Here is a 71,188-nt window from a genome sequence, read left to right on the forward strand (position 1 = left end):
ACTCCATCCCACACCGCTACTAATTCATGAGGTGCACCTAGAGGCAGCCCTAAATATATAGACAGGAGCTTCCCTACCTTACACCCAAGCTCAAGTGCTAGCACCTCCTGATCCTCCACCATCTCCATTGGAATGATCTCACTTTTATCCAAATTAATCCTTAAACTAGAAATGACTTCAAACCACATTAACACCCAACTTAGGTGAGCCAATTGGTCCTCAGAAGCATCACAAAAAATCAATATGTCATCAACGTACAACAAATGGGTAAGTTGAACTCCCTCACCACCCCTTCCTTTAACCCTATAGTCTGTCAAAAAGCCCCCACTAACTGCTCTCTTGATCAAACAACTCAAAGCCTCCATACATAATATAAAAAGATAAGGAGAAAGAGGATTCCCTTGTCTCAACCCCTTGGAGTTGTTAAAGAAGCCTACCAGTGTGCCATTCACCAACACCGAAAAAGAAATTGTAGAGATACACCACTAAACCCACCATACCCATTTTTCGCCAAATCTCATTTTCTTTAACACCTGGAGCAAAAAATCCCATATTAAATGGTCGTTAGCCTTCTCTATATCAAGTTTACACATCATCCCACATTCATTACTTTTTAATAGAGAATCTACGATCTCGTTAGCTATTAGTATTGCATCCAAACCTGCCTCCCCTCAACAAAAGTATTTTGATACGAGGATACACCTTGCCCACCACTTGCTTCAACCTATTAGTTAACACTTTTGCTAACAGTTTGTACAACCCTCTCACCAAATTGATAGGTCTGTAATCTCTCAGGTCCTCAACATCTTTTTTTTTTGGGACCAACACCAAGAAGGTAGAGTTTAGGCTTTTTACAAAACCTCCCATGCTCGTGAAAATCACGAAAAAAACCTATCACTTCCTTCTTTACCAAATCCCAACCGGACTACCAAAAAACTAAGGAGTAACCATCTGGCCCCGTAGCTTTGTCCCCACTTAAGTTGAAAATAGTCGATACAACATTTTTAACAGAGAAAGACTCATCCAACCTAGTTGTCTCTTTCCTTTCTAATCTGTCAAAGACCAGCCTATCCAAACTTGGACTCCAGTCACCAGGGTTCGACAACAGGTGCTGAAAAGCACTAACCACAATCCCCTAGATCTATCTCTCATCAACAATCCAAAAACCATTAATTTTTATCTTGGTCAGATTACTCCTTCTATGACTATTCGCCATCCTATGGAAAAAACCTGTATTCCTATCACCTTCATTTAATTACACTTCTTTAGATTTTTGTCTCTATGAGATTTCTTCCATAAGAACCCATTTCTTAAATTCCTCTTTGACTTCCTTTCTTGCTTCTTCCTCTTCCACCAATAAGACTTTAGACCTCTCCTGAGTATCCCATAAATTGACTTGTTGTAAAGCCAATCTCTTATTCACATTCACCTTCCCAAAAACCTCATCGTCCAAGTTTTCAAAATACCCTTAAGAGCCTTCAACTTTGTTACCAAAAAGAAATTGCTAGAACCCCTGAAATTGAGCCATTGCTACTGGTTTTTTTAAAAAGTCCTTAAACCCCTCCTCCTTCAACCACATATTCTCAAAGTGAAAAGGCAAATGGCCATTCCTCACTTCTCCCATGTCTAACAGAATAGGATAATGATCAGACACTAGTCTGGAAAGAGTACTTTGCTCCACCCCACTGAACCGACTTTTCCAGTCCTCAGACACCAAGAAATGATTCAATCTTGACATAGTTTTCCCATTAAGACCATCATTCCAAGTAAATGGACCCCCATTGCAAAGGAATGTTCCTTAGAATCAAATCATCAATCATCTCTGAAAATCCTTTCATTGCAACTGCTAACCTTCCTCTTTTGTTGCGCTCGCTAGGGAACCTTGACACATTAAAATCCCCTCCAATGCACCAGGAATCATTTTACAGTCCACGGATAGCCCCCAACTCCTTCCAAAAGGATTCTCTACATTTCTTAAAAATGGAACCATAGACTCCCATAAAAACCCACACAAAACCATCCTTATAATTTCTAAAATGACAAGAGATCGAAAACTGTCCTACCTTCATGCTAGTCAACTCTAACACTCTATTATCCCAAAAAGCCACCACCCCTCCGGTTGTTCTCCTCGCATTAACTACACCCTACTCTAAGAATCTCCCCACTCCAAGACTATGCACTACTTCAAAGGACATCTCTTGAATCTTAGTTTCCTGAAGACAAACCAAGTCTACCTTCTAAGTCCTTATTAAAGCTTTAGTAACCTTTCTCTTATTGTTGTCATTCGTCTCTCTAACATTCTAGGACAACAACTTTAGCTTCATTTACAACCCAACTCTCTATCTCCTCCTCTTTTGACTTCTCTGTTTTCTATCTCCCATCCTTTATAATTGATCGATCATTCTAGCTTCATCAATTCTCGGTCAAACTTAGAGGTTGAACCGACACCCTTCTTCTTAGTTTGTTCATTTTTTTTTTTAATTTTTATTCTCTAAAGCAAACTTAAAAATTCTCCTTCAAATCCTCATAAGGAGAAACCCAAAAAATTGTTAAACTTCACCAAGCTGCTCTCATTCCATTGATTTTCAAAATCTCCTACTTCTTGAGTCAGTCTTACATTCACTGTTATAACTATAGCTTCTCTCCCTCTTCTTTCGTTTAAAACCTTTTCCTCTTCCTCTGCTTTTTTCCACTCCATTTTGTCTGCTAGGACTATGGACAAAGGGTCCACGAAGCTCTCATCTTCTACTACCACCAGTCCATCCTGGACAAAGGACTCCCTTACCACCAAGGCTCGACCAAAAACAAAAGAAGGAGTAGAAGAGATAAAATGGGTTTTCGCGCTATCGTGAGAAAGAGTGTTGTACTTGGAAGTCTCTTCCATCAACACCTCGTTTATAAACTCTGTCCTAGCCACTTCCGAAGAAGACGACTCTATCTGGGAAAGCAAATAAGCCACCACGACTATTGGGTCATTCTCAAAGATGCCGAAGATTGACCTCTATCACTATCGACTTCCATGAGAGTCTTTTCTTGAGCCTTAGCTTCAAAGTTAGCAACGGAAGGGCTGAGGCTTTAACAAGTCCCTCGAACCCCAATCCACCTTTATTGGGCCTAGTCATCATCACTCAGTCCTCTCCATGGCCCACTAGAGAGTTTTTTAAGGAAAAGAGCTTTTAACCCACCGTCTTTTCACCATTCTCCTGCTAAGGCTCAGACCTAAAAATAGATTGGGTTTTCACTGAGCCCAATCTCGCTTTAACTTCTCTTCCTCTATCCAACCCACCATTGCACCCACCCAACGACTTAAAAAAAATGTCGTCATTCTCTACACTTCCACTCCTACACTCAGGTTTCACATAAGAAACCCTCACTTTTCAATCCTATCCATAGACCTCAAAGCAAAGGAAGCAACAACAATAGTAGTATCAGCGCCAACTCCTTCTTGTTTTCCCTTCTGTAACGACACGTTTTGTACTCCTCTTTGAACCTCAACCTAACACCACCATTTCTCTAACAACACCGCATAAGTCAACGCGTGACCTATATGGATAAAATTGCTTTTGAAGATAGTGTGTTGTCCATCCAAAAGCCGAAAACTTCTTTTGTGTATTTACTTTGGTCAGAAACCAAATTGTGGATAAAAGGTGGTCCTTTGACCTTAATAAATTTTATAGATTGGGTGGGTTCGTGATGAGGGAAAATGTTTTTTTTTTCTTGTTGTTTTGGGTCCAGTTGTAAGGGGGTGAGTATCTCTATACTGTATTTCTGTGGGTAGCTATTTTAGCGCCTCTTCATAATACAATTCTTTTGCTTATTGATAAAAAAAAATAATAAGTCAGCGCGTGACCTCACCTCACCTGTTTTCCTAGAACTTCTAACCAAACATATCTTACTCGTTGGTACCACCTAGACAAAATAGGGATGGGTTTCCCACCATAATTGAACGGAAAAACAATGTAATCCTATCACTATCTCCAACGAATTGGGAAACTCCTTACTTTCCAACTTCACTAAAATCCTCGTCTACTGTAACTCCATGAAGAAAACTATATTCTCATCCACTACTATAAAACCTCTACAACCATCACCAATCTTTTGGAACATCTTTATACTCCACATGTGAAGAGGAAGACCCACCACCCTCACCAAGCCTCCTTAAAGGCAACGCTTTGTCGAAAACACCCCACCTTCGGATTCCATTTTGTAAGATGCAAAATATTCTCCTTAATTATTCTTTTCCCTCTCCCTTTCAGCTTCACTCAACGACTCAAACTCAAACAACAAAAACCCTCCACCCAAATAAGCCACTCTCAATATCCCTTTTAACAATCAGAGGTGGCTTGCCCAACTCTTCACTAAATCCAAATAAGGGACATGGACAAAATCACTCCCTATTAGCCCACTAAACACCAGTCCAACTGATCCTTCCTTTCTAGTAATTTTCTTTCTCCCAACTCTAACCATAGTGAATCACATTTCCTATTTGGCCTCAATTTTTCCATTTCTACATGTCTTTGACAACAAATCTTTCTCCCTAAGAGGAGCCGTTGAACCTCTTGAGTCTAGAAACCTAACCAGAGAAACAACTCCAAGATCACACAGCTTCTTCGCTAGAGTGTTCCGACTTGCTAACAAACCCTTTCTTTCTCGGAAGATCACACAGTACATTTTGGACTCAAAATCACAAACTGAACAGAGAAGAAACCTTCCTGTCTCGTTCGAATGACGTTCCAACCTATATTTCCTCTTCCCTATTTTCAATCAAGAACTCACCTTCTATTTTCATTATCTCCACAACAAACTTCAACACCATCTAACAAATGACTTAAACTAACTTTCCCAAACCTAATCCAAGAAGTGGTTTCTCTGTATTTCTCCCATATACACTCCTTCAACTTTTCACCTACCACCTCAACTTGCAGCTCAAAAAACCAATGTTTTAAAAACCAGACCGGATCGGCCGGTCCAATCGGTTCAACCGTCGACCGGTCGCATTTTCGGTCCGGTCCACTCTATTAAACCGTTTAACTATTAGACCGGTTACAAATCGCCTGAACCAGCGATCGAACCGGTGAACCGGTAGAACCGGACGGTTCTAAACGAACCGAACAGTCCATATTGGCCCATCATTTTGCAAGCCCATTGTATAAAATATTAAAAGCTGTAGGCCAAAAACCATACTGGGCCATGTCTTAGCATGACAAAGCCCACACCCAAACCATCTAAGTACGCTCAGTCTTGAACCCACAAGGTGGGCGTGCTGTAGTTTTCAACAAAGATACCTTTTATAGGCATCCTTTGCACCCTTATTTCTCTCACAAACCGATGTGGGATTGCAAACTAATATGATAATATGAATGAAAAAAATTTAACAAATGCAAAGAGGATTTGAAGCTGGGACTTCAGGTTTTGTAAGTGAACTAGGACACCACTCGGCTACACGCGATTTGTTATTTGATATGCCAAACAAAACAATATATATTGGATTTTAATTTTTTTATAATATTAAATAAAAATAATATAATATTTTTAAAAATTATAAATTAGTTAAAATTTTCATTTTTAATATATTCACATTTAAATATTGTATACATTTCATTTAATATGATTTAATTTGATAATATCAAATATATAAAATAATATTATTGATTTTTAATTTATTCATATATATTTTAAAATTTTTATAATTATTTTTAATTTTAATAATATATAAATTACATATTTATAATGTCACCGGTTCGACCGCGGTTTGACCATCGGTTCAACCGGTGAACCATGAACCGGTAACTTTTCCGGTTCAATGACCGGTCCGGTTTTGAAAACATTGCAAAAAACTTGGACTCCACAGCAAACCAACTATTTCCATTCCTTAAATCTTCACTCATTCTCTAAAAACTTGAATATAAACATTAATGCCTTTCATTTATTCATAGGAAGTAGAGATATTGATTTGTGGTTGCAAAATGACCATGCTTGTGGAGTTTAAGTCAGTAAATGAAGGAGAATTGAAATGAGGGTTGATGATTTTTCAAAGAGAATGTAATACATGTCTTTGCTTTTGGTGGCTCTTTAGCATCTAAGCTACTTAGACAGTCGAATCAAGGACTAAAGTATGAGAAGGTATCAAGATATTCTTGATTGTCCAATTTTGATAGCACTTTCAGGATTGTTCAATGAGGATAGCTTTGGTGTGCAAGCAGTTTTTCTATTGGTGCTACAACATTTTGGAATAACATGCAGTGGAATGACATAAGGACAACTTGTGATATCACACGTCAGATAGAAGAGGTTCTTGACACTATATATACTTAAATTTCTCTTAATTAAGTAGATACTTTTTAAAGTCATGAGATTTCATTAGGTCCATAACAGACAATGTATACATGGAATAGAATAAACCATTACAAATGGTATCACAATTAATCTTCAATCTCGATATGGGACTCTGCTTGTTAGATCCTATAAGAGGTGTTTATATATCTGGTCCTGTAATTCCATGAAATATAATCAAAATGTTGTTCTTGTATGGGGTGATTGTAATATCTCACCTTGAATAAGGGAAATAGTTCCTAATACCATATCTGTATGAGCTTCTTTTAACCATAGATCACTTTTAAAATCATGAGGACCTATTGAGTTTAGAGTGGACAACATTTATATGGGAGAGAGCAAGTTGTTATATAATCTCTTCTAAATAGTCTAACATTCATCTTAAAAATTAATCTTCTTCAACTTGATACTAAAAAAGTACAATTTTTCATGACCTTCCTTAAGAAGTTCCATACTTGAGCTATTAGCACATCTGCCCAAGTGCCTCTTCACTTGAGCTTATATAGACAAGAAGCCTTTAGATACAAAGACTTCTTGTTGGCATGCTACTTACCTTCCTCAATTCCAGGGAGCAAAAGTTAGGTGGAAATCCATGGCGTAAGGGAAAGGATTTTAAAGAATTCTTGCATATGGAGGCATTCTTTAAAGCATTTTCAAATTGTAAGAAACCATTAAATTCCCAAAGAATTCCATAATTACCTATAAATAGGTGGTGACCTCGTTTGACTAAAACACCAAATCTAGCATTATAATACAAGCTTTCATTCTTTTAAACTCTCTAAATGTTGCCTTCTTTGCTTATATCTCGTTTTCATGTCATGTAAGGAAGAATGACTTGACAAATTCAAGATTATGGAGTCGTATGGTTTATTAGAAACACCTTGAGCAGGGATTGCAATGAGGTGGGTTTGGGAAGCAACACCTGTATCCCATTCTCGTTCTAATTATATAATTATTTTTCCATCTTCATCTCAAACCTAGAACAATGAGAGTAGAAGAATTCTTATTCTTGTTTACAAAAAGCATAATAATCTTGTTCCCACCCCATTCCCTCCAACTATACCCTTGATGTACCTCAAACTATTATTGGTCATGTTACTTCTCTAGCATCAATTTCTAAAGCCCCTATACTAGCCTTGTCGTTGAACTCACCACTACCACCATCCCTCTCTCCAACATCGCTTGCACTAGTGTTGCCCTCCAAAGTTGTTGTCTCTTGCTCAGTTGAACACACTAACCTTATTGTCGAATTTGTTACATTCTACAACTAAAGCTCTAGTATCGATGATGCCACTTAAGATATCTTATGCACTTGGGCATTCACTTAAATAACTTCTAAAGCCTTCAAAGTCATTTCATTGTCGTCATCTCCAACACTATTGAAGTATTTGGCATTATGAAATTTCCCATTTTTACTTTCTCCAATACCATACAAGGAGAGAAGACTTATGTACATAGAGTATAGGAGCTACTGTTAACAAGGGTTACGACAAATGTTTGAAGATGAGAGAGTTTTTGGGGATTTTCTAATATATTCAAGGTGAGACAGACAAAATTCATACTTGTCCTAATTGAATTTGGATTTTAAAAATTTTCCCAAACTTGTCCCATTCTCGATTACCACATTCCCACACTTGTCATAATAGAGATGGTGGTAGAGTGGACAACCCGAATAACTTGTGAAACTGTCATCCCTAATCTTGAGTCAATGACAACAGTACTAATTCAACCTAAAAATTTAAATTAAGCTTAAACTTCTAGATAATATATCAATAAAGCTAACTACCACTCTTATCATAAACAAATAAACTTGGGTATCGATATGGCACGTATGGAGTGTGCAACAATGGGAGAGTTTTCTTCAATGGGAGGTTTCACAATGAGTGACAAATGGGACAAGTAATTTGTACAATTTTTGGGTTTTCTAACGACTCAAATCAACGTAGTTTTAAGTCCATATTAATATTTTGATTTTGCCTCGAAGTTAAGGCTTTTTGGTTGGTGCCCAACCAAATCCATGACAAGTCAATGGTCCTTATGTCCCAATGTTCAGCACCCCACCACATGACACAACCCCTGTCAGCTGCCACATTTGGCTAAAAAACAAACTTCAGACAATGACTGCTACTAAATTCTTCCATCTTTTGATTACAAATTTGGAAAAGAAACTGCCAGAATCATCTTTTAACCATTATTCTCCTCTTATGGAAACACGTCTACCCACATCCCATTCTTTTTTTTACTCTAAAGTCTAAAGAAACACTCAAATGAAGATTTGGGACAAATGTTGATGGTGATCTTTCATATTTTCCTTTTAGAATACTTTATATATATCCATTTCTTTTTAAAAAATCTGGCTTAAAAAAAAATCTGAGAAAGTACAATTTTGATGCCGTCATTTGTTTATCTTTAACAGTGAAAGAATAAGGATATGTAACTTCATTCTTCTATATAAAATTTCGAGACCCTTCTACTTAATAGTGTTTTATTTTATTGAGGATGAGAATGGTACGGATTTGGGATAAGTCCCTTAACCTCACTCCATTTATTTAAAATAATTCAATCTCGGTTCCATTATAAAAATTCTCATACTCTATCTTGCTCACTTTAGTTTTTTTATTTTATTTCTTTAAAATTATTTGAACTTTTTTAGTTATGTTCAAATAAAGAGTGAGTACTCGAAAAACACTATCCTATTATCATCCTTAACTTTAAATATCGGATAAATAGTCCATTATTTATCATCAATAAATCCATAATTAGATATAATATATATTTAATTAAGAATCAAATTTCATGAAATTTTAATTAAATATTAATTTTATATTTTGAGGTTACTTATAATATTAAATTTTATATATCTCCGACTAGGGATTCACTCAATAGAAATTGTTCATTTTACATTTTCTGGGATGAAAAAGGGATTTTTAATTTAAATTTGTTTATTTTTTTTAAAACTCTTTATTTATGTTTTTTTTTTAAATAAAATAAGAAAAAAAACCGTGAATGACTTCAATTTTTACAAGGAACCGAGCTTAGAAAGCTTATCGCAAGATCACGTGAGGGTCAAAAAGAAGAAAAGTTAATACTCTTTTTTTAACTTATATTAATTTATCAATGATACCAATTAAATTATGATTTTAAGCTCCATCTACTGCAACGTGGCACATTTCCATTGGGCAGGTCGGTCCCAATCAATTCTCCACCGTTGCCGATTCTATCACGGGCGATGAGCCCCTAAAATTCTGAGCCACTAAAATATTTTAAAATCAAAAAAATTATTTCAGAGCTGCCACGCCACACCTAAAGAATCCAACTCAGACACGTTTCTACCGTCCGATCTCCCATCATACCCACTCCACGAGATCATCTCCAACTCAATCAACTCGGAAACAACCTCCACCGTCACCTGGCGATCATACCACATGACAGATCAGCCTCCGGTGCACTGGCACCACACAGTAACTCATACTCCCATGGCTTACGCTTCTGGAGTCTTTGTACTGTTATCAGGATTCAGGATTGATTTGATTTTCTTCTGATTTTTTTTTTCAATTATTTAAAAAAAATGTTTTTTTTTTCAGAGACAGAGAAAATAATCAGAGGAATGTTTTGATGATTTGGGGTGAAGAAGAGTGAAGAAAGAGAGAGATAGAGAGAGAGAGAGAGATTGATACTTGAGCAGCTATGGAGGTGGCTTTGCAAGCACAGAGGCCAGTGAGCTGCAGAGCACTTTCTGATAGGGAAGCCAATTTCAAGATTAAACCTTTTCTGGGTTTCTTTCCAAATGGAAGGGCAACTCAATCCTCACAAGTAAAAAACATATTTTTTTTCCTTCATGAGTTATATATAACGGTTGCCTTTCCTAGTATTTTTCTCCTCATTCTTCTTCTCTGTCTTGTTGGATTGTTTGGTGTTCTGATTCTGGACACACACATGTGAATGTATACTTGCTTTCTGATTAAATTATTTGGGTATGTTGTATCTGAAGTAGGGTATTTGTGATTTATTGTTTATTGAATGAATGCCCATTTGGAATGATTAATGATGGTTTGCAAATTATGTTTTCTTGAGTTTTGTGTTGGCTGATTGATTTGGGATTTTCCAGTAAAAGTGAACTTAATTGGTTTAAGTTCTTACTGTTTCTTTGTGGTTATCCATCATCTGGTTGATTCACTGTACAATCAGATTTTTATTTTTTATTTTTGGAAATTCAAAAATTTTGAACTAGGGTTATATTGAGTTTACTGGATATCATATTGAATTATCTGTTTTCATGCAGCATTCATGGCGCAGAGAGTTCCCATTAAGTGGGGTTTCAAATGGGATCGTTGCAAGCGCTGGTAAGTCAATGGTAATTGTCCTGCTTTGGTTTGAGGTTGAATTTTTACTTATTTTTTCTGACTTTTTTTTCTTTAAAATCTGTCATAATCTATCTGCTAGATTTTTCAAGGAGAAGACAAAGAAAAGTGTCGATGTCAGGGCCTAGGGGTCCTGGTCGGAAGGGATTTATGCCAAAGACACCTGTGGAAACAAGCACACAGAAGAGGGATCAAAGAAATACTGGAAAGAATGAAGATCCAAGCACTCCCACATCTAGCGAATATGTTGGGACTGGGAAGAAGACACTTGGAACTGATGAAGAGCAGACTGTTGAAATTACTCGAGGAACGGAAGTTGATGAAGAGAGGAATGATAAAGGTTCAAGTGCTCCAACGTCTAGTGAATATGAGTCTGGAAAGAAAACGCTTGAAATGAAAGTTGTTGCTGGTGAAAAACAGACTGTTGAAATTACTCAAGGAAAGAAAGTTGAAGGAGGGGATGACAATGGAAAAGCTGCCGGAGCAGATGAGAATGTGATAGAGTCGCAGAAAATAAAACCTACTGCAAAGAGTGATACTGGGCATGCAAAGGATGGAATAAGTTTGGAAGAAAAGAATTCGGGTATCATTAAGAGTAGTGCCAATGAAGGAAATGAAAGCATTACGATTGATGGAGTTAGAGCTGAAGATGTTTCTCTAGATTTAAAGTTGGAGATGGAGGCAAATTTGCATAAACAGGTTCTTGAGGAGCTTGCAGAAGAGAACTTCTCTAGAGGGAACAAAATGTTTTACTACCCTCAAGTGGTGAAACCTGATCAAGATATAGAAGTGTTTCTAAATAGGAGCCTCTCCACTTTAAGTAATGAGCCAGATGTTATGATCATGGGAGCCTTTAATGATTGGCGATGGAAATCTTTCACCATCCAGTTGAACAAGACTCATCTCCAAGGGGATTGGTGGTCTTGTCAGGTTCATATTCCTAAAGAAGCATATAAAATGGATTTTGTGTTCTTTAATGGAACGAATGTCTATGACAATAATAACCAAAATGATTTCTGCATACCTGTTAATGGTGGAATGGATGCACTTGCATTTGAAGATATCTTGCTTGAAGAGAAACGTCGGGAGCTAGAGAAACTTGCTAAGGAGCAGGCTGAAAGGGAAAGACAAGCTGAAGAGCAGAGGCGAATAGAGGCAGAGAGGGCTGCTAGGGAAGCTGATAGAGCACAAGCAAGGGCAGAGACTGAAAGGAGACGGGAAATGTTGCAACATTCGATGAAAAAGGCTGCAGTTTCTGTTGACAATGTTTGGTGCATTGAGCCTCATGAATTTAAAGGTGATGACTTGGTCAGATTATACTATAACAGAAGCTCAGGTCCTCTTGCTCATGCTAATGATATTTGGATTCATGGGGGGCATAATAACTGGAAAGATGGGTTGTCTATTGTTGGAAGCCTCATCAAGGATGAGAAAAAGGAGGGTGACTGGTGGTATGTTGAAGGTATACATGGATACATTTCTTACCATACATATTGTTATAATTGCTAGATAGATGTTAAAGATAGGTGGATTGCAGGAAAAATAAGCAGAGCATGTGTTTCTGTTTTTATCCATCTTTGGATGGACTTGTGTGCCACATGTCCATGGTTCCTAGAAAAACCTAACCCGTCTTTAGCAGAAAACCTTTTGCTTCATTTGGATACTCTGATCAACAGCTGCACGATTGTTCAAAGTAGGAATTTCATAGGAAAGCGATGATCACACTCTTGTTGCCTTGCTCCTGAGAAAGATCTCCAAGTATAGGGATCCATGAAAGGTGGATTATACCTCATTGCGTGTGCTGTGTAAATGGTCCTCCTATCATTATCTAGGTTATCTATACTGTCTAAAACTTTGTTGGTTTCCATCTATTTCCTCCTTTGAGCATACTAACTATCCTTTATAAACCAATTCTTTATTTTGTTAAGTTTATACTTGATGCTAAATAAGAAATGTTTGTACATCCAACCAATCAGAAAATCATTTTGGCGAAGGAAGTAGAACTTGGAAACAAGCTAACTTTAGTACATTTGATAATCTGAATGGGTCTGGTTAAGTGGTTAGTTCCGATCCTTTCCTTTCATGTCATACTTTAGATCACTGTGAGATTACTGAAGGACATTCTTTTTAGTGTTATTTTTGCTAACTACCTCCAAATGATACTGCAGTGAATTAAGAAGCTCTACATGGTCTTATCATTGCTTAGCTAATGATGTTCCTGCTGCCAATTTTATGAAATGCCAAAAGGTTATTTTATATCATATATCCTTATGGAAGTAACAGATTTTGGTAACACATATTATTGAGAAAGTAACTGTGGTGTCATCACGTACTCACTCGTATTCTAAATTCCAATGCAAATTCCATGACATTGTGATCTTATTATAACATCTTTAGTATATTTTCACTCCATGCTGTTTTGCAACATCTGTTGCAAGTTGCACAAATTCCATTCTTTTGAACAAATATATTTTCTGTAGTTGTTGTACTTGAACGAGCCCTTGTCTTGGATTGGGTTTTTGCTGATGGACCACCACAGAGAGCCAGTCTGTATGATAACAATCACCGTGAGGATTTCCATGCTATCGTACCACAATCTATTTCTGAAGAACTTTATTGGGTTGAGGAAGAATACCAGCTATACAAGAAACTTCAGGAGGAGAGGTGGTTAAGAGAGGAGGCTATACGTGCAAAGGTCAGTTTACCATGAAATTTTACATTCATGGTGATCAGATTGTTATCCTATAATATGCATTGGGAAGCATAGTGAAGATGCAAAAATTTTACTTGTTAATTTAGGAGAAAAGCATTCTTGGCCATTCTATTTCAGTATGGGGACACCTGAGAATGTAGTCAGGTAACCAAGAACAATCTAGTCTATCTCAGTAGACTTGCAGAGGGCAAAGGACCCCCATACATGAGTTTTGAAGTGGTGGGTTCTTGTTGCTTGTTCTCCTTATGAGCAAGTATGCAGTTTTGTGAACTTTCTTTCTTACAACATTAAAGCACCTGAGGTTTTGTTTTTCTGCCTTTTTTATTACCACAAATTGATCTTTGTCTCAGGAGAAATTTTATCTCCTTGCTTTTCTCATTTCTTTGTTACTGTTTCCAAATTTCTTTCGTTCTTATCTTGTCACAGGCTGAAAGAACAGCACGAATGAAAGCTGAAGCAAAGGAAAGAACTTTGAAAATGTTTTTGTTGTCTCAAAAGCATATAGTTTATACTGAGCCTCTTGATGTTCAAGCAGGAAGCACGGTATCAGTTTTGTACAATCCTGCCAACACAGTTCTGAATGGAAAATCTGAAGTTTGGTTTAGATGCTCATTTAACCGTTGGACCCACCACAATGGCCCCTTACCACCTCAGAAAATGTTGCCTGTAGATAATGGTTCTCATCTCAAAGCTACTGGTAAGTTTTTCAGTTGATGATTACTATTATGGAATATCATGTGGTTTAGACAATCTGTTCCTAGTCATAGTGATTGATTTTTTTCTTTGGTTTGGAAGGTTAAAGATTCTTTTTTTTTTTTCCAAAAAGATTCAAAGAAATGTGGTATCCAGTTTCTTGGTTAGACTTCCATCATAAACCATGCCTCAGATTCTGTTTTTCATGGTTGTGCCATCCAAGTTTGCGTACATTTTCTCTTTAATGTCTAAGATAGTTCTTCAAATATATGTTCCTAACTTGCGAGCAAGTAGTCAATACATATTTGACATTTCAAGGTGCAGCAATGTAAACAAGGAGAATTTTGACACTGAAAAATCGATGAAAAACCAGGTAATCCAACATATTTATCACACCCAAAATAGTTCTTTCTCTTCCACTAAGTGTTACATGTGCCTTTCTGTATTCAATGAATATTTCTTTTCTCAAGCAATCTATGAAAGCTTAGGAAATAAAGTCGTCCTTTTGCCCCTATCAGCATATGGCTTTCAGTATCTTCTGGGAGTGTGTTATTTATGTGTGGTACAAAACAATGGCTGCTCATGAAAATATTGCTGAAGGCCATGTGGTGCACTTTTTAGGCCTTGGACTCTATGAGTGGTTCTTCTAGCTCTTGGCTCACCTGAAAATAATTTGTTAGTAGGAAACCTTGACTCCTTGCTTCACAAGCTCCTTGATGAGACTATAGGGCTTATAGAAACTGGAATAAATGCTTGACATATCAAGTAATTAATTTGTTTGAGCACAACATTTCTGATAAAATGTGTCTTTGCAGTCAAGGTTCCATTGGATGCATACATGATGGACTTTGTATTCTCTGAGAGGGAGGATGGTGGAATTTTTGACAACCGAAATGGCATGGATTACCACATACCTGTTTTTGGATCAGTTGTAAAAGAGCCACCCATGCACATTGTGCATATTGCTGTTGAAATGGCCCCCATTGCAAAGGTACTTTTGGTTTTCAGTTTAATTAATGATTGTACAAAGCATCTTCCTTCTGTAGTGGACAACCATATCTCTGAAGTATTCAGTTGTTACACAACCACTTAAAGCAACTGCAACCGATTGAACATCTCCATCTGGAATACTGGATGCAACCAAAACTTCCCCTGTAATAACCCTTCTTCTTTTAGATAGCGGTCATCCATCAATAGATCTTCTTATCTTCCTTATGTGCCTATGACTGTAATATTTACTATTTTGAGGATCCATCCTTTGAACTGCACAACAGAGTGCTGCATTGTTAGAAATTCCTCTAAAAAAAATTTATCTTTTAAGTATTCCTAACTACATCTTCATAATGTGACTTTCCTTCTTTTAAATACCTGATTACATATTAGTCCATGCTTTGAATGCTGCACAAACTGCAGTTCTGGCCTCCAGCAATGATAAATAAAAAAGAGATGCTGTTGCTAAGGGATATGGGAGGAGCATCTGTTTATTGTTCTATGAGTCATACCCCTTCAATGTGATCTGAAACACAGGTGGAAAGAAAAGTTAAGATGCGGGCAATGGTGCTAGCACCAGCATGTGGGCATATTGTCACGGACTTAGTTTTTTTCAAATCTCGTGCAACACTTAGACAAATCAAGACCCTTGATCTTGCCAAGTCAACCTTACTCCCAATACTTAGCTTGCTAGGCTAAGACGCTCACGACTTGGAAGCTTTAAAAGACGTAGTAGGCAACTCTTGAAGAATGAAAGCTTTTATTGCTTAAAGGAAGCTTTACAAGTGCTTTGAAACTCACTTGCTTGGTTGGTTAGGTTCTTGGGTGGTGCCTTGGCCAAATGAGGCTTTATCCTATTTATAGGCACCTTAAGAAGTCTCTAGAACCTTGAAGGGTTCCTTACAAATCAATAATAATCTAGAAGCTCCTACACTAGTCTATGTACAAGGGTATGTACAAGATGACTTTGGACCACACTATTCCAATGCTCTCTTAGCCAAGTGTAGAGATGTGTGGACATCTCTAGCCCTCTCTAGAAGCTTCCATACTCTTCCACTTTGTAGCTAAGTGTAGATGTCTCCAGGGGTCTCTAGAAGCTTCCCACCTCCTATATAAGCTCATGGAGAGGGTCATTTGGAGCATCTTGTGACAATATGCTTATTTTGATTAAGCTCATTGATTTCTCCTCATGATGGCTATGAAGTTGTCTAAATTAGAGATGATCTCCTAGCTAAGTTTGGTGTTTCAAATTGGGAATTTGGATGTTGACTCATCAAAGTTATAGGGTCATCTCCTTTATTATGCCTAGCCATTATTTTGATTTCAATTTTCTTTTATTAGTTTTTCCTTTCATAAGGAGTTATTTCTACTTCTCTCTCTTGTAAATTTGGTCTGTATTAAAGGAAAAAATAGATAAGAAAAGAGTAGGAAGATCTTTGAATTGTTCATGTTCTTGTGATTGTGTATGTTTTGGAAATCATAGCTGAATTATTTTCCCCTAAAAAGGAAAAAAAAAAAAGGGAATGGGAAGAACACTTCCTAAAATGTTTTGTATATGAGAAATGAAGGAGGGAAGGAGAGAGGGACCATATATGGGCATCACATCCATTTTTCCATTTAACTGCCTCCGGTTTTTAAAGAGTGCCAAAATATATGTTTTTGGAGTGTTTGTGAGATGTCCTTGTTTATGATCCCAATCTTGTAGCTTGTGTATGAAAAGCATATTAATTTCTTCTGATATTTGCTTGTTTGTTTTTATTTTAGTTTTTTTGTGTATTATATTGAAATCTATTACAGGTGGGAGGCCTTGGTGATGTTGTCACTAGTCTATCCCGTGCTGTGCAAGAGTTAAACCACCACGTGGACATCATTCTCCCAAAGTATGACTGTTTGAATCTTAGCAATGTAAGCTTCAATCCTGTCTCTTCAGTCCAGATTATTGATTTCAATATTTTTTCTTTCTTATTCTTGAATTTTAGCCTCTATTACTGAACATAATATTATACCCTTGTCTTTGTGAAAGAAACATGCATCTGAATGTCAGTTCTATGGATGGTAGTTTAGTTTAACTGTATCTGTTAGAGGTCTATTTCAGAGATAGTTGAAGAATGAGTTTATTCTTATTTTTAGAATTTAGTCTGGAAATTTTCTTATACAAAATTCCTTGAATTCCAAGGAAATTCAGATTTACATCCTTTGGCAATGTGGTGCTTACAGAGCACAAGTATGACAACCATTACACCAATTGTTACACTTCTATTTTAGTTATTTCATTTAGTTTATTGAACATCTATGTTTTGAAACAGGTGAAGGACTTTCAGTATAAGAGATGCTATTTCTGGGGTGGAACTGAAATAAAAGTTTGGTTTGGAAAAGTCGAAGGCCTTTCTGTTTACTTTTTAGAGCCTCAAAATGGGTAATCCAGTAGTTCTGTTACACCTTTTAGACATAGCATTATTATTTTGGTAGGAATTTGTATCCCATTTTTACTGTTCATGCATATATTTCAGTTAACTACATCTCTGAACCATCCTCTTATTGGTTCTTTGTTTCCTTCTATGTTCTTTACTTGCTTAATGACATGGTTTTGGTGCTTCAGTTGTTCAGTTCAGTTACAAATATTTGTCATTTGTTCAATTACCAATAGTCAACCTAAGCACCTTGATTTTTATCACAACTGCTCTAGTAGTTAAATTCAATCCATTTGCAAGATTAAACCAGTCTCTTTATTGTTTCTTCCAGGCATTGCATGCACAAATAAATTCATGCTCAAAACATTGTTTTATTGTTTCTTTTGGGTGTTGCATAACCAAATAAATTCATGCCAAAACCATTCTTTAATTGTTTCTTTCAGGCATTGCATGGCTCACATTAATGCATGCCCTAATCGTGATGAGGTAGTTCTCCACTTCACTCCCATTTTGATTCTGGGAGGCTTGGATTGTTGTGCATGACTGAAAATTATGATCTGATTAATCCTTGAAGAATCCTTGGTTGTACATGTTCTCTGAGGTATGCCTTTGAGATCTTGACCGCCAAAGAGTGAATTCTGATGTCTGTGTTCAAAATGATTCTGACATTCTAGATTGACATCCTTCAAATATTACATGTTAAACTGTGGTAGTTCTCAGTCCCACCCCCCATCTTTGCCTTTTGGGAGGTTTGGACTATCATGCTTGGCAAAAAACTCCAACTCAATCCACCCTCAAAGAATATTTGTACACATTCTCTTAGTTATGCCTTTGAGACCATTGAAATTTTGTGCTGTGAATTATTTGGTGGATCACAGCAGCTTCTCCCTGAGGTTTGTGGAATTCACAGTTTGAAACCTTAAGAGCATCTCCTAAATTATTCTTTTCCCATATGTGATGTGCAACTAAGTTCTGAACTGGAAAATTTTGTTTTTGTACATGTTGAATAACAGTAATAATCATAACTGAGATGAGTTTGAATCTAATAACATCAAACTTATAGGTTGTGTGCAAGTCATGTACCTGATGGTTTCCAAATGATCCATGAATCACAAGAAACTTTGTATAGTGGCTTTGTTATGGCTGGTCTTACAGCTCTGAATTCAAAATTGTCAAAGAATCAAAATTGTTTCTATTTGGATTGTATTAATATTTATCACCAGTTCCACTCAGATATAACTTCTACTGATTGCCTTTGTTGTGGCTGGTGTTACAGCTCTGACATTTAAATTGTCAAAGACTCAAATTGTTTCTATTTGGATTGTAATAATCTTTTCCCTAGTTCCATTCAGGTATAAATTCTACTAAAGTTCCATTATTGATGCCTTGACATAGACCTTGTTCTTGTCTCAGTAGTTGCAATTTAGCATGGAGAACTGAATTCTGGATATTTAATTTGTGTAACACTGGATTTGAACATGTATTCATGATTGTCTGCCATTCTGTTCTTTACAAAATTCAGCTGTTGGTTGCAGCAAAATCCTCTATAGAAAATTTCTTGATGCATTTTCCCTTGTAGATTTTTTTCGGCAGGTTGCATATATGGGTGTAGGAATGACGGGGAAAGATTTGGTTTCTTTTGTCATGCTGCCCTTGAATTTCTGCTCCAAAGTGGATTTCATCCCGTAAGTTTAATAATTTGACTCATTTATCAAGTTATTGCTTTTTAACACTATTCCGCTAACTCATTCATGTTCTAGCTTCAGTGGTAAAACTTGACGTTTCTACATCTTGATGTATATTATTATGTTTACAAGTGCTCCAACTCATCAAATAAATTTTTCATATTTGGGTCTAATTAAGCTAACAATAAAGATCTGTTTACCTATCAAAAAAAGAAAAAGAAAAAAAAACAATAAAGATCTGTTTAGAATATTGTCATACTAATATACACACAGAAGACCAATTTTTTTTTTGGTTGTAATTTTCATTTATTATGTTAGTATGTTCCTATTAAGTGTATCCATTCTGACTAGTGCTTTATGCTGGGCAGGATATTATTCATTGCCATGATTGGTCTAGCGCTCCAGTTTCGTGGTTGTTTAAGGACCATTATAAGCATTATGGACTTAGTAAAGCTCGGGTTGTCTTTACAATACATAACCTTGAATTTGGGGCACCCCTTATTGCGAAAGCAATGGTTTACACAGACAAGGCTACAACTGTTAGTACATACCATTTTCCTTCAATAAATATTATTCTTAGTATTTACAGCGATTCAATTTTGTTTTTATGTTTGTTTCTTGGTTGCTCTTTTCAATAATTTATATATATTTTTTACTTGATATATGCTTTAACAAGTTACTTTTATTGGCATCTTCTTTGTTAAGAAGTTAGATTAATATGTTTACCTTAATCACTGAATTTCAAACTTGTTCTTTATTTTTTATTTCAAATTATTTTATTTTATTTTATTGATTATTGATTTATTTATTCTTAGGATGGGTTTGCATGTTAGTCATAATGCATGTTATGATGCTTTAATATGCTTAATTTTTTTATTTTTTTGTTACAGTATCTGCATAGCGTCTTGATAAAACTATAGAACAATGGTGGATGAGAAAAAAAAATTACTGAGAATTCTTGAAACTGGATGAAAAAGTAGGACCTTTGAGTTCTTAAGAAATTAGGATTGTGTGAAGATAACATTTTTGAAATTTTCTCATTGTTGGCTGGACTTGTCTAGATAGAACTCTTTTAATTAATAAAAAAAAAAGAGAGAAAAAGAAAAAGAAAAGGTTAAATTTATTATAGATGAAAACTCTAGGTTACATTTTTGGAGGATGATATTTGTAGGGGACTCTTTACCTTTGAGATAATTTGGCTCAAACTCCTAGTAACCTGAGACAAGTAAGACTTCTGAACCATTGATGCATAGAAATCAGAGGAATCAATAATGCCCTCTCTGTTCCATTTGGAAGTCAATTTAGATTTCATGCTTTTCCATTGTATCAATTTAGTATGCCATTGAAGAAATTGCTGATATCAAAAAGGAGAAACCATATGCGATTTTTTTGCAATAATCTGTGCTCTCTTTCATATATGGCCATTGCAGCACCTTAATTCTGAATGTTCATATCTGCAGGTATCCCACACGTATTCAAGAGAGGTTTCTAGGAATCCTGCAATTGCTCCTCATCTGTACAAGTTCCATGGTATATTAAATGGAATTGACCTAGATATATGGGACCCATACAACGATAAGTTTATTCCTGTAAGTAGATTATGGTAGTTGAAGTTGAAATCCTTAACTTGTAGCTGTCTTACTGAATTCCCTCATGTTTTATCATCTACAAATTATACAACATACTATAATTTATGTTTGCATAAATAGAATACTAAAAGAAAGAATAATCTCCATCTACTACTAAATTGGGCATATTAAACTTCAGTAGAATAGGATTACAATCAGTAGCAAACCCTTGAAGCTTCTTTCTTTTTCTTATTATACTTGGAATTAAACTATGACATCTTCATACCTTTTTAAATTTAGAGTTTGATGGGCATTACTTCTGTAGATTTATGCTTCATATGATATACTCTAATCGATCATATTGCTAATACTTGCTGAAACATACTTCCTTCATCCTCTGGAAAACTACAAAACTTTTTTTTCTTGCTAAGGTACTTGGCCCTGGAAAAAGGCTGGGCAAAAGGACTGTGTTAACTTGTAAAGGAGTATTGATGTGGTAGGAGTTTGCTATTAAGATGAAATTCAATGGTGAATTTAGAATTTTTTTTTTTTAAAAAAAAGAGAGTAAAGTTGTCACTCAAAAGCAGAGCAATTAATTACAATTTAGGAGTCTTCATTCACACCCTTATCATTAGAACATATTAACAGAGGTCTAAGATAGTGACCGTCTTTGATCTGTTTTCATCACCTAAAATTTTTGGGCCAAGAAGCAACGTTTTCTGTGTGATCTCTTGTTGAACTTTTCTTGCTGGTTCACATAATCAACATAAAATTTAAGTCAGTTCTTGGCGTAAACGTATTGTAAATGGAGTTGCCTATCATTAATTTTCATAAACTAATTAACCAACCATTATATTTCTAGTAAGAAAAGATTATAGGGAGGTTTTAACCTATATATTTTTTTTGATAAGCAAGCAGAATATATATATAAGAAAGGCAAAGAAGCCTCAAGGCATACAGGAAGTATACGAGACTACCACCCCCTTAACAAAAAAAACAACACGACCCAAACCCTATATATGATCACAAAATCAATAATATTGAAGCACTTCACTCATACTATTGCTTTGTTATATAAGTGTTTAGTGGTTCTCAATTTACCATTCTAATCTCTATATTTTTTAAGCGACAAATTTATTGGAACGAGGTAGTTAATTGGTTTATTTTTCTTAACATTGGAACACAAAGTTCTTTTATTGTGACTTTGAATAGTTTTCATTGGGCTATACTTCTCAATATGCTGCATGGCATCTGTGATTTTGCAACTGCTGTTGAAGGTTTGACATGGAACAAAATGCATTTATTTTCCTTTGTGTCTGATTATAACCTTAGCATCATTGAATACATTTTGGAGCTTTTGTTCACTTCCATTGTCAGATGCCTTGGCAACTGGGGCTAATACATGTCTCATATTTTTCTAGGTACCTTACACTTCAGACAATGTTGATGAAGGCAAAAGGGCTGCCAAGGAAGCCTTACAACAAAGGCTTGGTTTGAAAAAATCTGATTTCCCTTTGGTAGGAATTATTTCTCGCTTAACTCATCAGAAAGGAATCCACCTCATCAAGCATGCCATTTGGCGCACCTTAGAACGCAATGGACAGGTTCTCTCTCTCTCTCTCCTCTTTTCCAAGGGTGGTTATGGACATCTATACCTGCACATTATATTCATCCTAGATTATCCACTCAGCACCTGGGAATGAGTAGGACGGGACTTAACCTAAGAATTCTAACTTATATTTCCATGAAATGTACATTGCTCTCTCTCTCTCCTCTCTGTGTGTGAATCATACCTTTTATGCTCAATGTCGATCATTTAAGCTAACTCAACTGTATAGTTCAAATTGGTGCATTTTAAGAGCTGAATCTTATACCATTTTCATCCTCTGAAGATACAAAATATGATGGCAGGTTGTATTGTTAGGTTCAGCTCCAGATCCTCGTATTCAAAATGATTTTGTTAATTTGGCGAATCAGTTGCATTCTTCCCATGCTGATCGTGCTCGACTTTGCTTGACCTATGATGAGCCTCTTTCACACTTGGTATTCTCTCATGCATCTTGAATTCTGTAACCCTCAGATACATAATCCCTGGTTGCATCTGTGGTACAAACATGGTAGTGACTTACCCATTTGGATAATATTGTAGATTTATGCTGGTGCCGATTTCATTCTAGTTCCTTCAATCTTTGAGCCATGTGGACTTACCCAACTCACAGCAATGAGATATGGTTCAATACCTGTGGTTCGTAAAACTGGAGGTGAGTAGATATCTTTTGATTGTTATCAGTGGTAAGGATTAACTGTTCATATCTGCTGTCTCAAGTGCTGGACATTTATCATGTGAATGTTCTCTTACACGGTTATGGCAAATTAGGGCCATGATAGAGTAGGGAAAAGGTTGTGATAAAAATGACTTGTCTTTTTCCAAAATCATTTGTTTGCTTCAACTGCCTTTTTTTCTGTGTTGGGGTTGAACATATACTTTGACAGCAAGAAATTGATGCACAGTTCTATATGATGCAACAGTTAAAGTGAATTAATATATTTTCCTGTTAATCAAGAAAAGGTCGAATCATCATTTACCTTTGCAAATTGAGTTTTTGGAAAAGTATGGCCGCTAGGTCAAAAAGAGCCCTTCTGCACTTCTTTGCATTTTGATCTACGCATCTGGAATATACTCAGATTTTCGAAGTGTTCAACCTCCCTTTTTAGAACGAGATTGTGCTTTTACTTCATGAATCTTCAATTTGTCAATAGTCGCTTAGGCTTTGTTCTCTTTTTTGAATACTTGCTGCTGGGTGTCCTGGGCATGACATATGGAATCTAGTGGTTACTGGAGATCTTGTCTTGGGTCTGAGTGGGAATTCTATCTTTGTCACTTTCCATGTTCATTACTTACATGCATCTGTTTATCTGTCTAAGCATATCTGTGGTTATGTTTTAGTGTGTTGGGGGTAAGCATATTTGCATACAGCCTGACAATTGTGTAGTTTATGGAAATTGAACTTGCCTTGCCTATGAAAATGTATCTGTCATGTCATTCTTCTTGCTTATATTAAGCTGGAGTGAGTAATATTTTAAGTCCTTGGCACTGACAATGTACTTGGCAATTCATTTGTGCTCATTTGCTTCCTATAGGACTTTATGATACTGTATTTGATGTTGACCATGATAAAGAGAGAGCACAAGCACAAGGCCTTGAACCAAATGGATTCAATTTTAATGGAGCTGATCCTGTAGGTGTTGATTATGCTCTCAATAGGTGAGTGGATGTATGCTTTGTCTAATCAATTAGGTAAAGGTAGTGTTTTCTTTATTCATTTTCAATTTCTTTGATCCACTGTTTCCTGTCCTAATCTTTAAATAATTAAAGAAGTACCATATAACTGGACCCCTCAAGTGATGAGCTAGTGATAATCAGTGCATGTGACACCCTAGCAATTAGAAGCGACCCTCTTTTTTGTGGGTTCCAGTCATGAGTGCAACTTAAAGTCTCTTGTGTTTTCCAGTCCTATCACTTCCCCCTTGGCCATTTTAAAAAGTGGCAGAGGATCGAGAAGAGGGACAGGGCTTAATATTGAGGTCATCTGTTAACTTCAGATTTGTTCTCATTAAAATATTTTGGACTGCCATGTGCTGTCTCTCTTTCTCTTGTACATCATATGTTTATTAGTGGAAAGGACTTGATATGAAATGATTTTTTGTATCTTTTTTTTCAGAGCAATCTCTGCTTGGTATGATCGCCGGGATTGGTTTAAGTCATTATGCAAGCAGGTGATGGAGCAAGACTGGTCTTGGAACCGGCCTGCTCTTGACTACATGGAGCTCTACCATGCAGCTCGCAAGTGAAATCAAGAAACTGATTAGGCCTGGAGAGTAAGGTGTGACCCAATTGCGCCCCACCTCCTGTACAGGTTTAGTGACACGCCCTGATTGAATTTTGCTCATCCAAATCCCAATTAGCTGCATATATTGATAGCTCAGTTTAATTTTCCCGTCTTAATAATGTAAGATTACATCATTTGTAGAGCTCTCATCCTTTCTGTGTAGCATAAATTGATCACACAAATATCAATTGCACTGGACAAGAATTTGTCAACTGTGAAACAGGAACAATAAAAGATGGGAAAAGGAAAACACAGAGATCTAATTCTTTTTTTTTCCTTTGCCCTCCCTCCTGTAAATAAGAAGTTTAGAAGAAAAGTTGCATTCTTTTTATAATTTAGATCATATGGTTATTCCAAGCCCCATAGCAGGAGTTCAACTGAAGTTCCAATATTCACTGAAGATTCAAACTAAGCTGGAAGTGGTGATAACATTTCTGATTGTTTCCTGTGACAAATCTGTGGCTCAGGTGGAAGAGTTTGTTGTAAAATCTCTTTAAAGTTCTTTAGGGTTTTTACTTATTTCTTTTTTTCAATTAAGCCCTGAAATCTGAAGCTTTTTGTAGTATGGATGCCTAAACTGAACCCTGAAAGGCACATCTTGTAACTATATTCATATGCAGAAACTATCAGTAGTCCATGTTATATTAGGCAAAGAAGAAACACATAATTTTGCAGGCTGTTTATGGAATATCATAATCTTTTGGAGTCATTCTGATGATATCAACCTCCATATTCAAACTAACAGTTTGCTAAATGTTTTTACTCCCTTTCACTTCCATCCTCTACTACTTCTACCAAACTGTCCTTCTAATCAAACACACTTTTGTCACCTTTAACTGCTCTATGGAACAACCATTTGGAAATGCACTCATGTCTTGGACCACAGGTAGGTGGGCAAATTCACTTTTTATTCATCTCCAAGTTAAACTTGTATGATGCTTTGAAACAGTTCTAGATCACATACATTGCAGCTAATCAGGACTAAGTACTGGAGAAGAATACGAGTGGGGAAGTTCATTTTTCCGTTCACAGCCACAAAAATTGCTTGTTTTGGGTGGGCATTGAAGCGACCAACACTTGTGGAAATGATTATTTTGCGACTATGTGGGGCTGTGGCCTTTGAGACTTTGAGAAGCATATTCAGTGGAGAGAGGTCTCCATTTTATTGAAGACCCCACTTATCTTCAGGAAAAGAAAGGTCTCCAATGTGCTTATCTTATCAAAATTCAAATCGAAGTAGATGCCTTTTGGATGGTAGAAAAAAGGGTTCATATTTCTGATGATTAGAAGGATTTGATAATTTGTTGATTGCTATACATCAAAACTCTCTTACTCAGACTCCACTCAGTCTTACAGTTTGATTGAACATCATCGAGATGGATCAAGTCCAATTAATATATTTTTAATATATTCGTGATCAAGTTATTAATAATTCGTCAAATCGATTGATTTCATTTAATAATATTACTAATTATGAGTGCATAAGGCTAAGCAATAGGCTTATGTTTAATCACATTTGCTGGTGCCACAGTTCCATACCATTATGAGACATTGGCTTATGATTTGAGTGTGTCTCCTAAAGTTAAAGGGTGGATATTCCTTTAAATAGGAGGGTAGATTCCCTAATAATTTGGATCAAACTTTCATCCAACTGCACCCACCTTGAACTTCTCAAAATTGTTAGATTCTTTATCCATACCTGTCAAATTTCACTGAAAGGCTAAAAGTCTATGGACTCTTTGAACTGGAACTGCAACGAAACACAGAACCCACTTCATGAACCCTTTGATTTTAGAGGTAAAGTGGTCAAGATAGAGATAATCATTGCAAGAAAATGAGAGTCTGAAATGGGTTTTGCCGGAAGAAGTCCAAGCATGAATCAATATTTTCTACTTCACTGGGTGGGTGAATGCCAATTGCCATGAACAATCACTGCATGGACCCTATGGGAAGGGGAGGGGAGGGGAGGAAAGGACGTTGACCCACAGGCCACCCTTTGTGTCTCTGTGTGGTGGACCCTCCTGATATGAAATTGAGAAGACCTCACCCTACCAGTCTACCACCCTGACATATAATTGCACCCACATTCACATACTCATCTCTCTCTCTCTCTCTCTCTCTCTCTCCCTAGTCTTCTACTCTACATTCACGTTATCTGCAATGATCCCCAAAACCCAGGAAGCATTGAAGAATGAAGCAATAGATAGGAGTTCAGTCACAGTTAAATCACAAACACCCACCATAGATCTCAATGTGTACCAGTGAACGAAGTGCTTTTACTACATGAGCGCCTGCTCCAAGGCACCCCGCTTAAAGAAAAGTTGGTTCAGAGAAGAGAAAAGATGGGGGGTGGAGAGAGTGAGTGCAGAGAGAAAGTGGAGAGTTGTTTCTCTTTCTCTGTCTCGTTGTGCTGTCTCTGTGGTGGTGACAGGCACAGCCAAATGAGCTAACTAGGCTGAGTTGTTGCGACTTGGGACTTGGGGAGTTGGATAAGGATACGGAACTCTGAGGAGTTTTGTCAGACCAATAATTTCTGTTTACCTTTCCAATCAAAAACTCTGGTTTTTTGAAAAAATTGGGAGGAACCTTTTCTCGAGAAGTATCTGGATACAGAAGGGTTTCCAAAGGAGGAGAAAGAAGTGGTGTTCGGGGTTGATCAATGGGCTCCTTGGCCTATTATTCTTGATATTCTTGCTCCTTTCTTTCTTCTTCTTCTTCTATTTATTGTTCATAGATTTTTGTATTAAACTCACCTTCCGGTGACCATTTACCATTTCTAAGTGGAGGGGTTGGAAAAGAGTAGAAAACTGATATTCTTATTAAAAAAACCTAATTACCCTTACTTTTCTTGGCAATGATGGCTACCCAAAAAAAACACATCTCATATTCATAAACATCTATCTTTGTTGTCTTTTTCTCATTGATTTCTGCAGAGTACCATATTTAGACCCTCGAAGTCTGTGAGCTTGTTTGGAGGTTTCCTGAGCCGCGGAAAAGGGTTTTCACAGCTTCTCTTTCTTAACTTCTGATTGGTTTTTATTCTTGAGATAATTTTGAAACACTGGTTCTTTCTGGAGGGTATTGAAACAAAGGGAAGGTAGATTCCTCCTTATTCTCTTACACCCCTTTTCCTTTTTGATTCCCAAGAACACACTAACAAAGCCACACTCCAAAAAAAAAAAAAAAGAAACCCATTTGTTTTTCATCTACTTATATTGCAGGAAGTGATTCTGTTGCTCAGACCTATCTCTTTTCTCTCTCCTCTCTCTGCGCACCCATTTCAATTTTGTGGGGTTTGGAGCAATCAGCCATGGCTAATAGGCATGCTGCCGTAGGGAATAGCAGTGGTGGTGGGGGTAGATCAATGAGAGATGAAGATTTTGATGAAGAAGATGTGTGGGGTGTTGTGAAGGACAGAGAAGATTCAAGTCCTATAATGAGGAAATCCAAGGATTACTCCTCTGGTTCTTCATCTTCTTCTTCGTCTTCTGCATGGCGCCTACCCACTGCTCCAAGAGGGATCAGAAGAGGCAACAACACTCCTTCCCATGAAGCCAAGCTGGTTCAACACTCATCAGCTCCAATGAACATCCCTGACTGGTCAAAGATTTACAGAAAGAACTCAAGGGCTATGCCATGGGTTGATGGTGTGGAAGATGTCAATGATGCTGGCAACACTCATCAAATATGTGTTGTTGATGATGATGATGATGATGGAGATGATGACATAGTCCCTCCACATGAATGGATTGCTAGGAAGCTTGCAAGCAGTCAGATTTCGTCCTTCTCTGTCTGTGAAGGGGTTGGAAGGACACTCAAAGGAAGAGATCTCAGCAAAGTGAGGAATGCTGTTCTGACAAAAACTGGGTTCTTAGAGTAGTGTCTTTTATCAGCCCACCACCCACCTCCACCACCATCGTTCTCTGTTCTGTTCCTATGTAATCTTTTTCAATTTCTTTTTTACCTTCAGCTTTACTGTTAGTCAGGTGGGGTGGTGGACCTAGGATTAGAACAGAGTCTCTCTAAAAGCAGTCACAACTGCCTTTTCTTGGTGCTGTTTGGAAATAGTGAAAAAAAAATGAAGAACAGCCTCAGAGGTTTTTGTCTGTTAGGACTTGTGTTTTGGTTGGGTTGATTGGATATTGCACCTATGTAAGTGAAACTGGGGATATGAAAAAAGTAATTGGTTAATCTTCAGGTCTTTTTGGTAAGTGTCTTCATGTCTTGTTCTCTGCTTTTTGGCTGCTTTTCTGCAACTATTCTTGGTTATTTTTAGTAGCTTCATACCTGTTTGTTTTATTCATTTCTTACTTTATTTTTGTTGGGTGAGAAACAAGTTAGATAGCATCCAAATGTTACATCATAAGGGACCCTCCATTCCCAAGTTGACCCCAATCACTTGCCTCTTGCTCTTAGGATGCTCCCTCTAGATACTAACTAAAGTAGAGCCCATTTCTTTATGCAGGGATGCCATATATGTATTCATCTCCTCCCTGCACACCCCCTTGTGCTAATATTGGAATTTTCTTGTTAGGAGTATATGCCTCTCAATCCCAATATACCCTCATCTGCAAGCAACACATGCTCCTGTGTCAGATTATGTGGTCCAAATAGTCAGAAATTTGCCATTAGGGATATCTTTCTTGATTGAATCCTATCAAATTCTTGACCCTTGATACTTCACTTTCCTGCCCAGTCTCTCTCCCAACTTTGGTTATATAGGTTTTGAGCAGGAGTGGGCAATTAGTGGCAGATTGTTGGCCAAATGTTCAGAATACTGCTCCTAGGAGTATCGTTCTGTCCAGCAAATCCCATTCAATCATTGGAATTCAGTCTCTGCTAGTCTCCCAGGATGTGAGGAGGGCTTAGCAGTCATATGTATGCACATTGTTTGCGTGCAAAACGTGATCTAGTACATACTATATGACAATTAAGAATGTCATTGTAGGTGGTCAAGTATCATACTATGAGACAATTAAGAAGTTTGTTGTAGGAATATTTGTGGTCTTATGTATCTTTCTATTTATAGAAGTTTTGAGCAGGACTTTGACACCAGATGACACGCTAAATTAGCAAGTAATACACAATGTAGTATCATTCTACATGATGGATACTCAGAATACTGTTACTAGCTTATAGGAAAATCTATTGTCTTAAATGGTTGTGTGATCTCCCTGGCTGACATTTATTTTCCTGATCCTTCATCAAGTGGGGATATTCAAATCCTCTAGTAATTCTACACAGGTTGTACTTAGCCTCCATGTGAAAATAGGTTGTATTTGAACAACATTCTCATTAGGAAGTTATTGATTTTGTTATTAATTACTTCTTCATTAGAAACTATGCCCAACTAGTGAAAAAATGGGAAAAAAAAATCTAACACAAAAACAGTAAAGATTTAGGTGACTAGCAGAGTCTCAGTATTAGCTAGGTTAACAAAGTTCTTCCATCACCACTCTGGAGGAATATATAAACACACAATCATGGGAGATACAAAAGGTACAATGAAAACCTCTAATTTCTTAGATTGCAACCTACTCTAAAAGGTTGATGGACATGAGAGTCTAAGCAAAAGTTCTTTAGGAGGGTGCATTTTCTTTAACTGGTTCTCTAGAAGATGCAAATGGAGGCCAAAAGCTTTCAAAATTATCTACACTTCTTTCCTCCAAAAGGCGATACCATTGGTATAGAATTAGTAGTTCACAAGTAGAATCCTCCCAATTCCCCTCCTGGGACCAGTTCTCCTTTTGCTTTGTATCTGTTTCTTGAATACTATAATTCAATTCAATGATCCTTGTGCTCCACCAGGAAGGTTGGTTTTACCCCCTTTTCCCAACAAGAATAACCATGATTTTGGTGAAAGATTCCCTGTACCTTTCCCTCCCCACCACTATTAGGATCATGGTGTGAGCATCCTCCAAAAGTTATAGGAACAAACAGCAGAATCAAGACCTGCCAAGGCACGTTACGATACAATACAATTCAGTGCAACTTGTTCTGGTTTTCAGGTAGAATCCCCTGTTGTGATCCGAATCAGTATGCATTATATTCCCATATATGGTCCTCCAGCTGACCCTTTCAAGGTCAAGTTCAGTTTCTTTTTCTTTCTTGATGCAACCTTAGCTTTTTATTGCCTGTGTACAAGATACTGAAACCACCTCTCTTCTTGTTTATCATCAGGACTTATTATCTATGTGAAGCAGATGTTTTATTTAATTGAAAACTAGTGGACATTCTATAGTGAAATGAAATTATTGTGATTGTAGCAAGGCTTATTGAACATTTTCTGCTGATATGGTGCAAATTTGCAGTGGGCAGATCAATTGAATAGGATCCAAGAAGAGTCAAGCCAGATGGCCTTATCAGCTTGCTGGGTTTTGGGCTGCACAGAGACCGGGTTTAGGCCGGGTCTGGGTTAACCCAGCACAACCAGTTTGTTGAACACAATGCCAAGGTCACTGGCCACTCTCTCTTATAACCAGGCCCTTGATGCATGGTCCTCGGACCAAGCTGAGCACCCATATTTCAAGCATGGTTTCTAGACTAAAAAGCTCAAACCTCCTGAATCAGATTGCAGTAAGGACTTGGGCTGATACTTAAAGTTCAAACTTCAAAATGGGCTTCTCCTTTTGAATCAAAAAAGGCAAAACAACAAAAAAGAATTGATCACCCTTTTTGTATGCATATAAATTTGTCAGATTCTTTCTTTACAAGATTGGTGTCTACTGATTTCAAAATTCAAATGGTGGTACTTCCAGGAGAAGAAATGAGACCAAAAGAAAAAAATGAAAAAATGAAAAAAAGGAAAAAAAAAAAAAAAAAAAAAAAAAAGCATAGGCAAATACCTGAAGGAAAGAAAGAACAGTTATGCTGCATTAACTTCAATACCAAAATAAAACTCCCTCTGACACATTAAAAGAGCAAACTGTTAATTGAATCCTAGCAAATTAATAACTAATATTTGAAACATATGTATTTATTATTGATTTTTCAAATTAAAGTTACGTAATTTTTAAAAATAATGGAAGGAAAACTCTACAATTACTTGGAATTTAAAATGGAAATGAAATTGAAGTTCAACAGAAAACTGAACAGATCCAACCTCTACATGGAACTGTTACTGTTCCTTTATTTGTTTTTTTTCCAGTAAATTTAAGTTTATGGGAAACGTTTGTTGAAGGACGGTTCAGTATTTTGGAATATTAAGAGAGGGCAGTTGGTGGGTCTGCACTCTTCTCACTCCAATGCAGGGGAGGTGAGAGAGGGACAAGGATTGAGTGGGAGAGAACGTAAAAATTTGATCTTTGGTGGTGAAATTTCCAAATTTGTTTCTGGGTTTTGCAGATTGGTGTCTCTGAATTGTTGGATTTTTTTTGGGAGTATAAGGTTAGTGAGAGGGAACAAGACCAAAAATGTATTTGAAAAACAGGGGAGGAACAGAGTATCCTTCTAAGAGTGTTGTATCTCGGAATTTGGCGCTTTTGCTTTGCTTGAGCAGCTTCTGTGCTGGCATGTTCTTCACCAACAGGTATTTCTTTAATGGGTCTCTGTTTCTTCTTTGAATTTGGAACTTTTCCTTTTATTTGTGCTCCTGTTTGGTTGGTGAGAAAATGTAGGGAGAAAAACAATGAACTTAGAATTTTTGTACATTGGGTTCTTCCTTATTTGGAGCCTGGGATCAAGACCTTGATTCGACTGAGCCTAGTTGAATTATTTGGCTTAGCATAAAGCATAAATTCAAAATTCTATTTCTCTTCCTTTTTCCCCACTTTTCTCGGGAACCAAATGGATGGTGATGGTTGTTCTTCTTGTGGAGGGCTTTTGGTTTGCTTCAATGCATTTTTCCCATATGTGTATGAATAGGTGCCTTTTTCCGAGAAAAAGTAATCCACGGTTTACTTAGAAACTATCTTTTACATCTGGATATTAATGGGTGTTGAATGAGATTCTAAAAAATTGGTTGATAATTGTGTTTGTGAATTGGGGTCATTGATTGGTAGTGATTCTTGTTTGAAGTGGTCCTGGATCCAAATATTATGAGTATATTTGAATTTTGTTGTGCTTTTCCATGTGGTTTTCTGAATTTGGATATCTTAGACTAGGGCCAACTTCAATCCTTTTGCACTTTCTTTCCTGTTTACATCAGTCATCAAAATTTGGATTTCTTTATGCATGTGCCTCACATTGTTCCATTTGGGGAAAGATGATTTTTCTTGATTTATTTTATTTATTTATGGTTCACCTCCCTCATATCTCTCTTGGAAGGGGAGATTTCTGTGTATGCTGTGCTTGGCAATCTGTGGCTTATCTTCATTATGTTGAAAGAAAACTTGTTTATCTCGAAATATTTTTCTTATATTGCAATTTTTATGGGTTGGGAAATGGTCGTGTGGGTGTGGCTGGTGTTAGTATATTCCTTTCCATATTAATCAAGAACTGTTGGTTTTAGGATGTGGGCAGCGTTTGAAGCTAAAGGCACAGAGAGGATGACTGGAATTAAAGATGAAAGAATTAAATTAGCTTCTGAGGGTTGTACTCCAAAACTAGCAAGTGTATGTATCCAAATATTTCACTTTCATTCTAGTCTCATTTTACACAGGGTCAAATTCATGGAAGAATGTTCTTCAGTTACTGTTAACACAAATTTTGCTGGCTTATTTAGTGTGCATATAATTTGAAATCTTTTAAGGGCATGTTTGGTGTAGATATCTTCTGTTATTCTTCATTAGCAGTCTTTACATTATTAATCATATTGTGCCTTGTTAGTTTGGCTTCTTTTGGTTTATATATGAAACCCAAGGGCAGTTCCATCCAAAATATTTGTATTTTAATTCATGATTACAAATAGTATTTGCTTGGGATAATAATGCCCGGTATCCCAGGTGTATTCTTTCCTAAAAAAGTATTCAGGGTGAAAGCATAGTGCTTGGGAATTCCGTTTTAGGTATCAGCTTCTTTATAACTCTGAGGTGGTCTTTAGCTCATCTGAAAAGCACTTATTTTTCCTCTCTACTAAAGCTTAAAAATGGCTTCTTGATACTTTTCCAATGATAACTGCTGTAGTGATATACAAGAAAATTTTCTTTGTAAATGTGATTTCATGACCACCAACAAGATTGTCTGTTTAGCTCTGGTGGCTTCTAGTTATTTTTCATTCAAACTCATAGTTAGATATTTGCCTTGATTGTTTTAGGTAATATTGACATGTTTATTATAATTTTTCATCAATCTTTTTGCCTCACTCAGAAGGTGATAAGGCACAAATCCAACAACATTCTGGGGGAAGTTTCAAAGACCCATCATGCTGTCCAGTAAGTGAAAAATCAATGCTTGTTTTCTCTGGATTTCTCCTATATTAGGTATTTGCCTATCTGGTAATCTGAGCCGAAAGTTTATTGCCATATATGGAATGCAGAACACTAGATAAAACAATTTCAAATCTGGAGATGGAATTAGCTGCTGCAAGGGCAGCTCAAGAGTCTGTATTGAATGATTCTCTCATATCAGAAGACCACAATATCGCTGAATCAACAAAGAAAAGAAAATATTTAATGGTTATAGGAATCAATACAGCTTTTAGTAGCCGGAAACGAAGAGATTCAGTTCGTGCAACTTGGATGCCACAAGGTGCATAAACTGGCCTCATACTTGTTTTTCAACTTTTTGTTGCCTGTCTTATGCTATTTTTGTTGATTATTTTACTGTGGAAAAAATAACTAGGTGAGAAGAGAAAGAAACTGGAAGAAGAAAAGGGCATTGTCATACGCTTTGTTATTGGTCACAGGTGGGATTTAATATTCCCTTCTTCAATGCTATGTTATTTAAGGACATACACATTCTGAATTTATTTTAACATGCTCAGCTATGCCATTTCCTCTAATGTTTGCTTATGCATTTTGCTGTCTTCACATAGAATATTAATGTCCGATATTCTATAATTGAGGTTTAGAATTTAGGTCTAGTATAAAGAAAAAGGAGTAATTATTAACACAGTGATGAAATGGTAAATTTAGGACTTTAGTGACTATGAGAAAGAATACACAGAGCACTTCAAATTTATTTGAACGAAAATTTCTGCTACTCTAAAAGAATTACTTTTGCCTTCATTTTCAGTTATATCTAGATGGCCACTAAATGATGTTGCCTTGAGTAAAAGATGGAAGTGAGGCATTGTTAAAACAAGTTTTGGAAAGCTTAAGATAACCTTTGAAAACATATGTGACCCAAGGATGGAATCCAAATACTCACAGATTTTGTATAGGTTTTTGTTAAAAGCATGGCTTCCATGTTAACGTTGTTAGAATGCTGGAAATGCTTGTGGTTTGACTATTCTTCAATAAGGTGTTTTATGGGGTCCAAACTTTCTACCATTTTGTCATATCAAGTTTTCTCAGAGAACTTGCCTAAATTTTCATGCGGATTGAGTAAGTCAGCATGAGGTTATTTAATCTGCATCTTTTATCGATGGTTATTTAAGTAGCTATGCACCAATACATGCTGACACGGTGAAAAAACCAGTATCACTGTATGTCATCTGACTGGACGGGATTCTCTTGCATGATTAGCAGAAGATCTAGTCAGGTTTTTTGGGTGTCACACTTAACTCTATTTTCTATGACCACCCTCATGAATTGAGCCTCAAAACACTTGCAATTTGATGAATATGTTCACTCAATTATTCTAGTTGTTTGTAAGTTCTTGGGATTTACAATGTGGATTTGGTGAATATGATGAATTTTGGCAACTGGCCTTTTGTCACTAGTTCGACATCTGGTGGTATTCTTGATAAAGCTATTGAAGCAGAGGAAAGAATGCATGGAGACTTCTTGAGACTGGTAATGCTGTTGTCTTGTTCCTTTATGTATGCTTTTCACACTTTACTGGATGTAACACAGATATTTTCTTAAAATTCAAAATGAGGGATTTAATGGGTCTCCATTTGTTTTTCTACATTTCATGTGAGTAGGATCATGTTGAGGGCTACCTGGAATTGTCAGGCAAGACAAAGACATATTTTTCTACTGCTGTTGCTTTGTGGGATGCGGATTTCTATGTCAAAGTTGATGACGATGTTCATGTAAATATAGGTAAAGGTGTTCTGCCCCTTTCCTACATTTTATCCTTCATCTTGTATATTGTAATCGGTAGATGTTGGGAACTTTTAATGTCATATTCAAGAAAAAGATTAAAAAGGAAATTTGAGACAAATATCTGTGATTTCATTGTTATAATCATAGTTCTTAAATGTGCAGAGAGAAAATAAATAAGGAAAATTAGAAAAATATTATAAAAAAATGAAAACATTACTTAAATTTGTGCACACAACTTCAAACTATTGAAGGGCATATTGAATATATATATATTTAAAACTTATGGATTTTTCAAGAAAACATGAAATGCAAGCATGGTGGCATACTTTAAAAAAAATAATAATAATAAAAAAAATAAAAAAAATAAAAAAAATCCAATAGTGAAAACTTGTGAAAATTTGGTAGAAAGGATGATTATGGAACATAATGATGAAGGTTTTGAAATTGTTTCTGAAATTAAAATAACTCGTAATAGTAATGAAAGGCTAAACAATTTCCAATAGTTAATTGCTGGCACCATTGCCTATGCACAAATGTGTTATGTGGTGGTGTAATCCAACCATTCAACATTTGCATAAGTGCATATATGTGAGTGCTGAGTGTGAAAATAATTTTATGGCTCCACACGTGGAGAGTTGCATTGTTATATTGATTATGACAACCATAAAATTCGTTTTTAACATGATGCCTCCCAAGATCATATGTGGTAGGTATTATGAATGTTAGCTTGTGCTAGCTCATCTATTTGACTTATGGTGACTAGTGAAATTAAGATGATATGTGAAAACGTCAATTTAGAGGAAAGCCTGATAATGCTTCCACATCTTTTTGTCTTTCTTTCTTTCTTTTTATTTTTTTTCTTTTTCCTTTTTTGATAAGTAGCTTTTTTCTTTTTAATATTTTTGTCCCTATTGGAATTTGAACTTGGAACCTTCTACATCCCTATCCTAACCCCTTGCCACCTTGAGCCAGGCCTCAAGGGCGGAATGCTGTTCCACATGTCCAAGCTTTAAGTATTGCATGTAACAATTTATTGCTCCTCTGAATGGGTTTTAGCCTGAAATTGCAGTGAATGGATGAGAGTTATTTTTGCTGCATACAGTATTTCCATTCTGTCTTATTGGAGTCTGCTTTGAATTTACCTCAGGAACACTTGCAATGACTTTGGCTCAATATCGGTTGCAACCTCGGGTGTATATAGGCTGCATGAAGTCGGGTCCTGTCCTTGCTCAGAAGTAAGAAGATTGTCAGATTTTTCAATCATCTAAGGGTTGAGGAATCAATTATATTTGGCTTCTAAATATTAATTTAATGAAACAGGGGAGTCAAATACCATGAACCAGAGTATTGGAAATTTGGCGAGGAGGGAAACAAGTATTTCCGTCATGCTACAGGACAACTATATGCTATTTCAAAAAATTTGGCTACTTATATATCAATCAACCGGTAAGTTCCTACTGTCCTTGCACAAAATGTTTGATGAAACCTTAAGCCTGTAATGATTGAATGAAAATTGTTGAATAGCAACTAAAATCATATTTCCTTCCCATGCTGTATGTTTACTTCTTGACTTGGAAGAGGCTGCAGACCACTTTATAGCCCAATTTCTAACATTATTATGATGAACATGGCTAATATTGTTGCTTAAAATGACCTTTCGACCTTTACTTGTGGTGGTGATTTTGCTTTCCATCATTCCAGGCATGTGCTGCATAAGTATGCCAATGAAGATGTTTCACTGGGATCTTGGTTTATTGGATTAGACGTGGAGCATATAGATGACCGGAGACTATGTTGTGGCACCCCACCTGGTAAAATTATAATTACTATTATTGTTATTATACCATGTTCTTTTTTACCTTATATGAAGTATCTTCATCAAAAGCATTTAGTCTTATATTGGGTAACAAATTAAATGTTTCAATTCATATAAACATATATGGTCATGTTTCATGACTCTAGGATTACAGAGTCTGTATGCTATATTAGTGTTTTCAAACCCATATTCACATGGCAGCTAACTGTAAAACCTTTCATCCATATAGATCAGGTTGTGGATTTTTGGAGTACCCAAAGAAGCATTATTGGATGAAAAATATTAGTAAATATCGAAATATTTGTGGATAGTCCTAAATTTTGTTGCATTACACAAGTCCTATTATCTTAAATAGTTATTGGGCTGGCCAGGTCCTAAAATACTGTTATGAGCATCCAACTTGGGTAGGATTCACTCCATATTAGGAGACTCTGTACTTCAAATTCCTAAATATGTTGCCTAGTTTGAAAAACAATTATGCTATACCTGAGCATTGAGGTTAATGCCTAGTTTCTTTTATGGTACCAAGCTACCAATTTACCAATCTGATAATTTGTACTTTCTGTGTGGATATGTTATTTGTATCTGTTCTTTTCCTTTTCCTTGTTGGAAGTGAAAATTCTTAGTGATATGTCTTAGTTGAAGAAGAAAAGAAATAAAATATATACCTATAAAAAAAAAAGAATAAATCATGTGTTTCATTGTCTTGCTCCCCTAGTTCATGAACATGGATGTGAAGTTGCAACCTACCACTTGGTTTAGTCCATAGTCCTTAATAATACTGATGGATAATCAGTCTACCATAGGCCATGGACCTCTGTTAATATTTGGCCCTTCCAGTTGATGGAAATTTAGTTTTGCTCAGGTAAGTCTGATCACCATATCAGTAAATGTGTGGTGCTATCAGTAACATGCTGTCCGGTGCTGGCTCTGCCACCTATTTCTCCAGAAGAATTGGATTAAAAGAAAAAAATAAAAGAAAAGAAGAAAAGGAAGGAAAAAGAAAGAAAAGAAAAAATTGAATGAAAATGCTGCTCATAAGGGAGCACTTTAAAATTGAGAATGTTACTTGTTAATGCAGATTGCGAGTGGAAGGCTGAGGCAGGCAACGTATGTGTTGCTTCATTTGATTGGAGCTGCAGCGGTATTTGCAGATCTTCTGAGAGGATGAAGGATGTTCACCAGCGTTGTGGTGAGGGCAAGAATGCTTTGTGGAGTGCAGTTTTCTGAAAGACAAAACAGATGTCTGAACACAGGAAGGGCACTTCCTTCTGAGAGACCCGCAGATTCACAAAACAAGATAGATATCCATGAGAAAGCAGACCCTTTTTACTTTTTTCCCTTTTGGAAACTTTGTATGTGCTCATAGTGTGTATTTAATACGCAAAATTTAGACTATAGTGAAAGAGGAAAGAAACCTTGCTTCTGGGGATCCATCTCCATTTTAGCTGAGGAGACCAACCCCCAAGAGCAGCCAACAGGAATGCAAGTGACTGTCACTACCCATTCTTTAAATGGTTGGGGGGACTGTATTGTAAGTTGCCATGGCCATGATCTTTATAATAAAGTAGCAATCTTTGTAGGCTGCCTTTGCTGCCTTTTGCTTCATAAAACAATATATGTCAAATGGGCTTTACTGGGTTAATTCCCTGTTTGTTCTTTATTCTCTTCCTTCTTCATAATTGCTAGCGTTGATGTTCTTTTTCAATGAGTTCCTTGCTGCATCCTGAAGCTTCATTCAGCAAATCTGTTGTGTGAGAATTTCTCGTTGTAGTTCATTTACTGATAGAGTTCTAGAGCTTTCAAGTATTCATGATTGAATCAGAGCTTGTCTTATGGCTAAGCCCCAGTAACCCTTCCAAATCATGGAACCCTAGCATAATATCTCTATTTTTCATCAACTGTATTAATCTCTGCTTACAGGGGTCTAATTTAGCAAGTCAGAACCTTCTGTTTGTCTGGGTCATATAAACAGGCCATGGCAGGTTTCTGCTCTAAACTCATTCATTATCAGACCTCCAAATACAACCCCAGTTGTAGAAGAGTCCGTTTGAATCGATTATGGCACTCAGGATCACCATCATGTCACTAATTTGACCATTTTCTTTCCTATAACCCCAGTTTGTCCATTTCATTTTCCCCCTTCTAAGGCCTTCACAAACAGAGTTTTCTGTATCTGGGTTTACAGACAATCTTCTGAGTTCTGATATGTGCTTCCCTCACAATGGTTTGTCCCTTTTTAATTTTTCCCCTTTTCAGGGCTTTACATCTAGAGTTTGTTCCATCCTGGATCCTCTTATGAAGAAATAGGTTTTAGATTAAGGAATTGGTTAACCATGCAGTTATGAACTTATGATATCACCAACCTAAAATAATTTGAATGTATTATGTGGAAGTGTGGCTTGTGTCTTCTGAAACACAAATCCACTAATGAGAACAAGAGGATCGGAATCTGATCACCTACCCCACCAATCTCTCTTTGCCAAAAAAGTGGTGGATCTTTACTTACAAGTAAAACCAGTACAAAAAAATTTGTTTTTTTGTTCTATTCGGTCCTCATCATCTACCAAATCTGAGTCTTTCATTTCAAACCTTGGTGGGTCCTGCAAGAAAACATGGCTTCTGCTTGATGATACCGTAGTGGGAAAAATGGCAAGAATGTGTTAGGTTCATGAGCAGTCATCATGCATGCATTTAAGCAATGGCACAGCCTAACCTGCAGGGAAGAGAACTCAACAACATCTATGACTTAACACGACTTTTCCGAACTCATCTCACAGCTAAATTATACTGACAGTCTACTTGAAAGAGAAGCTTACACTAATTCAATGTTGTAATTGCTGTGTGCTTGGATTCAATGATGCTGCTGCTGCTGCTGCAACACGCTAGTGAAAGTTTGAGAGAAGTAGGACGTGATATTGGCACGGCTCAATCAAACAACAGAGTTCTTAACTTAGAACACAGCTTTCTAATTGAACCGTATCAATATCTCGTGTATCTATACCTGATTGTACACAACTTGTTGTTTGGAGGCGTGGAGAGGGCGCTTCCAAGATGCTTAGCAAGAAGTGAAGAAAATGGGATCGATGTGTCTGTTAGGAGAGGAGGAGATGTGAGCAGAAGGGATGTGGTCTTTGAAGAAGATGACATTGAATTCCTCAACAACCCAGCAATGAAAAGGATAGTATATTTATTTGAAAGCTTAGAGACAAAGGAAAAGCTCTTTCTGAGTCTGAGCCAAGCCTGGAGCAATCAATTTTTGTATTTATGAAGTTGGGGAATACCATATGCTATGGTGTGGTGCCATATCCCATTTGAATTTGAAAAACTTAAGAAGCAAGTCTGGGGTTGAAGTTAAGGAAAGTGTTTTTAAAACGGTTTTTGGTCTACAAAATAGTACAGAACAATTTTAAAAAACAAAAGTCTATTTGAAAATCTTTGAAATACTTTTAACTTATTTTCTATATTTTTAAATACGTTTTAAAAATAATTTTTTATATGTAGTATTTTATTTTTAATCATTATTTATATTTTATAATTATTTTTTAAAAGAACCCTTAATAAATAAGTGAAAATAATCGAAAATAATTAAAAATATTTTCTGAAAATACTTTGTTTTAATGTTTAATAATTACTAAATGTGATTTCCCATTTTTTTATTCTGAAAAATAAAAAACCATTTTCTAAAGGAATTATCAAGTAGAATCCCATATTTTTCATGTGGGGCATATTCTACCAAACAAAACATGGATGTGTACCTGGTTTGAAAAAGCTTAAAACCCACACAAAACCCTTCTTCTTTCCCTCCCTCAAAAGGGCAATTTCCCTTGTATCATGGGGTATTTTCATGTAATATCCAAACTCAGGCCTTGTGATACAATGGTCATGTCCTTACTCTACCTTATTGTTCATGGTTCATATCCAGGATTGGACTCATTATCATTGAATTTATGACAAGATCAGGATGGTTGAAAGTCTTCATTAGCCTGATCTAATGCCCATTCTTTTTAAATTAGTACTACATTTTGTCTGCATGGTGTCTTGTTGAAGATTAATTCTGTCCAAAAGTTGATCAGAAAATCTTAACACTACTAGGAATTGATGTTTGATCCTCATTGATTTGATCATAAAACATGAAGATTAAGCAGGTAGCCCTCCATTGCAGAGGCACCTCTATCCATGATTTCTGAATGAAGCTCTCACTCAATTCAACCAATTTGAGGAGGGTGCCTGGCCTGATGGGTCATGCCCATGGTGGAGGAGCTGCATATAGCTAGCTAGCATTGCTCTCTGGTATGAAAATTGGGAGAGATGATGTTCTAAAACCTGAAGAAAATTTATGGGTACATGGAGGCCACAAATCAATGGATGGAACCATGGATGTTATGGGTTTGTTTGTTAAAATAGTTTTATGCTCTCAAGAACAAAAAATAGAAAAATAAGTTCAGCTATTGAAAAATAATTTTTTATTCTTAAAAATAAATAATTGAGTGTTTTCGGGTAATATCTTTTAATTTACTTTAACTTGTTTCCACATATCATTTAAAAAAATTGATTATATAAATATAAAAAATGATTTAAAAAATACTACATATATAAGTTGGTTTTAAAACATATTAAAAATATTTTTAGTTCTCAAAATTTGTTTTACAAATACCAAAGTTATACTGTTTTTTAAAACTATTTTCAAAGTGAGAGATGGGCGGCATGATGGATAATGAATAAGGGTAGAGTTGGCCACTCATTATTAATTGAGGGACCAAGCATTTGAAACAAAGGGTTTACTTTTAAGTACAAACTCAAAATTCAACATAGAGAGGAAACAAAAGATGTGACACTCAGTTGTTCTAGAGACTATGGCTCATGAACATCTTTGGAAAGACTTAGTCAACTTTGATTAATTTGCCTAAGCTTTATATGATCAATGAGCTTAAAAAACTTAGGTTTATAATGCATTGATCAAAGATAATCTTCATTAACATATAATATTAATTATCGTATTATCTCATCTACAATCTTCAAAAATTGGAGTTTCAAAGTCATATTGGTAAGAAAAAAACCTATTAACCATCGTGATATATGTGTAGCAGACTTCTCTTAATCATATAAATATATTTTAAAAAGATGGTGAGAATCATTGAACGTATAAATGATAATATCATATACAGAAAAAACAAATTATTATAAATGATATTACAATCGATCATCAATTTCAATGTCCGATTCTTCCTAAGTATATAATTGTTTATCTCGAAGTTGATGTTTGCTTTTTATAATCATATATATATATATATATATATATATATGTTTATCTTGAAGTTGAATAGGGAAAGAATTTAGAAGACAAAAGTTTCTGGAGTATATTATATATGACATATAACAACTATATTGTTACGAAATCATTTGTAGCTCAAGTTGAATGACTCCTTGGAAAGTGGTTTAATGGGCGATGAGTGAGTTTGAAGCTTTGCCTGAAGGTATGGATCATCGATCGACACGTCTCTTTAGAAAAGAAGACAAGGTGACAAAAAAGAGAGGCGCGCAAATCATCACCCCATTGAAAAGACCATTGTTTGTGTGTTAGAGGAAAAGAAGCTGAGAAACCATCTCGTCAAAATAATTGTACTTGGTGGTGATCATTTTCAACTAAAATAGAAACTAAGCTAACAGCAGCTCTGTTTGTATTATGCTTTCTGCTTAAATACTACTCCTGACCCTGCCTTAACCCTAATTCACATCCAATGACTGAATTCACAGCTTGAAGATGACTGAATTCTGAGTTTTTTTTTTCTTCTTCTTCTTTATCCCACAACCCAACTGAACTGAACTTTTGGTGGGTCTCTCCATCCATGTGCAAAACTTAATGTTTTAGCACATTAAAAACGAGGAGGATCAAACCCTAAACTAGCAAAAATATAGCTAGAGACATTCCAATATAAAGTCTTATTTCCAGAGGTTTCAAAAATACAGCAATGAGTGCAAGCCAAATTAATTAACAAGAATCTATCAAGCAATTCTACCCACAGGACCCACTCAGCTGTCCCTCTTCCCATGTGAGTTTGTGTCTCTATTTCCTCTTTTCTTTGGCAGTACGTACACTTTTCTCAACCCCCCCAACCACACCCACTTTGATGACTGTATTCACGTGAAAACCCTGCAACCAATCTCTCCTTTGTCATCCTTCATGCTTGAAAACCCTAATTAGTCTGATCATGAATGACAAACCCCTTGAATGCTTGCAAACCCTAATGCTTCTTCACCATATATCCATGTTGATTATAATGTTAAGAAAAAGCTGAACTTTATAAAGAAGATAGAGAGATATGAAACAAGGTAGCTAGCTAGCTTAGGAATAAAATAATTGGCAAAAAGGTATGCACCTTCTTCCCAAAGTTGAAAGTTAAAAACACTGATCATGGTGGGCTACAAGTTGATTGATCAATACTTTCCATACTTGTGCCAACATAGTAACATAATGACACATCTCCTTAGTATGTAGAGCCTAGACCTTTGCTCCTTTGCCTTGGCAAGACATCTTTTCTTCAAGCTTGAACTCTCTTCATGATGACAATGGCTCCCCTGCGTTGGTGTTGCAGAATAACACTGACCCATGTTCTGTTTCCTGCGCTAGTCTTCTTCCTACTATGAACAACCTAGTTTATAAAGTCTGAAGAAATACAACCCAAATGGGAACAATTGAGAACTGAGGGAGACAGAGAGATAGATAGAGAAGAAGAAAGAGAGAGGAGAGAGGTGTTCATGAAAGGAGGAAAAAAGAGATTCTCTTTCACTTACAACCCAAATTGGAAGAACTGAGAACTGAAAGAGACAGACAGATGGATAGATAAGTAGAGAAAGAGATGTATAGAGAGAAAGATACAGAGGGAGAGAGGGAGAGAGAAAGAGACGTGTGTTCATGAAAGGAGGAGAAAAGAGATTCTCCTTCACTTATACGGGCCACTAGCTATCACTACCCTTAGGTCCAAATTATTCAGTGGTTGAAATTTAATCAGAAAAAAAAAATCATAAATTGAGTTAGTATTAACTGTCAACACATGCATTTTCAGATATCAGACAAGGGAGGGTAGTTCGTAGTTGCCCCATCAATTTATACATGCCAACTCGTGCCCAATAACAGGATACATGATCAATCACAACCCCACCAAGAAAATCCAAAAGAAAAAAGAAAAGAAGCTGCATAATTTCCCACACATTGTCACTGAACAAAATCATCCACATCTCATCGATCAATAGTGTATGAAGACTTTTGTTTGTTCGGCTTCCCTTGGCAGATTCTCTTGGATCAAAGAGAAGATCGCCATATATAGTACATCTATTGTATTGGTGGTTTGTTTCATAACTCTCATTCCACATCTTGCTTTTATAGCCATTCTTTCGAGGAAGTTGCAGAAACCCAATGAAGAAGCAATTAATAAGAGGGAGATTTGCTGTAATGCAGAGATGGCACTGGGCGTATCCTCCGGCATCTGCTGCCTCCCATCCCAATAGGACAGAATTGGAAAAGACTTGATTGAATTGGGATAGATGTCGATTTTGTTTTTAATGTTAGTTTACTTGTCATGTGAAATAAAAGTGGGAGAAAAGAAAGAGAATATAATCTTGAGTGGTAGGCTTTAAGGAGAATCAAACATTAAGGATGTGCATGGGAAATTGTTGTCTCAAGAAAGATATCCACAAAATCTCGTACTATGTTACAACCTTTTATATTGCAATTTTCAAGATAACTTTTTCACACTTTCCTCATCCATGACGTCATAATATGATTGGATGAGAAAAACCTAACAAAAACTTCCTATAATTTTTTTAATTTGATATCTCATTAAAAATGTTACCAATAGAATGATAACTTTTCCACATTCCTCCTCATCCATGGCGTAAGAACATCATTGGATGAGAAAAACCTAACAAGAGAAGGAAATTTTGAACTATAAAATTTGATGGGATAAAACCTAGAAGGTAAAAAAAATTATAGTTCAATAACATATTTTAATAACCCCTTGTACTTGGTTGATCTTCACATGTGAAATCGAAGGGATCTTTGAACCATCACATTATGATATTATGTATGAACTTTTTTAATATGGTAGATGGTAATTCTTTTGTGAATAAATTGGTTAAATTATCATTTTATCTTATTTGTTGAAAATTAATTTTATCACTTTTATAAAGTTAATGACTATAAAAGAACTTAAGAGAAATACGTTTCCTTCAATCCCTTTTAACATATCATTCTTTAATTTATGTAAATCGTACAACATTATCATTATGTAACATCCTTGGATTATATTTCTTTTATAGAGAATATTCTCAATGATTCTCGTTTCATTACAAATTTTAATTATATAGATTATCCACCCATTTCATAAATTGCAAGTATTTCAAAATAATTTGAAAAAGTAATAACTATAGTTTATTTTATTCATCCTCAAGATATTGCAATGTTGTCATGAGCAAATACATATCTTGTTTGAGATCAAGATTTCCGAGATTGAGGTTTATGTATGGAAATTTGAGAGGTAACTAATATCTACTTATTTAAGCAATTATAATTTTGATTATTTTGAATAAAACAAACTCATGTTGGTTGTTCCACAAAGACACTTTAATAACTCCCCCTCATGCCTACATTTTTCATATTTCAATCATATTTTTATACTTTAGCTACTTTGATTTCATTTTTTTATATCATAATCATATTTGTTCATTCCCTAATCATATTTATTGTTGCATTTTCATACTTTAGTCACATTTGTTATACGTGGATACTGAGAAAATAAATGTTATGCTTAAATGAGAAAAACACCAAAGAGGAGGGTGAATTGGGTTTTTCAAAACTTTTTTAACACAATATAATCAAGAAATAAAGGGATAGAGTTAGAGAATTCAAACTCAGATTTTATAGTGGTTCGACACTTCCTTGCCTACGTCCACTCTCATCAATATCCTAACCGAGTGAAGGTTCCACTAGCTTGAAGCTTCAACCAAGCTTCCAATTCTTTACACTTGGATTCCGGCTCCAATGTGCTCTTACACAATCTCTTGAAGATTCAAATCTCTTGAAGGCTTTAATACTCAAGTTTTACAAGAAAGAATCCCTTAACCTAACTCAAAGATAATTCAAATACAAAACAAAGTTAGGATGATTCACAAAGGTACACTAAAAGATATACAAGTGATGGTTTAATGGACTAAGAAAGAAATGAGAGTTTTTAAGTCAAGAACAGGTAGGTAGACAATTGATTGCAAGTGTTCTCTTTTTCATAAATGAAGTGGAGCTCTTAATTTATAGGTTTATAAACTCGGGAGCCAAGAAAAGTAAAAGGCAGCCTTAACCGGTTGAGCTGGGGGTCGACCAGTTCACTAGCCATTGGAGCATTTAATGCTTTGGTAGACTACCGTTACCTCGACCGGACCTCAAGCGGGAAGGATGGAACCTCAACTTGGAAGAGGAAACTACTGGATAAGAGAGAGTGTTTTTGGCACTCCTTAATCAGACAAGAGCAATCGGTTGACCGGTTCCCCAACCGGTTGAGCTAGTTGGCCAGAGCCTCGATTGGTTCAGCCTTTTGGTCCCGAAAACCTATCTTTTTCAATTTCTTTCTTTTCTAACAGTTAGACAAGGTCTTTAAATAAATTAATATGTCAATTTTGAAACGTTTTGCCTAAGGTACATTTGATAAAACTCGGGTTTTAATTAAATCAGAATTTTAACGAATAAACCAAGTTTTCAAAAATGCATGAAAAGGTATTAAAAAAAACCTAAGTGCACTCATGCATTCATCTTACATTTGTATCTTATTATCAAAAGTCTTCCAATAGTCTCAATCTTGTATCCCTTTGGTCATTTGATGAATTTTCGAATTTACACCTGAGATTTTTTACCATTCAAACTAATTAGTCACTTAACCATGATTTGTTATCATCAAAACCTAATTAGGAGAACCCTTGAGCTAACAGATACATTCATATTTTACGTACTTTAGTTATATTCTTCATACTATAGTAAAATTTTCTATTTCTTAATCACAAGTTTTATATCAGTACTTTTATTAAAGTTTCCTAATTTTGTCACATTTTTTATATGTTAGTCATATTCTTTATGTGTAGTTGTAATTTTTCACTCTTACCACATTCATAGTATCTAAGTCACATAATTTAATTTAGTATATTATTTATATGTTTGTTATCATCATTCACATATTTGTACCCTAATCACATTCTTATCACCTCCACCAATTTATTTTGTGAAATAGTTCATACATCTACTTTTTAAAATTTTGGAGCTTAGATTGAAGTTTAGACATAAACTAGTTTGTAATATAGTGCATTGATCACCTTTTAGATTCCATGTATGTACGTTGATCCACCAAGATAAATAAAAATACTTATGCTCAGATTTTATTTTAATTTTTTTGTGGAGTGAGTTTTTAATTAAGATTTTGGGTATCTTTTAATTATTAATCTAATTTTAAATTAATTTATTAATTTCTTATATTTTTCATTGGTTAATATTTTTAAAGATTTATTATTTGATTTTTGGAAATTTGTTGAGGTGTCATTTTTTAGATTTTTTTAAAGAAAATAATGACTAATATTTTGGAATAGAGGTAACGTATATTTATGTTTGTAACTTAATTTCTTTCTTGTTCTTTTCTTCTAAGATATTTTTGGGATATAATATATGTTATATAGAATTTCAAAAAAAAAATTATGATAATGATGAAAATGATTAAGGATAAGTAAAGATAAATATGCTTTATATGCTTATCGTTTAGAAGGGATGAACTGAATTTTTATTTTTCATTTTTTTAGATGATAATTTTTATTTTTATTTTCAAATGGCCCACTTCAATGGAAATTTGTGATGGTGACATGCCATATATTCAATTGTTGGCTCAATGATCAAACCTTGAAATTGGTTGAATCTAAATGCATAAGAACCGCAAAGGGCCTACGAAAATAGTTTTCTTGTAACACAGGCAACTCAGTTCAACGTTGGTTCATTGCATTGGGTTTGGTTTTGGAATCCCAGACAAGTTTCTTCTCTGTAAGAAACCCCAAATATTTGTTTCCTGATTTTGACACTATAAACGTGATCAATCATCCAATCACTCTCCAAACCCTGATCTTCTTCATTTTGACATTAATTTTATTTTTTTATTTTTAGTTTTTGGTATGTTATTCATCTTCATATTTTTCTCTTCATCGAAATTATTATAAAGTAGGTGTTTTTAGTGTCTTCTTGGTGGAAGGCGTTGTGGGTTTGGTGTGGTAATGTTGTTTGGATGTTTGAAATCTGCAGAGAGACGAGGTAGGGGTATAAGTCTCACCATGGCCAAAAGCTCCTCCAACTTCAAGCTTGAACACCCTCTGGGTTAGTCTTGTTTTGTTTTGTTTTTTTCTTTGGATTCTAAATACCCATGTGTTTTTGTGGCAAATCTTGTAAAACACTGATGTGGGTATTCTTGGATTGTATGTTGGTGGCTGATTTGACAACTTGTATGTTGGATTTATTTGGGAATCTGGAATTGTTTTTGTGAGATTTGTTTCTTTTGATGGAAATTGGAGTAATGGGTTTTGAATAGGGGGATGTTTTGTCTCATGAAAATTTGAACTTTATTGAAGCACTTGATGGTTTTTATAGACATGCAATTATTGCAAGAAAGATTGAATGAGGATCTGTTCTTGCCTTTAGCATGTGAAAGCATGTCATGAGGCTTCCTCTTTTTGCTAATTCTGGGTTTTCTCTTCTTATTAGCCTCTGTAATCGAAGGATGTTATGGCTAATGTTATAATACTTCTGGGTTTTCTAGTTTCTTGTTGAATTGTTGTAGATAAGCAAACTTGGGTCTTTTTTATTTGGCCCAAATCCTTGGGCCATTAGAGCCCTAATCTTTGTACCCCAAGGATTTACCCTGCTCTCTGGCAAAGTATCCCCCATTTTAGCTTCCTCTAGAGCAAAAAAAAAAATGATTCATTGTGTTCTAATTTGTTAGCTTCCTATTTAACCTGTTGAAGACTGTTTAGTTAGCCCCACAGTCTGAATATTTTTCTTTTTGCAAGCCATTAGCATTTGCAAAGGCTAGCTTACCCAACCTATCCAAGCTATTGGGCAAAAGAACAGAAATACTTGTATTGAGAGGTAGCCAGCCGATTAAGAAGGCACTCTTCATAAGATAAAACAAATAAAACAAAAAGATGCTTGCCATTTGCTCAGCAAAACAGCTTGCATGCATCAAATGATCAAGACCTGGGGCACTCTGGCTCCTGACACCAACGGCATAAAATGGTGTTAGTTATGAACTTTTCTGAGTTTAACATGGCAACCAAACACCACCAGTGAAGTGATCCTTTACAAGAAAGGTAGTCACAATAGAGTTTATTAAAGTTCCATGCATTAGAAAATAAGGGAATTGACATTGATATGGTATGTGAAAAGACTGAGTTGTGAATTGAATAGCATTATCAATTTCTATTTTTATTATGCATTTTCTGTATGATCTCTTTATGATGTGCTTCTTGTTGTCATCATCATCTGATCTTTGTTCAGTATTTCCTTTCTATTTAAATGGAAGGAAAGGAAGTTAACTATTTTGTTACATAATATTTCTTTTATCCGCTAATTATAAAATTTTCAATCTTCTGCATGTTAGAAAAGAGGCAGACAGAAGCTGCTCGCATCAGAAAAAAGCATCCGGATAGAATACCAGTGAGATTTCTTTTGGATAATCAAGACTATAAGTCAATTCTAATTATGATTGGTTTCATGTATTTATGCAATGTCCTCATCTGAGAGAAGTGTTGATTGCAGGTGATTGTGGAGAAGGCCAATAGGAGTGACATACCTAGCATTGATAAGAAGAAGTTAGTTTCACCTGCTTTCTTTGTTCAAACTTCTTTTCTATGCTTTACCTGCATGTGGTTGGGGTCTTCATTAATATTTATTTTATACTTTGATTAATGTTTCCAGCATCTCTTGTTGCCTTTACATTCTGAATGCTTAAATGCTTTATATTTGTGTTTAGATTTCCAGTCTTCCTTATCCTGATTATTATGCTTGGGGTTTATACAAATTTGCTAAATGCAGGATGTTTGTTAGTGCTTTGTAGTCGCTATTTCACATTCTGACCTTCAATGCATATAATGTCACATCCCTGGCTTCATATTATCTTCAGAAGGTTTGCTATGTGGTGGTGGGGACTCCTGGGATGGTGGTGTTGCGGCAGTGGTGATCAAGGGTGTTGGAATTGGTAGTGGTGTCGGGAGTGGGATAATGTTGGTGATGTTGGAGAAGTGGAGTTGATATTAGTAGTATGGTTGAAGGGTCAGTGCAGTTTGTTTTTCTTCTAAGGGGAAGGATCGTTTTACTAAAACTAGTTCTACTTGTTAGGTATCTCACTGGGTTTAAAAATGTGTTAGAAGCATGGGACTGGATATGTCAGCATGATTTATTCCAATTCCACTGATGGTACATTTGATGATGTACAATTCTACTTGTGATCCATATTTCTTGCCAAACCAATTTTTTCCATTGTCTGGTGATTGAATTTATAAGGCTTCTTACTGATTCAGTTTCTTGCCTCTTGTGTACATCTTGCTCTCTGCCATGCCAATTCTTTAAAAACCTGGATTTAACTTAGGTTAGACTGGTTTTGATCCAAGATTATTGCATGACTTCTATTCTGTCTGTATTTCCTTTATTTTTCTACTCTTTTTTCAGTCAAGATAAAGCCTTTGTTGAGGCAATTAGAGTCTCTCCTTAATTCCTTTGCTTCATATGGTTATGCAGTCCTCCAAGTGAGGCCCGAATAAAATGTTGGAAAAAATGAGAGAACTTCATTGCCAAATTCTACGAGCATGTAGTAGGCCCCCATGGCTATTTTTCTATTATGTGTTGGTGCACTGATCCTACTTTGATCATTGCTCTGAATCTTAATTTTTGCCAAACACACATTTAGTCCACGAGACTCTGTTAATTGCTTTTGTGTCTGAACAAACACACATTTAGTCCACGAGACTCTGTTAATTGCTTTTGTGTCTGAACAATGATCCTGGACTAGTAGAAATAGTTACTGCTCTGAATAAAGTTTACATGTATGCTAGTGTTTGCATTTAGCCTTATATACCACTTGATCTTGATTAGATGGTATGTGCTTTCTGTCATTTGAGGCTGAATCTTCTGGATCAGACTGAGCAAGACAAATGCTAAAGCATCTCATTCATGTTTACTCCCTATATTTGTAGATTTTTCACTTCCTTGCATCTCTGTTCTTGTGAATGCAGATACTTGGTTCCTGCAGATTTGACTGTGGGGCAGTTTGTTTATGTCATCCGGAAAAGGATTAAGCTCAGTGCTGAGAAAGCCATATTTGTCTTTGTCAAGAACACTCTACCGTCAACTGGTTAGTGCAAAATGCTATAATTTAGTGGCATACTGTTCTTCAAAATTGTGTTTGTAATATAGTTTCTGTTGTCACAGCTGCATTGATGTCTGCTATCTATGAGGAAAACAAGGATGAAGATGGTTTTCTCTACATGACCTACAGTGGTGAGAACACATTCGGATTCCGCAAATAGAACCTCAAAGCTGTAAATTCTCGTCAGTTCCCTTACATTCAATGGCCACCCTGCTTTCCCATTCACTTTACCCGAGTCAATGTTGATTAGTAACAATAATTGGATTATGCAAGTAGTTTGATTTTATGTTTGAATCTTTACAGCTGAGATTTTAGTTGATGAAATTAAATTTTAAGAAACTTCCCCTATAGCTTTTCTGTTCTTGTTGGAGGGTTTTCCATGGAATCGCAAAAGTATAAGCATAGATGGTGATTTGTATTTTCATCTGGAATCATGGTGAAATATTGTTAATACAGAGATACTAAGGTTTCCATCATCATGATAGCGAGCTGCCCGGGTTTAGGTTTAGCTTGGTGGTTGTGCCCTCTGGCAATGAATCAGGTTCCAAGTTTGAACCTTCATGGTGGTTTAAGTGATGTAAGGTAGACGGATAGACTCATATTATATGCACAGAATCATTAGGTAACAGATGAATCTTTTTTGCGCACAAACAATTGACATTTTCTTGATGGGAATCTGGTGAAAAATGGAAAAAGAGAAGATCATAACACAAAGCAAAGTCATTCACAACATACTCTTCTTTCATGCAATAGAAGTTGAACAATCTGGTTGATTTATTTGGCAGAACCCTTCTTCTGGCATTGATTCTTTACCCATTTGATGCCGATTGATGTTCCGCTTTTGATCTTCTGTGCTCCTACCATTGCTGCAGCCTTGGCTTTGCCCAGTCCAGCTGCAGCTGTAGCCTTAGCATCTGTCTTCTTCTTGCTGCTGCTGCTGTCCTTCTTGGTTTTCTCATCATCATCTTCCATGGCTCCTATCCCTCCTGCACCCCATTGATCAGCCCAGCTTGGCCCATCAGTAGCCATGTCTTCTCGGATCTTTATTTTCTTTACTGTGAAGAAAGAAGATAAAGAGAGAACCAATCAATTATCAATGATTGAATCATCCAATTTAAATAAACCAGGAAACAGGAAAAAAAAAAAGGGAATCTTCCAGCTGGATGCTATCATACTCCAACCTGTCAAAAACTCCCAAATTCTAATTTCTTTTCCTATAATTTCTCAGCAATCAAGCAGAAACCCAGTTGGATTTTCACCAAAAACTAGCTAGCAGACCATCCACAGAAACCCCATTCAAAGATCTGTATGAAGAAAACTGGAATCAGAGTGGAAAAATAGATCTACCCAATAAGAAAGGCTTAAGAATTATATTATGATAATCACAAAGACCAAAACAACACAGTAAAACCCATTAAACCCTAAAAAAGATCTAAAACCCCAGAAAGAAAGAAAAAAAAAAAAAAAAAAACCCAGAAGTTTTCAACCTGAGAGAGAGAGAGAGAGATGGTTGGTTTCTGAATGAAGGTGGTCTCTTTCCTGAAGGAAGAAAATTGATAAGGGAAGTAGTGGAAAGTGATTATTGCCCTAAAACTTTTAATCACATGTGGATAGGCTGTCAATGCTTTTATTTTTTGAATTTAATTTTTTTTTTTTTTTTTTTTTGCTATTCTCTACTATTTTTTAAGTACTTGCCTTCTTGTGAAGCAAAGTCTATTTGGCATATTCTCCTTCCTATTCATCTCTTCTTGTTTACCAAGTCGTCTTCTAAATTCCCCTTGTTCTCATATAAAAGCCAAATTGAAGAATCATTAAAAAAAATTAAAAAAATTAGGCATCAATTTCTTTGCATTTCCTTTTCAATGTGTATTACAAAAAATGCATAATATTTAAGACCCATTACTTGCTTTAATGGTATTTTCTAATGATATATTTCTTTTTGGTGAAAATTTATTTGAGGACCCTTTACTGCTCCAATGGCAGTTCCTTTGTATGGGGGTCCACCCACAAAAGGAAAAGGTGTCGTGGCATTGCATTACATTCCATTTGGGTGCCCAAGGCACAATTTTTTAAAAAATATTATTAAAATATTGAGAATTCTACCTCAACCTTTAAAAAGATAAATTCAATATAATAATAATTTATTGTAATGACATTATTTTGAAAATTAAGTGTAAAATTTTTATATTAAATTTGTTTTTACTCTTTGTAAAAGAGTCCCATCTCTTATTCAATGGTGGTTAGACCAGCCAATCCGCCGATTTCTATTTTCAGCCCAAAACGCTATTGGGTTGGAGAGTAGCCACAACCAGCTTGATATCCACTTAGCCTTTTTTCAAATAATGGCGTAAAAAATATATTGGCTCTCTAGATTTCCTATTTATATATTCTTTTTTTTTTTAATATTATTTTTATTTTTAAAAATATTGAAAAACATTGAACTTGTCTTTTCACAAGGCAAATTAAGTGTAAATATATTCAAACTCATCTTTTGGGAAAAAAACTAAAAAAAAATTCTTTGGTTGTGTTTGGATAGCAGGATTAGATAGGGGTTAGGATATAAAATTTCAATCCCACGTTTGGATTGTGATTCTGTAGGAAATAAATGAGATAAATGTTGAAGAAGTCGACAAAAATGTTTTATATTGAGACACAACGTGTAAGAAGAGAAGTAATAGTAGTGAAAGTTTAGTTTGAGGAAAATTGAGTGAGCAACAAATGTTGCACATGCCCCCATACCTACCACCTGTTCCAGCCCATGTGGATAGCCCACTTGAAGCCCAAAGAGGAGTTTTGGGTAATTTTTAAAAAATAATTCCTAAATTACAGTGGAGAAAATAATTTCAAATATATTGTAATTTTTATCAAAGTAAGAAAGAGAAAAATGAAAATCGTTATTTCTTTTTAAATAGTCTCTTCAAAAGACTATTTCTAAAATTCTTTTAAGAAAAATTTATAAATTAAAATCGTCTATTGAAGATACAATTTCAAGGAAAAAAAAATAGGGGAGAAATCGTCCCTTGATTTCTCCATTTAAAAAAATATATAGAAATCATCTTTTTCAAAAGATGATTTCTTAAAATAATAATAATAATTAGGAAAGAAATCGTCTCTTCAAGAGACGATTTTTTTATAAAAAAAAAATTATGAAGAAATCATCTCTTGAAAATATGATTTCTAAAAAATAAAAAAGAGAAAAAGGCAATTTATTAAAAAAAATGAAAATCGTCTATTGAAGAAACAAAAAATAAAAGATAAAAAAAAAAAGTAAAAAAGAAGAAAATCGTCATAATAAAAGTAAAAGATATTATTATTATTGAGGAATAAAATGTGGAAGAGACGATTTAGGGGAAGGAATGAAAAGAGAAAAAAAGAGTAAAAAGGAAGGAAATCAACGATTTTCACTTTCCATTTCTATTTTTTAATAATATTATTATTGAATATAATTATTATAAATACATGTATTATAAAATTAATTAATTTTATTTACTAAATTTAATATATAAAAGTAATTATAATTATCAATAATAATATTTATAAAAATATAAATTAGATATTGATTTAAAAAATATTTTGACATTTATCTCTAATTTTATCTTTAAATTAATTCAATTAATTATTAATTATTAAATTATTTAAATTAATTTTAAATATTATCTAATAAAATTAATTTAAAAATAAAAACAAAAAAATGATTTATTTTGTAAATGATTATTTAATAAATTAATAATAAATTTGTCTTTTGTAAACTCAATTTTCACTTAAAATTGAAAATATCTTTTTTCTTTAATCTGAAAGTAAAAGAAACAAAAAGTAAAAATAAAATATTATTTATCTTATAAATAAAATTAAATTAACTTTTATTTATAGTTATAATTAATTAAAATAATTTAAAGATAAAATTAGAGATAAATACCAAAATATTTTTTAAATTAATATCTAATTTGTATTTTTATAAATATTATTGTTGATAATTATAATTATTTTTATATATTAAATTTAGTAAATAAAATTAATTAATTTTACAATATACATATATATATATATATATTTATAATAATTATATCTAATAATAATATTATTAAAAAATAGAAATGGGAAGTGAATAGACGATTTCCTTCTTTTTCTTACTTTTTATTTTCTTTTTTTTATTCCTACCCTAAATCGTCTTTTTTTTTTTTAATAAATAGCATCTTTCTCATTTATTTGTTTATTTATTCTTTTAAGAAATTATCTTTTCAAGAGCCGATTTCTCTCTAATTTTTTTTAAAAAGAATTCATCTCTTCAAGAGACAATTTCTACATAATTTTTTTTTAACGGAGAAATCAAGAGACAATTTTTCCTTTTTTTTTTTCTCAAAATTGTATCTTTAATAGACTATTTTAGGTTATAGTTTTTTTTTTAAAGGAATTTTAAAAATTATCTTTTGAAGAGACGATTTTAAAAGGAAATAACAATTTTTATTTCTCTTTTCTACCTAGCAAAAACTAGGATAGATTTGAAATTATTTTTTCCATTATAATAATTTAAAATTTATTTTTTAAAATTACTGTAGTCTCATAAAAAATGCCCCAAAAGAAAGGACATTTTTTCTTAGTTGCTTGGGCAGCACTTTAAGTGCTTTTGGCAACCAGTTTTTGGAGTAGAAGAAACCCTCATGATGTAGAAGAATCAGAGGAAGAAAAGGGGTGAGATTGTTCACTGGTTAGGACATCCCACATAGGCTAAAATTTGTAGAGATTGATGCAGTGCAGTCTTCTTTTGAATCTTCTGTTGTCATCTCTATAAGTGGTATTAGAGTTAACAACTTCTATTGATTGATCCATTGAATCTTCCAAAATATTATAATGATAGCTAGATCAAGAAGAAAGACAAACCTATTAATTTGTTTGATTTTCAAGGATTATGGAATTTCAAGCTCACAAGAACTCTCCCCTGCTCATTTCCAATTCTACCCCATTTTATCTTGAAGAAAAGAAAAGAAAAAAAAAAAGATGAATAACATCATTTCTTAATCATGAAAAGATTCACGAAGCATGTGAAGATCATAATGCTATCATGTGTAAATTCAATATTTTTAGGGTTAGTAAATGATTGATATAGATTATTATTCTTATACAAATAAGTGAATATTAAGATTTGATTAATTAATTAATATATTATAATAATAATAATAATAATAATAATAATAATATTCCTATGCTTTGAGAAATTTTATATTTAAATATATTTTAATTAAATAATATTAAAAATATGAAAAATTGATATATTAAGAAATATTGTATTCAAATCCAATCCAATCCTTATATTAAGAATATGTTTTTTCTTTCCAATCTTTAATTCTTATGATAAGAAATCTTATGGGACTAATATGGTATAGTATCTATATTAGGATAAGAGATCCTATGGAAATAATATGGTATAATATCCATTTCCTGTCCGACCACCTAATCCGGGCTTTGTACTTAAACATCATGGGGAGGGGGAATGAAGGTCAAAATGGCCTAGTTTGACCAAAACAAAAGTAGTATAAGCATCTTCCCAAAGTATGAGTCACATGGTCCCTTTTGACCAGCAACATCTTTTATCATTTGGCTTCATCTTAGCAAAGCACAGTTTTTAACCCAGAAAGGGAAAAAAGGGGGGAAAAAAGCTATTTTGATTCTTGAACGAGCCTTTGAGAATAATATATAAACAAACAAACCATATTGGGCTACATAAACTGTGGCCCCTGCTACACTAAATGTCCTAAATTGTTGCCATGACATTTATTTTTCTTAATTGAGGGGGTGAGTTTGGGTTTATGAGTGAACAGTTTAAACAGGCAAAAATGGAAGGATGAGGGGGCATTGGAGGCAGAGGCTCTGAAGAAAAGGTAGGTATGCAGTGACTGAAGATTGAAGGAATTTTTTGAAATGCTAGTCCAGACTCCAGACCATGTTCAATGGACATTTATTGTCCTTTTTCTGAAATCCTTTTGACAGTGCAATTATAAAGGCCACTACCCATGCCATATGACCAAGTTCTACCTTTTTTTTAAATTCAAACACATTCCTGGAAAAGGGTGGGCTGCCATCTGCATGAGCAAACTATTTTGTTATCACCCACCCAACCTCTGAGTTCAGCACAGTCAGGGCAACAGTCTAAGTGGGGATTTTCTAGTCATTTCGCCCAAGGCTATATTTGAAAGCTGCAATGGAAAGAAAACCCAACCTTTGTCTTCATTAAATTCCATATTTTTAGTCAACAATTTATCAAACTTGTCTTTTGAATTTGAAAACTATTTTCTATTTTATTTTCTAGAGTAGTTACCAAATATGCCCTTTCTTGACTTGTACAACATAAAATTTTCTAGCTAAGAATGATTCAGCAAGATATGGCTTATGCTATAGCAGGAATAAAGAAATCTCATTGCTAAGCATATTGCATAGGGAAAATCTAATTGCTAAGATTAGTAGAGAGAGCAAATACCTATTCTCTTCAGGTCAGGGTAGTGAAGATTCCTCCCATCCCTTGGAGCATTACTCTCTCTCTGTCTGCCTTTCTCTCTTTCTATAAAGAATTTGCAAGAAAATGCAGTGTCAGGGAAAGGGAAAGAGTAAGAGTAGGAAAAAATTTATCTTCCGCATCAAATTAATCATCTCATTTGAAATTCAAACTGAAATCTTAAACATGTGTCTGGGATCGAAAGGAAAAATAAGAAATAAAAATTGTGTGCAGGGTGGAACAATGCACTTTGGAAGTCCAAATGGTACCCAATCTATGATATCTACACTGGATTTGCAAAAGCCATCCAAGTCGATTTCTTTCACTTGGATCTTCTCATGGACTTGGATTTCTTCAATTTCCGGCTCTTGTTATCGTCAATAATACTGGTCCATGTGTACCCATTGGGCATAGCAAATGGCTCAGATTGCTGAGGCCCCGGACCTCGCTGGTGGTGGTGCTTGCTTCCTGAATTTGCTTGGCTGTTACTGCGCCTCAGCCATGCTGATGCTGATGATGTTGATGTTGATGTTGATGTTGAAGTCGAAGACGACGAGAATGATTGGTGTTGAGTGTCTGAATGCTCAGATTGGCCTCGTCCTCCATGTCCAAAATACCTAGGGCTCGACAGTGGAGTGTAGAACTGCTCAGTGGATTGGAGTTCGACGAACTTGGTGAAGGTTATCACCACTCTCACCGTAGGCACCACCGGAATCGCGAGCTGCGGCACCACAAACGCAAAAATCAAAATCAGAAAACCCTAACGTGAAATCGGACGGTGGAAAAAGCCCTAAAATGTGGGTCCCACGAGGAGTCTCTGTCGGGGACAGAACCTCGGATAATCTGGGCCCTACAATCATCTGAGAAGGATCCTAAAGCGACGGAACAGACGAATTAGAGCCTTCCACGTCGCGTCAACACCGACCGGTGTGCTTTGTCACGGTGCTTAAGTAAGGTGAAGGCTTTGCTTGCAGTTGGGCATCAAAAGATGCAAAAGCGAAAGCCCAAAGTGGAAATCAAGGTTCAGGTCCTGTGGGTCCCTAAAGCCCTAAAAAGTCGATTTCTATTCCGCTTATACCCCGTACCTTAACCGGAAATGTTCCCGGCGGGAACTTCGTGGTCAGCAGTTCTCGCATCCGGCGGACGGCTTTCACCTTGTTGGCTAGAATGTCGAGTAATGGCAAGAGCTCCTCCGTCTTCAAAGGAAACTGCTCTGTTAGCCACACCGACGGTCGTAAACTTTTCAAGTACTCTTTTTCTTTCGTTTGCGGTGGCGCCACCGCCGGAGATAGCCTGCGACGGTCAGGCGCTGCGGAGGGAATATCCACACTTTTCCTACCTACAGAGAGGAACTCTCTTTCCTCGCGAACGAAGCTGCTGTGTCTGCGGCGATCGGGAGGTCCGAAATTCTCGGCGACGAGGAAACCTTCCTCAGCGTCCTCGTCGAGTTCTAGCGGTAGCACCTGTTCGCTTCCGGCGTCGATTTCGGTGGAGATTTTTCTAGAGCGGAAGCTGAAGATGACGTTGTGGATTTCGTAAACCTTAGCTTTCCACTCTCCGACGCTCTCAGTTTTCTCCTGCCTTCGCCAGTTCGTTCTTCCGACAAGTTCAGCCTTCGTGACGTCCATGCCCGGGCGATACACGCTCGTCTGAGCGCAGAAACCGGCAATGTCGGAGTCACTCATTGGCGCACCAGCGTTCTCGAATGCATCGAAAATTTTCTTGTCGTCGTGGTTGAGCACCAGCAATGAGCCGGGCGGAACATCAAAATCGCGATCGCCGTCTCCGAGGAAAAGGAAGCTCTGATCAGCCCGCTGGATCTTAAAGCCGTCGAAGCCAGCAAGCGACGTGTCGGCTCTGAGATTACCGTCCCGCTTCCAGATCTTGTATGTATCGGAAGGAGCAATCTTCCCAACGAACGGAATGACGGAGCTCTCAAAATGAAACGAAATCTCCATATAAAAATCTCTCATCCTGCGAAGCACCGCCACCAGCCTCGGCAGCCTCCGCCGCCACTTCGACCAGGCGAAGCGGTGGTGCAGTCGGACCAGAACCAGCGCGATGTCGGAACTCCTCTGACACAACGCCTCCTGCAACGGGTTCCACCCAGCTGAATTCTGTAACGACACGTCAGCTCCGGCCGCCGCCAGCGTCTTCGCAGCAAAGCAGTCATTAAGCCGAACCGATAAATGGAGAGGCGTCTCCCGGAAGGGCACGTCGCGGCGGTCCAGGATGGAGGAGATCTGGTCGGCAACTCGCTCCTGAGCCAGCGAGTCTGACTCGGTGTGGATCTGAGACGGATCAGCGAGTCGGGGGAGCGAAGAAACAAGGCGAGACAGTGTTGTATGGTCCCCCAAAGCGACGGCGTAGTGGACCGGACTGTGTCGATAGTCCTCCGGTCTAATGGGCGGAAACGGCGTCGTCGTGGTGGTCGACGACTTCGCCATTGTGAAAAAGTCGGTTCTTTCTGTCGAGGGTGAACGTTGAATCAAAATGTCGGAGTGGGAGTGGTTAAGGGCTAAGAGAGAGAGGCAGTAACGTCATTTTCCGAGTCTCATAAATCGAGACGAGACGAGACGAGACGATAAAAAGACAGAGAAAATCACGTAATCGGCGCGGCTTTTTGTAATTGTCTGCTGCTTTTCTTTATTAGCAAATATATTATTTTAATGGCGCGGTGATTATCACGGAAATCACGTGGGGCCGGCGGGGGAGTCATGAAATCAGGCGGTGGAAATAGGGTTGACTAGTGCGGGGTTGATGGGAATGGGTGTGGGGGCATGTACAGAAGGCTAGGGTGAGGAAAAAGGGCGAGGGTTGTCCGGGTGAAGTGAGACCAAATGGAAAAGAATTTCACGGCCCACGAGGTAGCAGAGACTGAGAAGAAAATAAAATAAAAGAAGGCAAATGTGTTTGGCTTCCAAAATTACTACATTATTACTGGCATTATATATGATGGGTCAGGGTCAAGTGCTTCTCCTCTAGGCACTTTCTCTGTTTCTGTCCTTAATAAGAATGAGGAGAAAATGAAATGGGTCCATGTGGGGTGCCATTCAAAATGACTGGTCTCTTCTAATTTTATCACAAATTATATATCTTAGGACTCGTTTAAATGTAATTATGATTCATTTTAACCGCTGTTTATACAATTTAATATTTATTATTTAATGATTTAAGGTAATTTTAAATTAAATTATTATTATTTTTTCTTTTATTCGATAATTTTTTTTTAATTATTAAATTAACATATTTACCTTTATTAATTTTAATTAATATTTATTGTTGATTTTAACTCAATGTAATTTGTGTATACCCATGATGGGTACTATGATACCTTGGGATAGTATATTCCCTCTTAGTAATTTTATTAGTGGAATTGATGTTTTATTCTTATAAGATATGGTAATATCAATTGAACATCATAAAGGTGAATTTGTAACTCAAAGGTAAAAATATAAGTTATTGGTGGATAATACATAGTAATTAAATTATGGATAACAATTTATGGAAAACAAATCTAATGATTAGTAGGTCGTGGGATAGCTATTAGCTTTATATAATTGGATCTTATTAGTGGAGTGTAATCAATCGATTTTAGTAGAGTGATCGATTAATTATGAAATTATGTTTTATTAATTTGATGGGAGCCACAATTAGATGCTCCATTGGTTCCCAATTGAGCTACCTTCATAGGTGTATCTTTTGTTCGCAAAATTTAAGGCTATGTGGGACTTAATTCAAAGAGTGGATTTGTTTTCTAATGGGGAATGCCATTTTGGTCTTTTCTCCCCTTGGTATATAAGGAAACATGGAAAGATCAAAGTATATAATTCCTCTCATTTTCACCTCTAGAATCATTAGAAACCAAAACTAAGGAGTTTCCTTTTGATTCTAAGAGCGAATAGAGTTCCGATCTTACAAAGCATCATCACACAAAAAAAGATACACCATGGTAGGATTGATTAAAATATCATGGGTATTGTAGCTATAGTTCATTTTGCACCAAAGATGAGAAATGAAGTAATCAACTTCACTCAACGTGGGTAATGATTTTGTTCCTCTTAATAATTTAATTGTAAAAACATGTTAGATTAGTCATATGATAAGGTAAAAATTTCTACTATCTACCCTACGTATCTTACGATATGGGAATTGAGGAAAAGGTTTAGATCCAACAAAAATAGCCATAAAATATTTATTATAAAAAATGAGTCATATATATGGAATCATAATTCTAAAATATATTTTTCATATGTGGGCAAATGAGATAAAAATGATCTGTGATTAAAACATGCGGTCAACAAGGGTCAACGCCTACTGGATGGGCTCGATACCCCTCACCAAAAAGTTGCATAAGCATTCAGCATACCACTAGGGCAAGTTTGACCTTTGATAAAGATTTTGCACCACATATATATATATATATATATATATATATATATATATATATAATGTTTTAAAAACCAGACCGGACCAGCTAGTCACCGTTCCGATCCGGTCCAGTCATTTGGATCGGATGGGGATCAAACCGGGGTTGGACCGCTTGAACCGGTGGTCCAACCAGTGAACCGGACGAACCGGCGGGTTCAATTGATTTTAATTTTTTTATAAAAAAAAACATCAAAACAACGTCGTTTTAGAGTCCTATATAACAAAATGAAAATCTCAAAATCTGCAAGCTGCAACCTCCAAACTCCAACCCTTCTTCCTCTACCCGCCGTCAACGCATCCCAACCGCGACACCAAGACAGATCCCGTCGACGGCCTGCGACACCCATACAAGTCCCGCCGACGGCCCATGACACCCACACAGGTATTGTCAGCGTTGGAAAACTCCTCCCCTTTTCCTTCGCTCGCCGTTGACGCGTCCCAGCCGCGACACTAAGACAGATCCCGCCGACGGCCTACGACACCCACACAGGTATCGCCAGCGTTGGAAAGCTCCCCCCCTCTCCCAGCTGGTAGCCCGCCCCGACGTTGGAGTTTGCCCAATGAGTTGCATCGATTGTGGGATAACGGGGTTTGCTCACTGCCTAGTGAGGTGCATCGTTTGCCTAGTGAGGTGCGTCTTTTACCAATACAACTTATGGTATTTGGAATTGTGTGGATCGAGCTTGTAAAACGTTTGTAACTTGTGATTCCTCTCTTCCCTTCCATGTCACGACTATAGTGGATTCAATGAAAATGTTTATAATGTTTATTAGAGTCTCCTTGCAGTTTGTCTTATTGATATTATGTAAGTTGGAATATGATGAGTAACAGAGCCAAGTGCTTGTAGTCATTTTCCAACATGTGATTTGTAATCGCTAATTAATAATTATACTTTGAAGCTAGACCAATTTTGAGCTTGAAATGTGGTAGAGCAGAAGTCCCATCAAACCCTTTTGAGTAGCAATAGAGAACATAGTCTCTCACTGTGGTTTCCATTTCTCTGTATTGTCAGAATGCTTTGTGGTGCCCATGGTTAGCTATGGTTGTAGACATGCTAGATAATAGTGACATAATATGGCAAGCCCTTCAGCACAATCCATGTCTTTTAGGTGGTTTGAATTGAGCCCAACAACCTCAGATATTAACTCCAACAATTTAAGTCCTAATCTCATGGTTTGCTCCTTGTACCCCATCAATATATCTCTACAAAATTACTTTAGAATTTAGATAAATTTATAATTGGATCAAAACATGCTTGTTATAATGACCATTATTCCTTTAGATAAATTTACCCATTGATATGTGATTGTTATAAATTGTTGATGACTTGATTATAAATCATTAAATTGTTGATGACTTCCATTCTCTACGTTAATGTGAAATTTTTGTTTCTAATTTGATAGAGAAATAAAAAATGGAATCAAACTTGACTCCATCATCTGGTCAAGATTCAACTACCAATTCTTAATCAACTAGAAGTAAGACCGATCCTGCATGGGAGCATGTTTCTGAAGAAAGATATGCAAATGGAAGAAAAGCTCTTATTTGTTTGTATTGTAAAAAGATTACAAAAGGTGAGGATATTCATAGAATGAAACAACATCTTGCTGGAGTGAAAGGAGATATTGGTCCATGTAAATCGGTTCCTCCTGATGTAAGATTTCGAATGGAAAATTCTTTGCAAGAGTTTGTAAATTCTAAGAAAACAACCCAAGAAGCATATGAATGTAGAAATCCTTATGGTCCTAATGTGTCACAATTTGAAGGGGATATGGCAGAAGGTGAAGAAGAGGTTCAAGAAATGCAAAGTCCTATGGCAGCTAATAGTGGAAAAAGGAAAAAATCAATAGTGGATTGCACCAAGAAATACTCAAGGAGCTCAACCTTCCATGAGGAGTGTACTAGTTGGGAAAGAAGCTATTTGGAGAGCGGATATGGCGGTTGGGAGATTCTTTTATGATGCGTGCATTCCTATTAATGCAGTGAATTCCTTCTACTTCAAGCCAATGTTGGATGTTATATCTGCAATTGGTCCTGGATATAAGGGTTTAAATTACCATCAGCTACGGGTTAATCTTTTAAAGGATGCTAAGAAGGAAGTTCAGTTACTTGTGGACTCTTATCGTGCAATTTGGGCAAAAGTTGGGTGTACAATAATGGGTGATGGTTGGACAGATAATAGACAAAGAACACTCATCAACTTCCTTGTGTATTGTCCTGAAGGAATATCGTTTGTGAAATCTGTTGATGCTTCGGACATTGTCAAGGATGCAACTAATTTGTTTCAGTTATTTGATGAGGTGATTGAATGGGTTGGTCTACTCAATGTAGTTCATATAGTGACTGATAATGCAACAAATTATGTGGCCATGGGGAGATTGATTTCTCAGAAGCATAAACACGTTAATTGATCACCTTATGCAGCTCATTGTCTTAATTTGATCTTTAAGGATATTGATAAGATGGACCATGTTGCTGAACTTGTAAGACGTGCATCAAAGGTGACAATTTTTGTTTATAATCATGTTGCTTTGTTGAGTTGGTTGAGAAAAAGAAAAAGATAGACAGAGATTTTGCGACCTGGTGCAACTCGCTTTGCTACTACATTCATTGCACTCAAGAGTCTTCATGATCATAAACATGACTTGCAAGCTTTGGTGACTAGTAAGTTTTTTGTGGACTCTAGATATTCAAAGGATTATAAAAGCAAAGTTGCAGTTTCCTTCATCTTGGATAATAGATTTTGGAATGATTGTTTGATTGTTGTGAATCTTATGTCTCCACTAATGCGCTTATTGCGTATTGTTGATTGTGATGAGAGGCCTTCAATGGGATATGTGTATGAAGGCATGTATAGGGTTCGTTTGGGCATCAAGAAATTGTTTAACTACAACAAAAGACTATACAAGCCTTATACAGATATCATAAAGCAACGTTGGGATCAACAACTAAAGAAAAGCATTCATTCAGCAACTTATTGGTTGAATCCATGTTTCCAATATGATCAGGAAAACTTTTGTAATAAGTCAAACGTTATTGGAGGTGTCATGGATGTTATTGATCATAAAATTCTGAAATGCAAACTTGAAACAATGAATGAAATGAAGTTATTTCGTGATCGATTGGGAAGTTTTGGAAGAGACCTTGCTTATTTTTCACGTGAAGTGCTTCAACCTGGTAAAATATTATTTTCATTTATTAGTATGTTTATTCTTTTTTATTAGTTACCTACTTACTATTTAATATTTTAAACTTGCTAATGTGTTTTATTTTTTTTCTTATTTTTAATGTGAAATGGTAACTAGATGAATGGTGGAGGCTACATGAATACAGTGCACCACATTTGCAAAAGTTAGTCATTCTAATATTGAGCCAAACTGCATCGTCTTTTGGATGTGAGAGGAATTGGAGTGTCTTTGAACGTATACATACCAAAAGAAGAAATAGATTGGAACATCAAAGGCTTAATGATCTTGTATACGTTCATTACAATTTGCGCTTAAAAAATCGGTATAAATGATTTCTTAGTTGTTTTGAATTTAAATTCTTCTATTCACAATTATGAATAATTATATGCTCTTTTTTTTTTTAGGTTCTATAACAAGAAAAGAATCTATGATCCCATTGACTATGCATGCATTGATGAGACCGATTTTTGGGTTGTTGATGACGATCAGCCAGCAAAGTTAGATGTTGAAGAATTGGAAAATCTTCTATATGAAGAATGGTCAATTCCAATAAATGAAGTGGAAGGTTCAAGTTCTCACATTGGTTGGTAAAATATTTAAACTTATAAAAGTTCAATAATTATATTTTTTTTCTTCAAAAATAATTTCTTGTTGATATATATTCAATATTTTTGTAGATGATGAGGATGGTGGTGACGTGGCTATAGAAGGGCTTGATGTGGAGAACTTTGGTTTTTCATATGCTCATGTTCAATCTCCTTGTTCCAAATTTCAAAATGAATGAAGACATAAATTTTATATTTATTAGTATGCAAAAAACTTCATGAATATTCAAATATTGACATGTTATATTTTTATTTTGAGTAATTATTTAAGTGTTGTGGATCTATGGTTGACATTTGTATTATCTATTATGAACAATGTGTTAAGTTAACAACTATTTGCTAATTTGGTTATTATATGATAGTAATGGTTTGATTATTTGATAAATATTGAGTTTATTGACATTATGAATGTATAACATCTTATATTGTGTTATAGATATCATATATGATAATTGATGACTTTTACAGGTAAAAAATTTTGTGACAAAACTCAGCAAACAAAGTAGATGCTGTCAAAATTTACATAGAATTTATTAATTTTTTAATTTTTTATAATATGTAAAATAATAAAATATATATTTATGATGTCACCGGTTCGATAGCGGTTCGACCACCGATCCGACTGGTGAACCGTGAACCGATAACTTTTCCGGTTCAATAACCGGTCTGATTCTGAAAACATTGATATATATATATATATATATATATATATTAAAAGTATCATATCAATAAAATATTAAAAAAAACTTTAAACAAAAAATTAATTATAATTATTGTATAATTAAATGAAAAAATTTCATTTAGTAGATTAGCAAAAATAAAAAAAAAAATTATTATGATAATTTTCTTCATAGTGTTTTTAATATCAATCTATTATATTTCTAATTTCATTTTCAAGAGGTTTTTTTTGTATATATTTTTATAAATTTTGATCAATTTTAGATCAACCGATATTTTTTGTCAAAACATCTATTGATATATCTCTGATATATTCGTAAAATTGAAATACTGATATATTTATAATTACCGATATTTTTATCTTCAAAAATGATTTGAGATTAAAAATAAACTAACTATTTTTATTCATACTTAAAAAGTTAAAAATAACTTTAATTTATAATATTTAGTTAAGCAAACGCATCAAGTATTTTTTATTAGTTGGATTTCTCAAAAGCAAAATCAAACTGGGAGTGTGACTTTGTTGATTACTGCCTCAACCTGTCATGTGGTCAATTCTTGTTTGCTATGGAGGCTAGGAATTTAAGAAAAGCCATCTTCACAGTTTCTTGCTGCTATTGGGAGTTTTTTTACTAAGAGGTTTTTGCTTTCTACACTCACCTTTCCCAGGTTCTAAGCCAAATCCAATTCAAACTTGGGCTAATCTTTCCAACCCAATTCTATTTTTACTTTTTAGATTTGCTTGGTTTATGCTTTTTCAACTCAAATTCAATTTGAGTTACAGATGGATCAAAGTTTTGGTCAACCCAATTAATCTTATATAATTTTTTATATATATAATATTTATAATTTAATTTTATATAATAATATATATTTTATTTATTTTTTTAGATATTAATCAAAAATATCAAATTACAATTATCCTTGAGCTTTGAGCTTTGGTAAACTACAAACTTGTCCAAGTTGCAACCTATGATATGCGAAGATAATATATTCAATAGGATATTATATCATGTTAATATTTCGTTTATAAAATGAATTAAAAAATAAAATTGAACATATATTACTTTTCAATGTTTAAAATAAAAAATCGTATTGTATTTTATTATTTTCTATTTTTTAGAAAAATATGAAATTTTCCTTACATTTAATAATATTCATAATTAAATATTTAAAATTTATAGTTCTTCTTTTTTAAACACAAATTTAGTTTTATAATTAAATTTTTTATTTTATAAAAAAAATGATACAAAAAATTATGATATAAAATATTCTACATCTTAGTTCGGGATTAATATATCGTATATAAAAAAGGATAATAGATAATATATCTTATCCGGTCTTATTTCATTATCAGGATAACATACTTCTGTCATTTATTTTATCTAAATCCTATCAATTCCAAACATAGGCCTGGGAAATTAGAAGTTTATGGTTGGCCAGTAGTCAATTTTTAGACAGATGAAGCAGACTGATCTTTCATGCATTTTGGGCATATCAGTTGTATTCCTGCAGGTCCATACACAATTCATTTTCATTTCCTTGGGTGAAAACTAAGTCCTAGGAGCTATCACATCCCACTAGCTACATTCCTGTGTGCACCACATACCTACCTCTATATGTCACCATTGAAGTTGGGGTGGTCCCAGCTGGTTCATTCATGTCTCCGGAATCAGATTGCTCTTTTCATGCTTTCTAGCCAGAGAGCTATGCTTAATTTGGAATGTTTATGCTCCACTCAAGTCTAGCAAGATTGAGAAAATTGTACGTAGGAATGTGATGTTAACTAAATCATACACATATATAAGTAGAAAGTAAAAAAAAATACGGGATTTTTAATATGGTTCAACGATAAATATGATTTTTACGTCCATAAAGTGTATAACACTTGATAATTCATTAATCGAAAGAAAGGGAATGTTACAATGACCAAACTCTTAAATAAACATCTTTCAATTACGGTTGTATTTTTTAAAAAGGAAACTTTAAAACATAAAAAAGGTTAAATATATAATATGGATAAACTAGGGCATTATAAATTTGATTCGGGCTTCACAATTCAACGTTTGAATCAATCAAAACAGCCAAGTAGTAATCCTTAATGGCTTTCTTCTACAAATTCTTCTACTACTTTGCAGACTCTACCAGGGTTGGATATGAAAAAGAAGATTGCTCAGAGACATGGACAGAAGCTCAAGCTAACAATGAACACAAGTCTAGACAATAGCCATGTGGAGGAAGGTTTATGCCATGTTTGTAACATCTCTATCTAGGCAATAGCCAAAAAGGATGTTGGTATCCTCCATTGTAGGACTTTGCATCACAGAGATGATACTTATTAGGTAGGTGAAGGCAAACAGGACTAAGTGTGTGTCATCTTGTTTTAAAACATGCCCATATATGGGCCAAGAAATGCAGCCATCAACACCCCCAAGCCACATTTAATGCTGAAAAATCTGTAAACCTCTGTAATATTATATGACGATAGAGAGCTGTATGTAGAATGACACAATGCTCAAAATACACAAAGTGAAACTTAGAAGTTAGAAGTATTAATATAACCCTGATGTTACAAGTTCTTAAAGAAAATATGATAATTTTATTGGATTATTTTGTTAATCGAACCATTCACACACTAGTAAGAAATAATAATAATAATAATATTTTTAATGTAGTTCGGTAATCAATGTGACCCCTACATCTATGAGCTTTGACCCAAAATGCTACACTTTAAAAAAAAAATTCATAAAGTAAACCTAATGTGAAAATAATGTCTAATCTAATGCGTTTATGTCACATAAATTGTCACATCATAAAACCGTAGTTGGTAACTACGGTTTTATTTTTTAAAAACATTCAAAACCGTCTATTTTAAAAACAGTCAAAGCCGTAGTCACCAACTACGGCTTCAACTTTAATTTTATATATATAAATAATTATATTGCTTGATTTAAAATATTTAACTTTAATTTATTTAAATAAAAATATTATATTATTTTGATTTTAGATAGACTAAAAATATGTGAGTGATTTAATAAAAATATTTAACTTTAATTTATTGGAAAAACATAGGTATTTTCTTTCTACAATTCTATATTTTAAGAAGTGGAAAAACAAATTCTATTAGGTTGGCATTTTAAGTTTAAAATTTTAAGCCTTTCCATTCCATTTTGATCCCATTTTGAAAGGAAAAAATTGGAGAAAATAAAATTATTTTTGTTGTATTTAAGTAATTTTCCAATTATTTACCCACTTGAAGTCATATTATGTTTTGTATAAATGCATAATTGGCTTTAATTTTTGTACAAAGTTACAAAATAATATAATATTCTTCATTATGAGGGCATAAAATAGTATATTTATAACTAATTATATTTATATTGAGTATAGTATCAAATATTTTAATAAAACTAAACCAAAATATTTTTATATCAAATTAAAGACATAAATTATTTAATTTCATATATTATTATTCTTTAAATAATGAGATCAATTAAAGTTAAATATTTTTATTAAACCACTCACATATTTTAGTCAATCTAAAATCAAAATAATATAATATTTTTATTTAAATAAATTAAAGTTAAATATTTTTATTAAATCACTCACATATTTTTAGTCTATCTAAAATCAAAATAATATAATATTTTTATTTAAATAAATTAAAGTTAAATATTTTAAATCAAGCAATATAATTATTTATATATATATATATAGTTAAAGTTGAAGCCGTAGTTGGTGACTACGGCTTTGACTGTTTTTAAAATAGTCAAAGTCGTAGTCACCAACCACGGTTTTAATTATTTTAAAG

At 35.2% G+C, this 71,188-nt stretch overlaps 5 protein-coding genes and 1 long non-coding RNA gene across 9 annotated transcripts; 4 read left to right on the top strand and 2 right to left on the bottom strand.

The window, feature by feature from the left end:
- Window positions 1-9,693: 9,693 nt before the first annotated feature.
- LOC117924294 (starch synthase 3, chloroplastic/amyloplastic) lies at window positions 9,694-25,353 on the top strand. Of its 2 annotated transcripts, none has more exons than XM_034842895.1 (17): window positions 9,694-9,794; window positions 9,918-10,146; window positions 10,616-10,676; window positions 10,777-12,156; window positions 13,175-13,389; window positions 13,834-14,104; window positions 14,916-15,091; window positions 16,888-16,995; window positions 17,397-17,506; window positions 19,081-19,186; window positions 19,555-19,725; window positions 20,647-20,775; window positions 22,176-22,358; window positions 22,666-22,797; window positions 22,904-23,015; window positions 23,896-24,019; window positions 24,477-25,353. In XM_034842895.1, the coding sequence occupies exons 2-17, from the start codon at window positions 10,021-10,023 to the stop codon at window positions 24,604-24,606; spliced, it is 3,534 nt and encodes a 1,177-aa protein (XP_034698786.1). In that variant the 5' UTR covers window positions 9,694-9,794; window positions 9,918-10,020; the 3' UTR covers window positions 24,607-25,353. The 2 variants fall into 2 exon arrangements, with proteins under 2 accessions (XP_034698786.1, XP_034698784.1); XM_034842893.1 differs by having other exon boundaries at window positions 9,699-9,833.
- A 1,293-nt stretch (window positions 25,354-26,646) lies between these two features.
- Window positions 26,647-28,855, top strand: LOC117924295. The gene has a single exon (XM_034842896.1). The coding sequence runs from the start codon at window positions 27,955-27,957 to the stop codon at window positions 28,522-28,524; it is 570 nt and encodes a 189-aa protein (XP_034698787.1). The 5' UTR covers window positions 26,647-27,954; the 3' UTR covers window positions 28,525-28,855.
- Window positions 28,856-31,481: 2,626 nt separating this feature from the next.
- Window positions 31,482-39,195, top strand: LOC117923378 (probable beta-1,3-galactosyltransferase 2). The gene is made up of 11 exons (XM_034841638.1): window positions 31,482-32,172; window positions 33,094-33,196; window positions 33,891-33,955; window positions 34,060-34,271; window positions 34,365-34,428; window positions 35,407-35,479; window positions 35,611-35,731; window positions 36,882-36,969; window positions 37,055-37,180; window positions 37,436-37,545; window positions 38,632-39,195. The coding sequence occupies exons 1-11, from the start codon at window positions 32,057-32,059 to the stop codon at window positions 38,778-38,780; spliced, it is 1,227 nt and encodes a 408-aa protein (XP_034697529.1). The 5' UTR covers window positions 31,482-32,056; the 3' UTR covers window positions 38,781-39,195.
- Window positions 39,196-48,430: 9,235 nt separating this feature from the next.
- On the top strand, window positions 48,431-52,338 carry LOC117924378 (autophagy-related protein 8C-like). 2 transcript variants are annotated; one of them, XM_034842999.1, is made up of 6 exons: window positions 48,431-48,618; window positions 48,874-48,945; window positions 50,225-50,280; window positions 50,383-50,435; window positions 51,855-51,973; window positions 52,051-52,338. In XM_034842999.1, the coding sequence occupies exons 2-6, from the start codon at window positions 48,903-48,905 to the stop codon at window positions 52,146-52,148; spliced, it is 369 nt and encodes a 122-aa protein (XP_034698890.1). In that variant the 5' UTR covers window positions 48,431-48,618; window positions 48,874-48,902; the 3' UTR covers window positions 52,149-52,338. The 2 variants fall into 2 exon arrangements, with proteins under 2 accessions (XP_034698890.1, XP_034698891.1); XM_034843000.1 differs by lacking the exon at window positions 48,431-48,618 and adding an exon at window positions 48,640-48,744.
- Window positions 52,339-53,169: 831 nt separating this feature from the next.
- Window positions 53,170-53,566, bottom strand: LOC117924379. The gene is made up of 2 exons (XR_004652766.1): window positions 53,476-53,566; window positions 53,170-53,292 (listed from the first exon to the last, which is right to left on the bottom strand). It is a non-coding gene; the product is annotated as an uncharacterized LOC117924379 (long non-coding RNA).
- Window positions 53,567-58,378: 4,812 nt separating this feature from the next.
- On the bottom strand, window positions 58,379-60,984 carry LOC117922984 (ankyrin repeat domain-containing protein 13C). Of its 2 annotated transcripts, XR_004652597.1 has the most exons (3): window positions 59,561-60,984; window positions 58,745-59,196; window positions 58,379-58,541 (listed from the first exon to the last, which is right to left on the bottom strand). XR_004652597.1 is itself a non-coding variant. In XM_034841232.1 (2 exons), the coding sequence occupies exons 1-2, from the start codon at window positions 60,920-60,922 to the stop codon at window positions 58,798-58,800; spliced, it is 1,761 nt and encodes a 586-aa protein (XP_034697123.1). In that variant the 5' UTR covers window positions 60,923-60,984; the 3' UTR covers window positions 58,592-58,797. The 2 variants fall into 2 exon arrangements, 1 of the variants encoding a protein (XP_034697123.1); XM_034841232.1 differs by lacking the exon at window positions 58,379-58,541 and having other exon boundaries at window positions 58,592-59,196.
- Between the last annotated feature and the right edge of the window lie 10,204 nt (window positions 60,985-71,188).

This window comes from Vitis riparia, chromosome 10, assembly GCF_004353265.1.
Source record: "Vitis riparia cultivar Riparia Gloire de Montpellier isolate 1030 chromosome 10, EGFV_Vit.rip_1.0, whole genome shotgun sequence".
NCBI classification, from domain to species: domain Eukaryota; kingdom Viridiplantae; phylum Streptophyta; class Magnoliopsida; order Vitales; family Vitaceae; genus Vitis; species Vitis riparia.

Bases quoted from the DNA above. Each gene is read 5' to 3' on its own strand.
- LOC117924294 (XM_034842895.1), top strand. From the start codon at position 10,021: ATGGAGGTGGCTTTGCAAGCACAGAGGCCAGTGAGCTGCAGAGCACTT. The intron at 10,147-10,615 runs GTAAAAAACATA...GTTTTCATGCAG, and splicing joins GGGCAACTCAATCCTCACAA to CATTCATGGCGCAGAGAGTT. The intron at 20,776-22,175 runs GTAAGTAGATTA...ATATTTTTCTAG, and splicing joins ACAACGATAAGTTTATTCCT to GTACCTTACACTTCAGACAA.
- LOC117924295 (XM_034842896.1), top strand. From the start codon at position 27,955: ATGGCTAATAGGCATGCTGCCGTAGGGAATAGCAGTGGTGGTGGGGGT.
- LOC117923378 (XM_034841638.1), top strand. From the start codon at position 32,057: ATGTATTTGAAAAACAGGGGAGGAACAGAGTATCCTTCTAAGAGTGTT. The intron at 35,732-36,881 runs GTAAAGGTGTTC...AATTTACCTCAG, and splicing joins CGATGTTCATGTAAATATAG to GAACACTTGCAATGACTTTG. The intron at 37,546-38,631 runs GTAAAATTATAA...TTGTTAATGCAG, and splicing joins ATGTTGTGGCACCCCACCTG to ATTGCGAGTGGAAGGCTGAG.
- LOC117924378 (XM_034842999.1), top strand. From the start codon at position 48,903: ATGGCCAAAAGCTCCTCCAACTTCAAGCTTGAACACCCTCTGG. The intron at 50,281-50,382 runs GTGAGATTTCTT...TGTTGATTGCAG, and splicing joins AGCATCCGGATAGAATACCA to GTGATTGTGGAGAAGGCCAA. The intron at 51,974-52,050 runs GTTAGTGCAAAA...CTGTTGTCACAG, and splicing joins GAACACTCTACCGTCAACTG to CTGCATTGATGTCTGCTATC.
- LOC117922984 (XM_034841232.1), bottom strand. From the start codon at position 60,922: ATGGCGAAGTCGTCGACCACCACGACGACGCCGTTTCCGCCCATTAGA. The intron at 59,197-59,560 runs GTACGGGGTATA...GTGGTGCCGCAG, and splicing joins CGGGAACATTTCCGGTTAAG to CTCGCGATTCCGGTGGTGCC.